The 60,800-nt window shown below is 44.0% G+C and overlaps 1 protein-coding gene across 10 annotated transcripts; it reads right to left on the bottom strand.

Annotated features, from left to right (window-relative positions):
* Positions 1-306: 306 nt before the first annotated feature.
* esrrb (estrogen-related receptor beta) lies at positions 307-44,782 on the bottom strand (the record flags this gene model as incomplete). 10 transcript variants are annotated; one of them, XM_084013509.1, is made up of 9 exons in its annotated part: positions 307-3,618; positions 6,906-7,175; positions 15,610-15,771; positions 16,308-16,418; positions 22,189-22,314; positions 27,855-28,264; positions 37,297-37,365; positions 41,073-41,109; positions 44,647-44,733. In XM_084013509.1, 6 exons carry the CDS (start codon positions 28,249-28,251, stop codon positions 3,374-3,376), a joined length of 1,311 nt encoding a protein of 436 aa, XP_083869635.1. In that variant the 3' UTR covers positions 307-3,373. The 10 variants fall into 10 exon arrangements, with proteins under 10 accessions (XP_083869635.1, XP_083869630.1, XP_083869636.1 ...); XM_084013504.1 differs by having other exon boundaries at positions 44,652-44,664; XM_084013510.1 differs by lacking the exon at positions 44,647-44,733 and adding an exon at positions 37,624-37,723 and having other exon boundaries at positions 41,073-41,511.
* Positions 44,783-60,800: the final 16,018 nt, after the last annotated feature.

The raw sequence follows: 60,800 nt of genomic DNA on the forward strand, positions 1-60,800 counted from the left end.
TTGATTGCCAGGAAATTTGGTTGGCTGCAGACATACACGTTCCCCTCCGGATAAATTGTGATTACTTGTAACAATGTTAACAATTTGTCCAATGCTGAATTTGTCCGTTTATGACCAAACATCTGCAGAACTAATGACATTCAGCCTCAGCTGTATTTTGTGCTAATTAGCATACGTTAGCATGCTAACATGCTAAATCAAGATGGTGAACATGGTCACCATTAAGCCTACGAATCGTCTGAATGCGAGTCGCCTCACAGCTGTTACCGTATCACATTATTACATCTGAGTTTGAACACAAAAGAATCACAGAGTTCAGGTAGTATTTAATTCATTGATCCTTTACCTTTTTGAAAATCAAAACGTAAAAGTTACACAGATATTGGTGATTCAACGATCAGAGATATCAATGTACACCATTGCCAAATGATATATTTCACACCATAAATACTCATAGCACAGAAGCAGGAAATCAGTTACCTGCCCCCGTCTGCAATTTATCATCAAGGGACCAATTCTGACACATTGATGTTCATAAAAACACATACCCGCTTAGTAACCAAAATGGGGGTCACACCCACTGATGGCCAAGTCGTGTGGTCAACGTGAAGCATGCTTTACCTGTACAAACAGATCTATGAAGAATGAATCGGAAGAGAAGATCCGTAACTACAATTACAAATATTTTGGCAGGAGCACTGAGGGAGAGAAAACAGTTTTTTCGATCAAACCATGGATGGCTCAGTTATGTCACGGACATGTGAGGATGATAAAGAGCAGAACATGTTGAATCAGAGAAATATTGACAATATGATAATGAGGTAGTAGTCAGCAGGGCGCTGCATACTTTATTTTCAATGGTATTCCGGCGACCTACTGTATCGACGCTGATATATTTACACACTTAGACACAGCTTGTAATGTAAGACATGTTCTCTTTTACTTAACACAGTGCCGTATTGCAAGGTAAAAAAAAGAAAAACGGGGGAGATAAGAGGACTCCCGTTATTATGATTCGCACGGCTGATCAGCATGGGCCACGGAAAAAAATCTAGTTGTAAAGATTTTCTGCAAAAGTTTTCATTTTTACTGCACTTTTATTGAAAGAAGCACAAAAGTATTTTACCAGTGGAGCAAATCAAATATAGTTATTCTGCTATACAGGATACATGTTTCCGATTAGAGGGATTTAGAATATGTCACTTAATAGCATACAAATTCTCCCAAATCTAAGTAAAAGCATGCTGTTAGCATGGTTCCAGTCAGAATTGGTCCCCGTTGCATTGCTCAACAGTAAAATAACTCGAGTTATATCGTCACCCTCTACAGTGGAGCTTGGTAACTGGACGGCGGCTAGTCAAGTTGTGGGTGATCGGGTGCTGGAGTGGGGAGATGTCCTCCATTACCTACGTGGCCGATCAGGCTGCTGTATAAAGGCATGCCAGCCGCTGGATCAGTGCGAGCCATTGATATGGCAAGCATGGCAGCAACTCTAGCCTACTGAAATGTCAGGGATTCCTTTGATCACAGTATCATATTATTGTGACAGTGCCACAATTTATCACATAACATAAAATCCCTTCAGTAGTATAAGCATTCACCTCCAACACATTCTCTCTGGCGTGGAGACGAGCGGCGCGGCTACAGTATTACTCGCACTGAGCATAATGGACGTGTAACCAAACACAGGGAGAAGGGGGAGCACGAGATCTCTCGCTCCCACCACTGATCACACTTTGTACTGACACACACCGTCGGTTTGCCGTAACCCGAAGGAGCGTGCTGACACTTTGTTTTCTTGCATAGCTAGTCGCATGTGCGCGCTCGGGCATCCGGAGATCTCCTCACAGACGCCCGCCCGCCCGCCTCCCGGCCGGTGGGAAAGGTGTTACTCAGCACCGGCTACTGTGTCAACACGAGGTCAAGAAGAAGTGTTCCACGTGTCTACCGCACTCCTGGAAGGAGGCCGTGTTGACAACAACCTCCTGCGGGGGTTAAAAATAAACCCAGTGTGAAGTGCCACCACTCCCTCTCTGCACCTGCCGTTTACCTCTGTTTGGTCGAAGCGCTATAAATGCAGGCACAGCTATTAAAAGACGGGAGGTGTCTAAAATGGCGAGAGCAGATGCTGGGCACCTTGCTCCCTGTGTGTGGGATGACTCTACCGCAGGATTAAAGGAGCCCGAAATAGAGTGGCTGACATATGGGCCTCTGATTGTTTGAACAAGGAATCTCCTGGACTTCTGCCACCCGGCATACATCCTTTGATACTGCCACACCGAACGCGCTGATCATCTTTCACCTCGTCCGAATCGGGGTCATCTATTTGCATGCCAAGTGGCAATTTCCATGGGCTTAAACAATGACCAAATTTGGGGTTCAATGGGTTACAGGAACAGCACCGACACAAACCACTACAAGGAGAGGAGGGACACTAATGTGCAACAGCAGTGCAGTGGTGGGTCCCACTGGTGGGACTCAAATATACAGGCATGGTCTTCTAGCAACAGCAGCATTGAAAAGCACATGAAAGATAGGAGGTTAAGCCTGGCTTCCCCACAGCTCCCTTTTATTGCTGAGTTACTACAGAATAAGACGACTGACTAGTTGTACCTGCCTACGCTAGTTTGGTTAAACATGAGACCAGCAAGTCTTCCAGTCTGAGACAGATCCACAAAGATCACACGGCTTACGGCTCCGGAGAGGTATATCCAAGGACATTTAAACTGATGAAGAGTTCACATTTAGGTAACAATTTTAGTTCTTTTTTTTCCCCCAGGAGAACAACAGAAAATGGCCACCAAGTTCACCAGACTTTAAACTGTACACTCAGTCTTCCATTAATAAATATATACATGTCCTGGTCAAGTCCAGGAAAGAAAGAAAAAACACAACTGTGAGACTGTGAGTCTGTGTATGGTTGTTGACACCTCTGCTGTCTTCAGAACAAATTTAAGGAACTTTTACTTCTCTGAAAAGAAACCTCTTTATCTCGTTAAGAACTGGCAACTACTTATTCTGAAGATGCTGAGGGACAGAGGGGTCCTTCTTCATATACAGCATGAACACTGACAATTAACAAAAAAACAGAAAAAAATTATTACTGTACATAGTATTTCTTATATATTTTTAAATTAATCTGCATCATTTTTATATTTATACTAATAACCAAGTTTTGCATTTGTTCTTTTTTTTTTTAATTTAGTGTCCCAGGGTTCCAGGAGGAGGAGTGAGAGGGTCAGTCTCTCTCCTGCCTAGCACAGTCAGTGGGGGTCTCCTTCTCCCGAGGACCCTCAGCCTTGGTTCAAGTCACTTTTTGTCTCGCCAATGCAGCCCGCCGCTGTTGCCGTGGCCAGTCGGCCTCCCCCTCCGATCAGACCTTGGCCTCCAGCATCTCCAGGAAGAGTTTGTGCATGGGCACCTTTCCCTGCACCTTGATGCTGTAAAAGTGCTGCACGGCCTTGGTGGCCGTCTGCCGCAGCAGAGGCAGGGTCATGAGCAGCTTGCCCGCCCGCCTCGGGTCCTCCTGGTGCTGGCTACTCTCGTAGTCCTGCAGGGCCTCGTGGAGAGCGTCCTGAAGTTTCTGGACCGCCTCCATGTCCTCTATGTGCATGGAGTCTGATGGGACAAGAGCAGAGAAAGGAGTATGAAGATTGATGGATTTTCAATTTTTTACTAGAGGGGGGAAAAAGTAACTTGTAAGAAATGTAGTTTGCACTCTGAGACAGTGGTAATATAACAGGAGTGATGGGAAATGGAATTTTCTAAAACTAAATTAAATCACATGATTGATCTTTACTGCTCTGTCAGTAGCAGTAAGGTAAGGGACACATTATCAGTATAACTCACACCCTGACAAGATAAAGAATAGATCATAAAAAAAAGGAAAGAACATCTGCTTTATTCCACTTATTTATTTATTTATTTAGTCTTTGGTGGGATATTCACACGGCCCTTGACCAGCGGGACTGAAAATCAATGTTATCCTCCGGTAACAATGGCATGAAAAGCACCCAATCTCTTCTGAGCGAGTACACATTAAACACCTCACTGTTCCAAAGGACAGATTGTTTACGAACAAGAAAACAAGTAAAAGAAAGGAGCTCCATTAGAGAATTGGACGCCATAAAAAGGCAAGATGAATACAACTCCTCTTCCTTTCAATTAATTTTCTTCCTTTTGCCTCAGAGGCGTCTCTGACCATCAGAGGGGAGAGAAACACTAATGGGTTTATTTGAAAGCTAGATGCAACAACGCAACCATCGTCTAAATACAGCTGTTAAACAGGCACATATTAATTTCCCTGTAAATGTTGTTTTTTGCTATATTTTGCTCACTCCCAAAAATAAAAATAAATTCTATGTTCTTACCTATAGCACTTTGATCATAGCACTCATTGTTGTACTTAAGGTATCCTTGCTGAATAGCTACCAATTTATTCAGACGAGGACACTTGTTTCTATTTTTATCGACAATAATATGTTGTGGTTTCTTTCTTTCGACAAATGTACTTATTGTAAGTTGCTTTGGACATAAGTGTCTGCTAAATGTAAATGTAAATGTATTTTACTGAACAAAAACGGTGACTCTCTCTGCTTGACTCGGCCCAGATCTCTCCCACCTCCCGGCCCGTTTTAGAGCAGTCTACAGTTTCAGTCTGGCTTCTCTCCGGTGTTCTTTGCTCCTATAATGTTTCGCTACACTGCCACCGTATTTTACTGATCCGACTGTACATCATGTTACAGCACTCCCCTCTCGTTCTCGCCTTTTCCTGCCTCTCCTAGCCTCTCTCAGGGACAGTCTGGGGTCGCGCTTTCTCCCACTGGTTAACCGGTGTCTGGCACTCCGGTGGCGGCATGTCATTGGCTGCCTGACTCGTCTCACCTTGTCGGTGCATATTTTACCATACGGGACAATAAAAGGCAAAACAGATTTCAGACTTCGCCCTAAATTCATTGACTGGAACAACTGTATTCCCAAGACCTTGAGACATTTCTCACCCTGACGGTTTTCAAATCCACAGTGGTAAAATGAAGTAGGTCGTTTTGTAAAGTGAATGTGGGAGGGAGGGGAGGCAAGTGGGGGGAGGATGGAAGAACAAAAGGCGAAAAAAAAATCTCACATGAGGATGTGGTGTGACATAATTATCTCTTGTTCCTTTCACAGAAGCTGGATTCAAATATTTTCAAATCAAACCTATATTTTCTCCTATTTTTCACGCTTACAAACACTTTTTAGCAATAAACCTGATTTGAAACTATAATTGAATGCTTTGCACTGAGGGGGAAAAAGGAGGAAATAAAAAGAGAGACATCTCAACAGATGGGCAGGAAACGAGGGCAGCAGTCAGGGTGCATGCAGCTTGTAGTCCTTGGAGGAGGGGTCGACTTAAAAAAACAACTTTGAAGAAACAATTTCCTCGCAATCCATCAGTGAGCCCACGTCGATCCGATTGATAAACTGCTAATTACAAAATCAATCGCTATGAATTTTCACAGCTGTCAGACTAGGGGGGCTCCCGGGAGAGCGATCTCCCAGAGACCTTGTTCTAACATTCCGGACACCCTCCTCCCCCTCCTCCCCTCGACCCCCATCTCTCCTCTCTCCCGCACCCCACCTCCCTAGCAAAGCTCTGTTGTCTGAAAGCAAATGCCCACCATCAGCATTTTCATTTTTCAGCCGGGGACAAAACAAGGGAAAGCAGCCCAGTGACCCAGGCACGCATTGATCAGAGCGGGACAGCTCCTGCCTCCTCAAAAGGATCCTGTCAATAGCAGCGTGCTGTCTACGCATCGGAACAAACGAGGCCCATCACTCCCTGATACTCATTCCATTCGACTTAACACATTTTATTGACAGCCCCCGTGCATCTAATGAAATGCTAAATTTATCTCCCGTGGCTGCTGTGCCCTGCAGCTACTGTTATGGCGATGGAGAAAGAGAGTGGGGGAGGGAGTGCAGGAGAAATACCACAACATGGAAGGTGTTCAATTAAAAAAAAAAAAAAAGGGAAAAAAAGCTCCCTCCTCCATCTCTCTTTCTCGTACACTGCCCTTATCTTCTCTCCATCTCTCCGTCTTACGCTTCAAACTAAAGGTTACACCGAAAAACTCCCGAAAAACTAAGAAATGTCATTTCTGAAACTGTGTCAGACACGACTTTACTATTCTGGATATGACACTGTCTCGTGTGTATTACTCAAGAGATCCAGAAAAAATGAAATAATCTGAGTGAGTTATACAGATGAAGAATTATTTTCGTGTCTTGATTTTTTTCTTTTAAATAATGGTACAATTTAAGTGTATTATTTATATGCTATTTGCATATTAATATTAGTTATTTCAGGAGATAAGAATGCTAAAAGATTTACGTATCATTTTTTTTCAGTTGGCAATAATGCCTTTTCAATATTGATTGCAATAACTCAGTGGGAATATTGAGATATTTTTCTAACAAACAAAAAAAAGATAATAATTTTGAAATGAAATTATATGGGTAATATCAAGTTAACCAATAATTGCTTTGGGACAGGTTTGCTCCTCTGAAAGTAAAACTAAAATGTATTATTATTATTAATAATAATAATAATAATAATAATAATAATAATAATAATGAACGTATAAATGTTCAAATAAATGATGTACTGTACATATCTGGTAGAGGGACGCTAAACTTGTTTCTGCTGCTTTCAGAACACAATTGTATGATATTGAATAACAGTGAATTAAACAGTGAAAAGCAAGATTAAATTGAATAACTAAAGTGTAAATATGATTAAAATAAATACATAATTTCACTTTTTTGTTGAAGTTTGTTGTCTAAGTTTTATGACGCTAATTTAAAACATACAATAGCTTCCATTCAAATGCACAGAAAAACGTTGATGAGAAATCTGGACCCCTCACCTGAGTTGGCGAGAGCGATGGCCTTGAGGGTGACAAACTCCTCCTTCTCCACTTTGAGCTTCTTGCATTTGCGGACCAGCTGCAGGATGGAGACGTAGAGGTCGAGCAGGCCCGTCAGCCGAGAGTGTTCCTCGTCCATTATGTAGTCCTCAGCATACACCAGCTCGTCCTCGTACGGCAGCGAGCGGAACACGATGCTGAGGATGAGGATCTCCATCCAGGCGCTCTGCAGTAAACTCATCTGGTCTCCCAGAGACAGGGAGGAAAAGCCTGGAGGGGCAGAGGGAGAAACTCTATGAGGACACGAGTGTGTGTGCTCAAATATGCATGTGTGAGCCAGAAAACTCTTATTAGAGAAGTATTTTCAAAGAAAACGAAGGGACGGCACTTTGACTTGATCAGTAAACCAAGTCTGACTTGTCAAGCTCCGGTAGCCCGGACGACATGCCGATGCACGTGTTAGCGTGGTGTTTAATTTTAAATGCACAGTGAAAGGTCCTCTTTGAAGCCGCTGTCAGAGCACTTGAGTGGGCTTTACTGTTAGTGAGGACAGTAAATCGGTGCAAAGGTCTGGGGTACACAAAGCCACGTGGTTACCCCCTTGTATCCTGTCACACCTCTACTGGTGTGTGGGGGATTAGCGCTGCGACATATTCTCATTGGAGGGGTTGAGGACACAACGTGCACTGTCTCTCGCACACAGATACACAAACTTGTCAACATGTGCACATGCGGAGGCCGACATATGCACATCAATCTACATACACACACACACACACACACACACACACACACACACACACACACACAGAGCCAGGGGTCACATGGTTCAAGCCCAGCCTGAAGACCTGTTTAAACCCAGGGCCTCATTCTCCAACAGCAGCTGGATGAGCTGAAATTGGCTCGGGCGCATCAAGCCACTGTCATTTCCCCTTCAACACCTCTACATACACTCAGAATAGAACATTAAATAAAACAAACTGCAAGATCCCCAAAAGATGAGCTGTGAGAACCTCAAACAAATGAAAAAGGGTCAAAGCAAAAAGAGAGAGGAAGAGAGAGAGGAGCAGATAGCCATCTCGTCCCTTTTCCCTTCGTACTACCCTTCAGCTGTCAATAAACTGCATGAACCCCCCTCACACACACACACACTCTTTCCCCCCTCCTCCTACACAGCGTGCCTGCAGGCGCCCTATTCTGACAGCGTATTAGGCTCTTCGGCTCCGCCCCTGATTAATATGATTGCATCTACAAGTTTGCTGTTGCCACGCTACCTGCCACCGTGTGATTAAGAGGCGATAGATTACAGTATTGACCAGGGCGCTCACCGCACCTATTCCCCACAGTTTCTCTTAAATATAAATGATCTCACCGGGGTGCAGCCACCAGCCTGATGTTTATCTCCCCCTGCCAGGACACAATGAACGAACACACACACACACACACACACACACACACACACACACACACAAATGTGCAGGATGAGAAGAACAAGAGACATGATGAGGAAGCGTGAGAGAAAGTGAAAAAGAAACGGGATGGAGAGAGAGAGAGGCAGAGAGAAAGGAAGAGCCAGGGAGAGTACTACCTGAGTGTTCAATTTCCCTTATCGTGGTGATGACCACTGCAGGGGAAGAGCTGGAGGATACATTAATTAACAGATTGTGATCAGAATGTGAGGGCCTTCACATTTTGAAGGGGAATCAATAGTCAGTAGAATAGAGTGCTAACAGAAAGGTGCCGCTGCCCGACTGGACCGGTCAGAGGTCTGAAGAGCCCAAATTAGACCCAACAAAGCAAACTGCCGAAAGCACTCAAAGCACTCGGCTATTATCAGTGGAGGCAATAAGCCATATTTTTTTTAAAGGCCTGTGCCATTACACATATCCGGACTGCATCTTCAAATCTTTTGTTGTGTTATTTCCTTGTCTGCATACGTGGCCATTAAGTTGTACAGACTCGTGGATTGGCCGGAGGGAAAATTGTCATGCAAGCGCGGGACGTGGTCTTGATTGCCGCATCAGGTTGGCATCACAATCACAGGCGAGGCTTTGTCTAGCCTTTTAATGCCAAGGAGGACTGAGGCGGAACTAAACGCTGCTCCCAATGTGACAGCCCGTGTGAAGGCCTTGTTCAGGGTTTGCTGGAGAGGCTTTAGAGTTGTCCTGATACAGCAGACACCTCTCAACCACATGCCCACATGCCGCCCAGCAGCCTACAATTACCTTTGACGCTAAAAGTCCTTGAATTTAATCCAGTGTTGTGAGATAGAGAGGTGGTGTTTTTCCCCCTGCTCCATCCCCTCTCTTCAGGGCCTAAATTATCGCTCCAAATGGGATCTCGTGTCGTTGCCTCGCCGTTTTCCACTCAATTTAATCGAGTAATGAAGTGACTTCCCGACTCCGCGGGTCACGCCGCACTCCGGCCGCCGCACTCTGAAGGTGGCCCGGTTAAGTGCCGTCAGAGTGGGTGATTTCCTCTAATGAAATATCAATATTTACATCTTCATTTCCAGCCCACTGCTTTGGTGGGGTTTGACCAAACATGACACAATATTGACCAAATCAGAGAGGCCTGTCTGCGCGCTTGAAGGGCCTTTTCCACTCCACTGCTGAGTGCACCGGCAGATTCTCGGTCTTTGTGGCGGGTATACAGAGATAATAACGATGCACAGCTTTTCTTTGTTCACTTTAGCCTGCTCATATAGCCATCATATTGTCTCAGAGGCATTTTCACTTTCAAAATGATCAGAGGTAGCATATTTGATCCTGGATGGGCATGACTGAAATATGTTAAAACAAAAAAAATGAAATATAGAAGACAGAGAAACAACACAGCAGCCCAACTGACCACTAACTGCATCAGCGGGCCATCATTCATAGTTCACAGGGTGAAAACAAGGCCACCAAAGACTAACAACAGAAGACAAAACCATCACCTCTCCCTTTATCTCCCCAAAAGCACTCGCCTATGGGCAGGAGGGGGCAGCCCAAACCCGCAGACGGCTGCCTCCAACCTCTCGCACAGATTAATCAGAGCGCCGTTTCATCTGCCAGAGCACAGGACGGTCCAAAATGAAATGCTGTAGATTTCTGTTGAGCTGGAGTTCATATTCTATTAATTTATTATTGTTTCCCTCTCCCCGAGGGCCATTAGCGCGGGTAATAAAAAGAGATGTAATTACGAGGCACGGTGGCCCCCTCCAGCTGCAGCCCCCTCGTAACTCACCCTCAATCAGACAACACAGCAGACAGAGGGAGGGAGAGAGGAAAGGGGGGGAATCACGAGAGAGAGAGGGAGAGAAATGGAGGATAAAAGAGAGGAGAAGATATGGGCCGGAGAGGAAGGCGATAAGGAAGAGAGAAAGAGAGCAGCAGCACGCGGAGAGAAAAAAGAGGACCAGAGCATGAGGGGGAAAGGAAGCGAGCGATAGAAAGAGGAAAGAGAGTAATTCTGGCTGGACAGCAGCTGATCTATCATGGCTGGCTATCAGAAGGACAAGCTGGCCCTGAAGACTTCTGCCTCGCGGCAATCTCACCTCAGCCAAGTCAAGTGCTCTCTGGGCTGCAGTTGGAGTAAAACTGCCCCTAACAGGACCCCAGAGGTTCAGCACGCCTTTTTTTTTTTCTAACCTCAAACTGAGTTGAATTATCATCCTGCCATAAGCTTATTTTATATCAAAGCTTTTTTTTAGTTTAGATGGCAGTTTAAAGAAAGAAAAAGGACACGGCGAAAAATGTATGCACCTCTGATTTTTATAGATTCCTCTGATCCGTAAGAGTGACACACTACGGTGAACGATGTAGATCCAATACAGGGATGAAGGGCAATTTTGAGCCGCTTCATAACGGTGTGTGTGTGTGTGTGTGTGTGTGTTTGTGTGGATCCGTGTGCGTGCAGCTACCGACCATGATTCTTCTTGAATTTACATGACAGCGTCAGGAGGACCCAATCAATAGCAGCCTGGTAATAAATTGCTGCGCTTGACATAAATAATATGACCTGCAGTCCAGCCACATGTACAACACAAACAGCTCCGTGTGCCGCGAGCTTTCCCCTGGACACTGATTCGATGACACAAACACTGTTTTTTTTATATCGGATGTCAATACAAACTAAACTGACTCAGTGAAAAAAGATTGATGACTGAAAATTCATTTTTGTCTCCAGCTCCAGTGCTGACTTTCAGGAGAATCCGCTATCTGCCTTCTTTCAACGTGATAACCAGCCCATTATCCCATTGTAAGTAGCTGGGGGAATGGGTGATTTGTCCAGTAGCCTGTGAACGCCATGAGGGTGAAGAACGTTAAATACAGTAATCCCCTTGTTTTAATCTGCACCCTATGACCCGCTGACCCCGACGGTGAAGTCTTTAGCCCTCCCTTGGGTCCCACTGGCCAATACTGACGTTACATATATCTGTTAAGCCCCAAAGACCAGGACGAATCAGGCTTTAATCATTGATATAATTACACATAATTTATCTTCGCTGCCATCAAGCAACATTGCTTAATGAGGGATGGCGCTCTGCTGACGATCACTTAAAGGCACATCGGCGTGTACCATTTCCTACAAAGCCATTTTATATCAAATATGACACTAAATTCTGCACAGATTCTACAGGGATTTGATTTTACACCGATTCCACTTGGGGACAATATGAACAGCGCGCACACATAATTGTGATGCTGGCTGTACCTGCTCATGTGTCACAGTAACTAAACAAAGCCCTCCCCCACCCTGCCTGGCAGATGTCCCTTTCCTGGCCCTGCAGACTCCTGACTGCCTGTCTGCCTCCAATACGCCCCCATCTCAATCTCCCTGCAGCTTTTCCGCCTTCCTCCTGCTCTCCTGCCTGGGTTCAGGCCTCGGCATCCACCTGATTGCTCAATCTATCTTTATCTCCTGTGTTGAAGCCTACGTCAGAGGGTAAATTGAATATACTAAGAGCTGTCTGTTGGTGTCTATATTTAATAAAGTGCACTGATGAGGTGCTGATTTATTGCCGGGCAGTATTCACACTCTATTACAAGGAGATTACGCAGCTTGAGTGGGATCAGGCTGGCAACACAGTAAGTAGATTTCACAATTTAATGGCAAAGAGAAAACAGGAGCCCGGAGGGGGCTGGAGGAGGGTGGGCTGATGGGTGGGTGGGTGATTATGGTGGAGGATTGAGCTGACACAAACACGACAACATACAAGGGGCGCGATCTCTTTTTAACATCGCTGCCTCCATGCTAACAACTAACCCGCCAGGCGGTTGTCTGTCAAGTGCGGAGCTGATGAGCTGCAATCCAATAAAGCAGCGATGATGAATATTCCCAAAACACCAGTAATGAATAGAACAATGCCAACAAGACTCTTTCATTAGATTAATCTGGTCTGAATCTAACGCCAACAAAATGCAATAACACACGAGGAGGATGTTTTTTTTTTTTTAAAGTAGAATTAGAATAATCTAAATTAATTGAAGACATAAACACACTGTTTGAATATTATACATTCTAGGGTTACATACCAGGGCAAAAATATGTTTTATTGTGTTGGAGCGCAGCAGCAGCAGATTCAATGTTTGCTTGGCCCTTTAGCCTTCTGAGAATTCCCAGCTGAAAACACTGGGAAGATGGGAGCGGGCGAACACCAAACAACGACTACCTCTTGTATAAGCAGCATGCATGCATGTTTTTACATATGAACACATGACATTCCCACCGCGGGTGGGAGGCTATGTGGGGTGACATGAGGCCGCGGGGGGGTCACGCTGGTATCCCGCTACTGAAGAAGTCAACAATGTCAAGGTGGTAAACATACTGAAGCTGTCAGTATACGTCCCTAAACCTCTGGGACGGAGTGAAATGGCGCTTTATGGGATGGAAGGGGGGCCAGAGGGGTGGACAGTGGACTGCTATGTGTGTCAAAGGTTGTTAGCACCTTAGGAGCAACAAGCCATCTGTCAGCATCCCCAACACGACTCCTAATGACCCTGCCCCCCCTCAGGCAACGCCTGCGTCTACTTCCTGGTGCTATTTGGAGCAGGGACACTAGTGTCCAAAAGCACCGCAGTGATTATCAATTAATCAAAGGCAGATTCAGAATGAGGGCAAGGCTGGAAACGGCAAACCTGTGAAAAGGCTCTTGACGTGTGGCACCGGCCTTCGATATCTACCTCATTAAACAAAGAGAACAGGTGGACCTGATCTTGATTGTGTTCTTATTTCATCTGAAATATTACTACTGTCAAACCTGAAAACTCTTCATGCATGCAAACCGACCCCACATGCTATGCTAAATATAGCTGGAATAATAAAGTTGACATTGGACCCTGTAAGGCAAAGATACCATCTACACTAATGATAGCGCTTTGATATCCTCCAATCGCCCTCCAATTAAAACTCACTCTAGTCCACATTATGCCACTTTTCAAACGCGTTTTCGAATGTTCGCTGAGAACAGGGGGAATTAAAAAATCAATTGGGAGAAAGTAAGTGCCAATTTTAGCGACATTTAAATTGTTACATTTGGACTTTAGTTATTGGCCCATCTGTCAATGGCCTAATCAATGTGGTCTACTTCATAACGAACTGTTAATCTTTTTAATTCCATCGCCTAAGGCTGCAAAGATCTATCAGAATGCAATCAGCACTTTTTCACCCCCTCGTTCCTTTCTTGTCCCGGAATGGATGGAGGGAGAAATATGGTAGGAAGCGAGCACGGTAGGCTGCCCTGGGGTACCGTTGTTGCATGAGTGTTAGTGCACGGAGCCTCGCTCAACCAGTGAACCGTCTCTGATCAGGTTCAGCCATGTACAACTCAATTATGCAGCCATTTCATGGCCAGAGGACACCCACTGTCCTAATACAGACACCATCAAAGGGACAGACGCAGGCCGAGCATTCAGTCTTTCTCTCTGTCGCATCGTCTTTTTAATCTAAACAGAATTTGTGTGATTTTATGATTTGAGTTTTAGAAACATTCACACACCGGAAGCACAACTCCACACAACAGCAGATCAGAATAATCTACCAGCAGGTGCTGCACATCATCCGTCCCGTCGCAGCCACTCACTCACAGTTGGAACACACACTCTTACGGCGGCTTACTGCGTCAGGTTTTGGGTTAAATGATCATTATCGACCTAGTTGGAGTGACAAGTCTTCTACGACAATCTGTGCGGTAAATCCCATTAACATTATGACTCTATCCACTGTACAATACGCGTTAGTATAATCTGATTAACAGAGCTTCGACACTGTGACACACAAAATCCGAGATAGTGCATGCATATTAACGTGATGATGCACTTCAGGGTGCAGGTTAAGGCCTTCAGCACTTCCTGCCACAGTCGAATCTAAAAAAGGCGGCGGACTCGCCTCTATCTGTAGGCGTGTGTGACGTAGTGAGTGATGCCTCCAATGCCTGCACGCTCTGTTCTCTGCAGGCAGCACAGCGGGGTTGTTGTCTTTGTGCACGCCTGCGACGGCGGTGTAATTTTTGGGTCACAACGATAAGAGTGTGTTATCGGGTCAGTTGTGATCCAGTCCTGACTAAGCTCCTTGTTAAACTCTCAGTGTGCTGACCACGCAGGGCCTGTGGGGCGTGATCCAAACAGTTTAGATGCGTAAGGGGCCGGGGCTGAGGCCATGGGCTGGGAGCATATCCATCTCTAATCTCCTTACTATCAGATCTGTACCTGATTAATACCCCTCCTTCTGAGAAAGACTCTAATACCTTTTCAGTACAAAATGCACCTGCACGAGGTCAGCTGGAGTCCACCTCACTGTGTTGAAAATAACTGAACCGTCTCAATCTATGAATGGGATTTAAATGTATGAATTCTGAATTTACAAATACGATTAAAAAGCATGCACACACTGTGTGTGTGTGTGTGTGTGTGTGTGTGTGTGTGTGTGTGTCACACACTTGCTGACAGCTCTGTGCCTGTCCAAGTTATGCTGATGAGAAGAAGAGGTTATGGAGGTGCCGCTGAGGGACACATTCATTTAGTTTGTTACCCCTCCATGCCTACAGCACTGTAACGTTATAGAGTTATGGAGTTATGGAGGTCAAGCTCAAGATCAAGGAGATTCTGCCTCGGTTGCAAAAAAAGAGCGGCTAAACAATGTGTTCACTGTCAAAATCAGGGGGAAAACTCTTGAAGGAGGCAAAATCTCTGCTGACGTGAGGTGCTGTATCCTTAATTCAACAGCCTCTTATAACCTCACACCTCGTCTATCAGAATGTCTATGGGGCAAGGAAGAAACATGATTATGCCCATCAATAATTCAATGTATGTGTGCTTGCGCTCCAGTGCGTTCGTGTGTGCATGTGTGCCGGTGTCTGTGTGTGATATGATGTCTTGTTTGGATGGGCAGGTCCCTGACTTTGTTCTAAATTCCCTAGTGATTACAACATACATTGGCACCGGGTGTGTGTCCTCCTCTCGGTTCAATGCAGGAGTTTTAGATGCACTCTATTGATTTGTTTCTAGCGCAGCTATGTCCATTTTGCAACCCCCTTCATCCTCCACACCCCGAGGCCGTATGAGGCGCTGTCATTAATTATCTACGTGTGTGAGTGCGCATGTTTCTTCATACATAGTGGAGTGTGGAGAGAAAGATGGGAGAAAAATAAAACTGGTGAAAAATAAGAGCGCAAAAGGGTAAAAAGTGACAAGACGGAGGCAATAAATGATTTGTTTTCTACCTGGGATGTGCTTGGCCCAGCCGATGATGACCACGAGTTCGCGGTCAGCCAAGTCACACAGTGTGGTCAGAGCCTTGATGTCGCTCTCCGGCATGGTGGGGTCAGGCATGGCGTAGATCTTCTCGGGCTCTGCCACCAACAGGTGAGACACTATCTTTGTGACTGAGGACGGAGGAGGAGAAGGAGGAGGAATGTCAAAGCAGAGCAGAGGTCAAGGGTCATATCAGTGCAAAGCTCAGCGAGGTGCGAAGATGCATCGAGCTGATAAAAGATTGGGCGTCGCAGAAATGGTGACACATGGTGGAACGGTGGTCAGACTTTCACGGTTTCGTTCTACGTCTCGTTATGTAAACTAATGGATGGAATTTGTGTGAAATGATGACACTGAAATCTCCAAGAGGAAAAAAATATGTGCATGGAAATTTGAGACACTAGTGTTCTAAAGCACTCTGTTATTGTTTAATAATGGTCATCTGATAATAGAAGTATTATAATTCAGCTCTGACCAGAACAACACCTGGCCTATTTTTTAACTCCTTTTCTTTAACTACCTGTTTTTTTCTGAGACAACAGCCAATCAAGAGACAGGAGGAACACGAGGCTGGCCTAGAATTGCAGCTTTGCCTGCATGTTTGACCTGGTAGAGGAGGTGTGACGGAGGAGGGAGAAAATGGGGCTAGTGATGGAGCAGTACTCACGAGGCTTTTTGGTGGGAGGGGGGAGTGTCAAGCCCAGGTATGGGTTGTTTTCGTTGTCCAACCTCCGCTTGTACTTCTGCCTGCCCCCTCGGACGCGGTCCAGACGCACCCCTGGGTTAGAAACGACAAGAGGGACATGAGATTAAGAAGGTGCATCGTTTCCCACAATAGAGTTTAAGGGATATCAAATACATAAACAGTTGTCAAAAAAGGTCATAATTATTTGGGATAAAGGGCGACACAATAGTATCATCATGTATTAAATAATTTGTAAAAGCAGTAGTGGAAAAGGACTGTATAGTGGCGTGTGTGTGTGTGTGTGTGTGTGTGTGTGTGTGTGTCAGAGGCAAGGCTACCTTCCCATATGTGGTCCATGCCTGGCTGGTCTACTGTGACACAGCTGAGCCCAGAGCAGGTCTAAACATATGAATATTTAACACAGGGTCAATGATCTCACAGACTGGCCCTCTAATTATTTAGCTTTGGGGGTGAGGCAGACTGCATACTAATTAGCTGCCAGCTAACATGCCTCTTCGCTTGTGTTGGCGTGTGAGCTCAGGTGTGTGTGTGCGCTCTTCAGCGTCCAGAAAAAGAAACTTAAACCAGCCTACAAGCAAAGACATGGTCCCACACACACGGTACAAAACATCCGCTGTCATACTGCAGATAGATAACTAGGTATTGCTTTCCCATAAAAGACCCTTATTTCACCTCTCTCCCATCGGAGTAGCACTGAGGCCTTATCGCCCCCAGCCACACCTAGGGGCCAGGTTCCACACTGATACTGTAAATGTCAAGCCGGCCTCATCATAACATAAGTTATTTATTATCTCATTATTTGATAAGAATGTTTCCATTTGGATGTCTTTTTTTTTATTCCATTCATTTTCAACATAGTTAAAATATTTCATCTGCCCTGTTCTGTTTATTTAATACTACATATTTGGTTATTTAATGTAAGTGTATGCAAATATTTATATCTTGCACCCCCATATTTGGACCAGCCTGTCACTGCTATTGTGCAGCCGAAATATCCTTGATATCTTAATCCTGTCAAGAGGGACAATCCCTTCAATTTACGTTGCATGCATAATGTCGTCGCCCCCACCCCCGAAACAAATTTAATATTAAAGGGTGGATGAGAAAAAAGGCTCAATGAAATGCTTGCGGTGGAGGAGGAGTTAATTTGTCAGTCGCCCGCGTCCTCTAAGCGAACAACACCTGCAGCCAGAGCACTTCCTTGATGATTTCATCACTTTATAACAGGGAGGACGGTGTCAAACCTGGGCATTGTGTGGCCACTGCAAATGAGCCTAATACAATTTCCCCATCAGCAAGTGCTCTTGGAGGGGATGAGTTTGGATGTCTCCCATGCACGGTGATTGGAGGTCGCTCGGTGAGCGAGGGGGGGAGAAGGAAAATCCGATGATAAAAGATAAAAGGTGGCCTTCATTTACCAAAGAGGAATTCAACGGTGGATTTATGCAAAACATCTTCTTGATTTTCACCACGTAGCTTTCGTGGCTACAGCTCCAAATCCCTGACACTCGACACATGAGGGGACCAGTACACTGTCATATCATATCTGTAAAAAAGAGATTTTTTCTCCCCCACTTATATAAATTATTTGATTCCCTGGAAACACAAATCTGATTAGGATTGCCTTTCAATTTCCTGACACTGACAACCCACAAACCTAATTACCCCCAATTCCCAATAGAGCCTCATCCTTTCCCAGCAAGCACCAGGGAATCTGCAGCTACCTTTACTCTGCACACGCGTAACATAACATATGAAGAACTTTTTTTCCTTTCTGTGAAGACATCTTGAATAGTCTTCAAACACCTTCCAAACGCTGCTTGGGTTTAAGTGCTTAAAGTTTCAGATGCCGCCGAGATGGTCTCGCGACTACTATAGGGATGGAACATTCCTCTCATTGTCAAACATGATGTCACCACTTTCTACAGTTTCTCTCCCGATGAGCTCGCCCTCTGCCAGTTGGCTGTGCTTCTGCTCTCCATGATGCTCGCTGCCGGTTGAGTCATGTGGCCGTATCAGCCAGCGTAAAGCCAGTGATGAAGGTAGATGGGTGCCTCTTTTAATTAGAACAGTCCCGGCCATAATTAACAGATGCTGACAGGAATTAAAGCTTGGCACTAACCTGTCTCATTTTACTGTCCGACAGGGCCAGATACAGGCAGAGAGGAAGAAGGAGTGATTAAGGGCAGCGAGACAGATTTATTCACTCGTGCTGTCGGGCACCGTGGTCGGGACATTATAGGGGCCTTTGTGAGGTTCATATGTCCCTTTGGTGGCACCCGACGCTCCTGACTCTGCCCGGTCTGTTCCGTCCAAAGTAAACAGTAGGAGTGTTATAAATGTGTGAAGAGAGTTGAGTACTACCTCACCCAAAGTCATCTCACTGTTTTATGGCCCGCCACACAGTGCAGTGAGGGTAGCAGCGGGTGAGCTCGGGTATCATCTCTTCAAAGCAGAGTGCAGGGGGAGAGGGCTTTTGGCCAAGGCGGCTGGCATTTGTGCACGGATTAGTGCAGGCCTTTGGGGTGGGGGCTGGGGCCAGCTGACCTAGGGCTCTTCTTTCTCTCCAAAAACAATAATAATCCCCTTCCGAGTACACTCCTACAAAAGGGCCTGTCTTCACTCACTTTGCGTGGCCGGCCGCGGTAGGGGCCCCTTATTTTGAGTCTCTCACCTGTTCTGGGTGTCTCTCCATGGGGAAAGTGTCAGGATGTCTGGGATGGTTGGCAATGCCAAGGGGGGCTTAGGCGCACCCTATTTTAGCTGGGAAAATCAGAAGGCCACATGGCAAGGCATGGTGAACCTTGCCTTTCAAGGAAGCCGCCCCGCTAAACTGCCGTCAGCACTATTTCAAAGGGCCCGTGTTGCCAGCTTTGCATGCTTGTACGTGTGTTGCAGCATTTTTAATCACGAGTGGTGATGAGCGAGGGTAGCGGAAAAATTGTCACGCATTACCCTCCTCCCCTTATGCTGACCCCAGGGGCTGCCATACTTACACCCTCGTCACATAGTCCATTTACAGGTTAGCTACAATCTCCCTCGTGAGCCGACATCCTTGCTCGGACTGCTAATTGAAAAGACGTAAACTACACTTTAGATTGCTTAAAATTAAAGTATTGTAAAAAAAACATGGCAAGGAAGCTTTGCCTGAGCCAAAGCTTCTTTCCATACTTTTGCCATTACTGAGAAGCAGACTGCATTTGTCTCATTAGACGGCCTGCGATACATGCGGACGTCTAACTGTCTAGTATTTCCGGCACTTCACATGAGTGTAGTGTGGTTTGTGTGTATGTTCTGTATGTTGCCTATGTGGCTGTGACGGGGCTATTGTGGGATGTGGTTGTCCTTTGCATGCCACTCTGCTGAACAATAAGAGGTGTATTGTATATCAGCCCGGACACACTTTGCTTCTCTGTTCAGCAACTTTCTACCTTTGCACACGGCACCGTTACATAGTGTGGACAATGGAAGAGAAAGCTATTGTCTTTTGTGATCCCTACAGAGATGTAGGTAAAAATATACATTAATAGAAATAAAACATGTTTCTGCACTGGTGTGTGTGTCGAGGTGTGTGGAGGGATCTGTGTGTTAGTGAGCGACGGAGAAAGTAAGTCAGTGCAGAGAGCAACTGCCACTGAATGATGTCAATGTAATCTCTCAATAGTATCTTGTCTTCTCTCTTGCTCTAAGCTCTGATCCGTTTCCATTGATCAGAGGAAAAACCTGTTGCCCCTGACATTTGATTCTTCTATTGATCACTTCCTCCTTTATACAGTCAAGGGAAAGTACAGCGACTCAACACGGAGGCTGAGGCAGGTCTCCTGTAATCAGACTGCTGATCGCCAAAGACATTTTCCTCACACCTCTTACCACACGTTGAGATATGATTGTTACGGCGGCGGCGGCGTTTGCGTTTGCTCAGAAGATAACTAGTCAAGTATCAAACGCTAACTTTCTCAGAAGACGCCAAATATTGTTATCCTTCCAGTGACAGTGATGGATTTAATCTGCTGCTTCATTGGGGGGCAGCACTGTACTTTGTTGGAGCTGTAAAGTTATAATTAGGTGATTTTCCATTGAGACACAATGTGACCTTTCTGCAGTAATGAAAGTAAGTGGCAACCTCAGTCACATGAGCGGTGGCCATCTCCACACTCTGGGCCTGAGCATGGCGTTGAGCCGACGGCTTCATAGAGCTTACAGTGGACAGAGACCACATGTCTCTCTCTTTCCATTTCGTCTTGGTGACACTTTAAAGGGCCGGGGCCCTCGAGGCGAAAAAAAAAAATGCACTTAACGTCTCATGACAAATTAGTTATATTAGTAATAATATTTTTGCCTCTGACAGAAATCGGTTACATTAGTGGGATCTGTGACAACACCTGCGCGAGCCTTCAGTCAGGCCTGTGATAATAGCAGTGGTGCGGCGATGACAGCCGCCGTCTAAAAGAAGAGGGTCATTCTTATTCTGGAAATGTGCTGAATACACAGAAGTGTGCAGCATTAGAACCTCAGGCTTAGCCGTTGTCTGCATATTTGAGTTTTTACACTCTTTTTACTCCTGACCTGACACTGGTCATTCATTTATAGCCACGGCTACATATTTTTGTAGCCTGTTATTCCCCAAGATGATATATTGGCATAAATTTTTCATCAGATAGTAATGCGATTACTCTGTCTTTCTGGCACTGGGGCTTTATCTGGCTGCATGCAGTCCAGGGGATTCTGTTACTGCGTGGAGATCCATACAGGCTATGACTCTGGCTTCAGGTGGCGACCGGATATATTATGCATCTATAAATCCCGCTCACCAATGAATAATGGGAGGAATAATGGGAGGATATATACCGCGCGGAGTTTGACAGAGAACTTAAAAGTGGAAGATGGTGCAGAATTTTCCTTTATCAGAGCTTCTGTCCGGCAGTATTCATACCGCTGTATAAACATGAGGGACAATCATACTTCACACGACCTAAGTACGGCACTCATCAGCACTCGAGGAAAGCATGTTTCCTTACGGAGTCCCTGAGCTGCTCCCAGAGGAGGCTTGAATAAATATAACACCGCCGCTTCACCCCCAAGCCACATATCTTTCATTATTCATTTGTCTGGCCCTTTTGGAGCAACCAACAAGTGAGGAAGAGACAGAGGGAGAACGAGCGAGAGACAGGCTTGAACACAGCCACTAATGCAATGGGGGAAAGAGAGGACGGATAGGTGTCTCCCCCCCGGAAGAGCAGCCGTGCTGCGGGGTCTCAGTCGGGGCGAAAAGGGTGGGGAGAAACCCAGCCGGACAAATCCATCGGAAGCATGTTTAATTGTCACTGAATTCCCTGTTGGCGTGACTTTAAAAAAAAAAAACCCTCCACAGGAAGAGAGCCGAGATGTTCGGAAAACATTTAGTGGATCAATATGCCGGCGAGAGCTGAGACTCTGCCCAGTGTGTGCTCGGGGACCCGGCCTGAGCCTTTCCAGGTGGAATACTGTTACATTTCAATTACTCAGACGGTGGGATCAACCTATTCAGCATATTTCTGTCCCCAGCTCAACTGCACATTATTTACTGCTGTATAGGTAGGGGGAGGACAGGGGGGCTGGGAACTGTTGTCTGAGCCAGCCAATTGCAAGGATCTCTCACTCCGGCTGATAGATGAAAGGCCGGGACTTAACGAAACAACTGTCATGAGATCTAGTGTGTGATGCCGTAACGTTCCACTCGCAGCTCCCTTACCGGACCAATGGGGGTTTCTTTATTTGCATGAATGTTATATGACCGCTGTGAACCAAAGTGCGTACAGTATATGTATATGTGGGTGTAAGAATAATAAAAAAATGCTCTTACTCTTCTTACCTTCTTTGAGCATCCCCACTTTGAGGCATTTCATGAAGCGACAAGCCTGACAAGATTTGCGTCTCCGTTTTGTGATCTCACACTCATTTGTGGCAGGACAGCTGTATTCTATGTTACCTGAGGAGGAGGAGGAGAAGAAGAAGACCAGGTTATCACAAAATAAGAGGCCCTATGATCTAAAACCTAAAAATGTGTGTGGAAATATTCAAATATTGAGTAGAATTTGAGGTGGAAGTAAACAGGTGATGCGGCTGATATAAGAAAACACTCTCAGATGATCTAATAAATCATATTTTGCCAGGCAGGCGTGGGCACTTCTTAACCATATGGATTGAGTCAGAATCCATTTGTGCAGTGTGCGGGTGGTTCAGGCGGTCTCCAGCGAGTACAGAACCTTCCAGCACTGAGGGCCACGGCAAGAGGAGAAGCCGGGGTGAAAGTTAAAGGGTGGGGGGCGGTGGTGGTGGTGGAGGTAAAACTACAACAGTCCTTCAGGACCCATCAGTAAACGCCACCCAGGTCCAACACTAAATTGGCCTCATTAATTCTGTGCATGTCCCCTCCGGGCCCCGGGCGCAGGCCATGTCCCCCTGCGCTCAGAGGGGCCTGCCACTGCCTCAATAGCAGACTAGAGAGCCAGACACGCTGCCCCTGACCACTTTACATAATACTCCAGCAGACCCTAACCTGTTGTTACCACTGTTGCCATTGTTGACTATTTACATAGTGTACAGGAAAGAGGCCTTATGCATTATTCAACTGCAGCGTCTGATTCCAGGACGGAGCAATGAAAAAGAGTTTCATTGCTACACAATAAAAGAGCCGCTTCTGCTCTACTCTAGCATTAGCAGTAGAAAGGGCAGGACATGTGAGGCAATGCCTCCGCTTCTGTCTGATTCCCTACATTTTACTGTATACAGGGGTTTTCAATAAAAGGTTTCTATGTAATGGTTGCCTCAGCTAGGAATGGGAATTACCCGCATTTTGAATGAGCTTTCAGTTTTAAAGCTTTTGACATTGGGATTTTGCCTCAACTTTTCTTTTAACCTAGGGTTTATGTCTTTGTGAGATAGTGAAATAAATTGTTGGGTAATGTAAAAATCTCATTTAATCATCATGATTCCCTCCCCGTCCACTAAAATACATGTAAGTAAACAATATGTCAGCAAATGTGCTTTTTGTTGAAACTACTAAATGCACACATGCTGTAAAAGGAAACCCTTGTAAAGCATTTTACATGTTCTACAGGCAAAAACACCCACACACTCAAACACATTGCAGATTGCATCCCAGCATCCTGTGGCTGCTCCGTAGATATGAGCCTCCATGTTGTCTGTACAGAGAAACAGTGCACTGTGTAATATTCCACTGGCGTTCCTCCACTAGCCCTCCAACATCCTTTGACAACTTATGCAATTATGTTAACATTATTGGGCAGATCAAGTGGAGGGTCCCAAGATGTTATAAATAATTAGAAATTCCTCCTTATATCTGGTTTAGAAATCAGTATGCTAATTCTCCTCATCTCTTTGGGATTGGTGTAAATAAAGGTGTGAGGGAAGGCGGCTGATGAGCTCTGATTGTCTTTCCTCTGTCTGTTTTCTCTGTTGTCATAGCAGAACCAGACCATAATAATCCTATCCATTTCCCACATCCTGGGAGGAGGCAATCAGTGCCTCTCTGTGCTGGAATCAATTCTTGGAGGCCTTTTTGGTTTGCGTTCCCATTATTCACTAACCAATCAGCAATTTGCCGGCACATAAAGTACTGAATACATAAAAGAAACATGGATTTTGATTGCAAATTAAAAAGAAAAAACAAAAATCTTTAGCTATGACTTTATTGACTTCATCATATGCATGATGTGTTGCAGGTTCGCTTGCACCGCAGCATTGTTGACCCTGCTTGTTCCCTGAGGATGCTTTTTTTTTTTAAGGCGGTATTTTTCTCCTCCGCTCCCTTCGCTCTCTCAGGGCCGCCAGGGACATGTGCACAAACCACTCGTGGTGGCTAACTAACGCTAAAGAGTTGCAGCCCTTTGATATCACGCACTCCAGGAAGCAAAACAAACAGACGCTCACACACTGCTGCGCTACTGTGTCCACCTGTCCTGTCCTCTGTGAGGCTGGGCTGCAAGGGGGCTTCACAGAGCTCACTGCAGAGAGGAGGGTGGATTAACTCATTTATCATCTCTACTTTAGTTTATATTTAGGAGAGGTGTCGGTGTCAGTATATGAACAGTAAGACCCACTTGAAACCATGCCGGGCATCGTTTACTGAGCTAAATGACAATAAACCCGGACCTCTCTTGGCCTATTACTATACATTAATAGTGATGAAAGAAAAAATATCAAGAAATCCTCAAATAAGTATAAAATCTGATGCTGTTAACATTTGTAATCATTGTTTCAATTTGTTTCGTTATCATTTACACTTCATGCAAAATATACCTGTCATTCTGTTGGTCCTTGAATGTAATTATTAAATAAAAACACAATCGTAGATTTTTATGTTCATGCTTTTCACTTTGAACAGAAAATGCATTATAACTGTAAAATGTAGCCATTATTTTATATATTTTGTGTCTCATTTACCAAAATTCCCACCTGAGGGGTGAAGACTATTTCTACCTAAATATAACTGTTGGATGTTAAATAAACTGAAATTATCTGCATTTAACTGACTGTGTGAATTCCAGTCGCCTGTGTCACAATTAAGTATTCATTTAATTGAGAATTTGTGTTTACAGAAGACTAAAATATTGACTCAAAAGGGCCGCGCCTAATACATGTTTCACAATAACCTTGTCATTCAGAAATGATGCCTGGAACTCCAGGCTTCCAGAGTAATAGCATCGCCGGCTTCACTTTCGGAAATGAAGCATACTGGCGGGAACCCCTTTAACCCGAGGGCCGTGCTCGGGTTTATCTGTCTTTAGAGAGGTTATGGTATGGTTACCAATAACATTACGGAGTGAAGGGAGAAGAAAAAGATTTCCCTCCTTCTTCTCTTGATAAGTATCTGTCTCAATCTATTTTATGGCATTTCAGGACCCATGCCAGGGCACAGAGGGGAAAGTCAGGTCTTGTAAGTAAATTACAGTAAAATGGCAGGTATTTCTCATCAAAATCTAAACTGACTTTTACCGGCTTACTGTCAAGGTCTATTACTTCATATAAAGGGGGGCACTGAGTTCAGTTGGTTTTCAACCAATTTTACACTTGGGTTCAAAATGGGAAGAAAACACGGTTCAATAAGAGATTTATGTTTTTGATTGGTGGGGCACGGGAGGTGCAGGAATGGCGGGATGATTAGGGAGCAGTGAGAACAGAGGTTTTTTTCTGGGATGGATGGAGATCTAGGTTGACATTAATTTGGACCTGGCCTTGACTAATGTAACTATCTCCACGTAGGAGTTCAAGGGGTTTTTCACCGGATGAATAGGTGACAGAAGATGGATTTTCCATCTGCTTTTGTTGAAAATGTAAGGGCATGGGGCTGGAGAAGTGGAGGCCGCGGCAGGAAGTCAAACAAAGATAGCGGGTTACTCCGTGGCTAAATGATGACAAAAAGTCCAGATATTTTAACATTTAAATGGAAAGATTATAAATGTATATCTTAAAAAGTAACAAAAATGTAAGATTTAGCTGCTGTATCGCATGAAATTACACAAGGTGAGCACAAGGTGACAAAGAAACTGTCATGTGCACGGTTAACATTAACTTAGCATGTTATTCGCCCTAAGTGCTATAGAACAATGTGATAAAGGGCTGGGAAAGACAGCTCCTTTGTTTTCCTCTCATTAGAGAGGGCCGTCTCACACTTCACCCTTGACTGCCTCGTTATTCCTTTAATTAATCAGTTCTCATCAACGGCACCCTCTCATTCTTTCAAGGGCTCTACGTCCCGCTATTTACTGCCTCCGTTTTCCTCCGGCCATCCTGCGTGTGTTTCTTTTATCATTTCGGAAAGCTTTCACCTCCCCCAAAAAGTCCCTGCGTCCTCCTGCCGTCTCTGCCTGGGACCCCTGTCTGATTATTATGCCATTAAGCCTCTCCTCCTCTCCTCTGAAAGAGCAGCAGGGTCCCTCTCCAATCTAAAGAAGTCCTGGGTTTTTTTCCCCTCCTTTCCCTGAAATTACCCGGCGACGCGTGCCTGAGTTTCTAATTGGCATGCTCGTCCCTGGAGACGGCCCCCTCCCTTCTTCCTAATGAAAAGCCTCGGCCTTAATTACACTTTCCAAACGCTGATTGTTATTGACAAAACTCCTGTGGCTCGGACAAACGACGGCAGATTAGCTCCATTACAGGCAGCCCTCCAAGAAGAGAAAGAGAGGGATTTCAAATCGACAATGCAAAGTGAGGGGGGGAGGAGGAGGAGCTTTCAATTTTTTTCCATGTACCTTCCTCTTAATTGTTTGGGCCATTGCTCTACTTAAGACGTCTCTTTCTTCTCCGATGCCTTTTTTCTGTTCCATTGTGTCGCCGTCAGTGTACTTTTAGCGAGCGGACAAAAGCCCCGTTATGTTACTTGAGAAAAAATGTTCATCTTTTGTCAATAGACAGGATTGCTGATGGCAGCATGGGTAAACAGGAGGATTTGGCCTAATGCTTTTGTTTGCCTGCAAAAGGTACATAGACTGTCTAAAGCTGATAGGGCTGTAAGGTCCAAAATCAACACCTAACAGCCAAAGAGACGGCCCCATCTTCATAGAACGCCTGCAATCATTTATTGATAGAAAATGTACTGAAAGCAACGATTAAACATGTCGGGCTCATTTAGTTTAAATATCAAATTCTTTCACACTCCAATCCTTTGACTCATTTTACCTATTTTGTCTAGTTCTTCTGCTTAATTTATTGCACTACTAAGCCAGCAGAGCTTAAAGCTGGGCAGCTGTGTCTGTTGTGCAGATTTTCTTTTTTTCCAAGCTCAACAATATCTCCGTCTTCCTGATTAATCTGGAGCGGAGTGCACCGTTTCACAGTGGGGGGCCTTTCATTGCCTCTCTAATGAGAAGCTGTGATACATCATGCCTTGCAGATAGCCAATCGCACCCTAGTCCCCAGGCACACACACACACACACACACACACACACACACACACACACACACACACACTTACATGCACACACTGGTGCACACAAACACATAACAGGACAGGAATAATACGGCACGTCCTCTGAGCGCCCCGAGGCATCTGGGCAAACGGCACCATCCACCAAATCTGACCTCATGTCCCAGTACACCACCAACCATGACAAATAATGTAATCATACCTTCACTTTTGTCCTGTGTCAAAATAGTCTTTTTTGTTTTGTTTTGATTTGATAATAAGTAAATATATATCATATAATAATAGTATTTGCATGCTTTGTAATGTTATTCTATAGTAGTTGGGTATTGTACAAACGTAATGGATAAAAAAAACCCAAAAACCATGGAGGTTGCTGGTCTCGAGAGGTAGAGTAAATATCTTTCACACTCCAGTGATTTTTTTAACATAGTGAATCGCTTGGACTGAGTATGTTTCAGTGTTGTTGTGAGGCCAAAGGTGTCTTGTATGGAGGGTGTTTTTATGTCTGGCGATGCAGCGACATGGAATGAAATACTTGTGTTGAGTGTTGTTAGGGGGGAGGTGAGAGGAGGAAAAATACCTTGTATTGTCCTTTTAAAAAAGGCTTTGCAGGCCTCACAAGAGGCCACCCCATAGTGATACCCCGAGGCTATATCTCCACAGACCAGGCACAGCCTCTTGGGGAGGGAGTTCAACATGTATTCGCACTTTATGGACGAGTCCTCCATGATGGTGCTGGAGCAGTCGTCGTAGCGCTTGCGGCAGGTGCCAGCCCCGAGCCCGCTGGGGGTGAACATGGGTGGAGAGTCCAGGCCGTTGGAGTGGCTGTTCATAGCGCTGACATAGCCACCGCTGGCGTCTGAGTTGCCGCTGGGACTGTGGTGGCTGACCGTGTCGATGACCGAGGAGGGACTGGATGGCTCCGTCTTGATGTAGGACCCACAGCTGGAGGGTAGGTGCCGGTCATCAGCGGCCATTCTATTGAGCAGCCTGGAGGATGGTGTGAGAGACGGAGGGGGGGGAGGGTTGACAGGGAAGGGAGGAGGAGAAGAGGAAGATGATTAGCGGAGGTCTTTGGAGAGTAGAAATTAATCTCATTAAGCAGTGGAGGGACATAAATGCCTAAACAGCTAAACAGTTGATTGATATGATGTACAAAATATAATGATGTATAAGAAATGTTATGAACTAGTTATGTTAAAGTTTTTCAGGCTGCTTATATTCCCACTGCTCTTCTAGAGTAGATAAACGCCTAATAATCGTTTACATGCTTAAATCTCTATAATGCTTCACAGTGAAAAAGATGTGCTTCTGAATATAGACATGCGATTTCTACAATAAGGATTTCATGCCGTTAAACAGTAGCCAAATCACATTTAAATGTACTATTCGAGTATGGTCATGTGATTTTTACGTCTCTCCAATGTTATCTATAATGGGTCCTAACCTTTCCTATCTACCAGTGAACCTGAGGAAGGATCCTATGTGCTAACTGCAACACACACATTCACTCACAGTTGCACCCACGCCCATAAAAATACAAACACAGAAAGGACGGGGAAAGAGAGAGACGGGATAGAAAGGGAGCACTCAAATAACTTAACACACACACACACACACACAAAGAGCACATCAAGTCTGGGGCATCTCCATGGTTTACAGAGTAGAGTGGACCTTGGCTTGTCTCCTTGAGTCAGCAGTCAACCAAAAGGAAACATGATGGCAAGATATTGACTTTTTTCACTGTCTGCCTAATAACTATATTTTGGAGTACATGCAATATGATGCCGTAACGTGTGCAGGCTAAAGTGCTGCCTTTTGGCTGTGGCCACAAAATGCACTCTGAAGCCTTCCTTGCCCATATAAATCTATTTCAGTCTCACTGTATAACCTTTAACTTGAAATTGCACTGGGAGAACAATGGGAGAGGGGGAGAAAAAAAAAACTTGGCCTCGACACGTTCAACTCATTTTTCTGTCGGCAAATGGAGTGAACTAAAGGGGTGGACTGGTCGAGGAGATGGATAACTCAATGTATTGGGGATGCCGTGTAGACATAGTGACCTTTTAGGGTCAAGGCGAGGTCACACACTTGCATACACACACATCCCTTTGCATTAGGGTTCCCCGGGAAGGGGTGAAAGGTCACCTGCACTTGCCTGCATTAACAAAATTGAGCCTCGCTTGGCTTATGCAAATTCAGACACAGGGGCTCCTAGTGAGTGGCAGCTAGACAGCCTGAAGTTGTGTCTTAGCACATTAGTTCCATTAGCATATTGCCAACTAATGGTAATGTTTACATATTTGACATGTCAGTTTACCATCAGCACGGGGAGAGGGGGGTGTTCCCTACTGGGCTCTATCTGCCTGATTGGACGGTTCCTGCCTGTCTCGGAGTAGTTGAGAGGAAACAGGAGGCGAGAGGCCTCCGCTATGTCCCCTACCGGTTCGGCCGGACTGCCTCTTGCTCTCTGAGGCTGATTTAATTGTGAGGGTGGGTGAAGGAGGGGTTCAGGCCCAGGGGTCAGTGGGTCAACCTTATTTTCTCACCCTGGCTTCCTGGGTCCGTGGAGATGGGGGGTCAGCGTGTCAAATTAAATCTCATTCCCAGGTTTCCCTCCCTGCTGTCATGTATATTCATCGGCGCTCCAGGTGCCTACCACTTCTGGAAATTCACAAAAAGGTTAACTGCTAAAATAAATAATAAAAAAATGCCCCCTGTTAAAACCGTTGACCTTGTGGAATAAGCCCTTTGCCTGAGCACTCCTGGAATCCTTCTTCCAATATAAAGCCTTCTATTAGATACGACTATATGCTTTATGAAACTGATACACAACTACCATTGAACATGCTTTTCTTCCAGCTACTCTCGATTTAAACAATGCAGAAATATATGTAATACTGTTGGTGGCTTTGGGGTCCGCCGTTCTCCACTTGTACTCTTAAATGTCCTTGCGGACAGAAATTGAAGAAGTGAATCCATTTCATGCCTTTCTAAAATAGAACTTGCCGCTCTTGATAATGAATGCAGATTGCATCCCCATAAATTAAAGCACGGCTCTGTGTTCATCTGCTTTATGTTCTCTGTTTCAGATGGATATGTGCACCTGTGCGATAGGGCACCTGCACTTGGCTTATTAAAGGCGATATATTAAAACGCAGGAGCACAAGATGGCTCCATTTAGCTTTTATTTCACAAATTCAGAGTAAGCTTAACCCCGGTTCAAAGGCCATCTTCAGGGTGACACTTAGCATAATTGCATAAGTGTCTTAACTGTTTCCCCTCCAGCTCAATGTGGTCATTTATAATAAATGTGCTGGCTAGAATCCCCTTAACTCATTCTGCTATGACACATTATACCACTGCTATGCTTATGTTTTTAACAAGCCTGCATATATTGATTAATGATACTGAGGGAATACTAACCACTTGAACCTGGTGTATTAATCAAATAGTCTAAAATATTTCTATAAATATTCGTAATCTCTAATGGGACAGGTCCAATTTAAATCTATAAATACCATTGTATGGGGATATGAATTATGAGCATTATATAGTTTGACAGCAGCAATAGTTGTAATAAATAATTCAATATATGGGGCAGGTGCTAATTAGCTTGTGTGCTACACAGACAGCGCGGGCAGGAAAGGGTCTGCTGAACTAACTGAGACCTGATGCTGTAAAATCTATAGTTCTGTCTTCCTTCCTTCCTCAAGGTAAGAGCCTTTCAAAATCTGCTGCCTGGCTGCCCAAAGGAACAGCGCTGGGCTAAGATACTGTATCTCTCCCTCTCTTTTTCTCTCTCTGTACCTCCTCCTTTTGTTCCCTTTGTACTGATCAAAATTCATGCTGAGTAGTGGGTTGTGGGCCCGCAAACGCACACTGCGCAGTTTGGTTTTAATCTGATTCCACCTGGCCCTCCTAACAGCATTTCAGATCCCTAATATCATTCCACCGGTGCTGCTGTGACCGGGATTAGCCGGCCTAATGATCTGGCAGCTCGTCTCACACTCTCTGTTCCTTCGACTTCCGAGGAGGAGGAGCAAGGAGCAACTCGTTCTCTCGCGTCTCAACACTTTCCACGCCTGCGAGACAAAACTCGGAGCGTCGGACGACACCGGCGTGAGAACGCGGGACATTCGGGGTCTAATTGAGCCAATTTGTAAGTATTCCTGCTGAGAGCTTCCTACTCACTTCAGGGGGATACTGACATCCTCCACTGTTCTATGACTGCAGACCTTTCTCTTTTCGTTTCATGTGTAAATCACACACACTCAGTCCAAACCTGTGCTAGAAGCCCAACTCAAGGTATAGTATATATATAATATTGAGTATATTCCTTATGTCCTTTTTGCTCTCAAGGCCACTAGATGCCAAAAACACAATTTTATAACATTTGCTGACCTCATCCCAGAGTGTCACATCCGTGCTACCTGATCAGACTGGGTAAGTGGAGGGGAAGGGGTGCGTGCTGGAGGTGGGGGTTGACATCTGCAGGCAGGGTGATGCTGATATCAGATGCCCCGGTAGGGGCAGATCTGTCTGTAGGGCCCGGGGCGATATGGCCTGATAAGCCACTGGCCCCAGAGTCAGCGCTGGTAGGACGAACTCAATTAGCTCCTGACAGACCTCCTCTCAACCCGGCTCAGCCTCCCCACCACAGCGAGAGCCCACTGGCAGCTGCCACGCTGACCTCTCCTCCAGGTGCCACCGCCACCTTTTTACCGCTTCGACACACAGCTGGGGATTCATTTTTTTGGGGCCGCGGTGAAATTCTGCACGGTGTCTACACCACCGAGGGTGCTCGGTGTGTGTTCTCGCAGGGCAAAATGGAAATGAAAAAGGACTGGGGCTCAGGGAGAGGTTGGGGTGGCCCATGGGAGAAAGCTAGGGAATGATGGAGATTCCAAAACACACCGAGTTGAAATATTTCTAACTGGTTGCAGGTTAATGACCACCAGGGGAATAACGGGCAAAAAGACTCTTGGGGAGATGTGAGTGTGTGTCTGTACCGGCGTCGCATGTGCTTATGCGCTCCTCGGTCTGACTGTGTTTGTGTTACAGACAGAATATGAGAGATGGAAATATGGCAGAGGGGGGGTTGATGGCTGTGGTTTGGTTGGAGGCAAGCCCGGCTCTCCATAGGGACCCATTCTAATCTATGAGGGAGAGGCCCCTAATTTTGGAGTTTCTCATTCATTAGTCCTGCTCTGGCAGAGAGGAGGGAGCGGAGGGGGGGTGGACCTGAAGGGGAGGGAGGGGCCTCTTCTTTATTAACGGATATGCCAGACACTCAGGAGAAGCTGACAGAGATTTATGATGTGCAGATCTATGGAGGCAAACAAAAGGGAAGTCGAGGAGACGGAAAAACAGGAAAAGAGAAAGTAAGTGATACGTGAGGGGAAGAGATAGAGAGGGAGCAGTGTTTATGGTACCAATGGAGAGCGAGGGCCCCGGATCAATAGTCCGTAGGCTGGGGGCTCGTACAGGGTTACCACTGGGGAGGGGGGCATGCTGCTCTGTGGCCTGGGCAATTAAGTTTTTCAGTCTCCAGCAAAGGATTATATTTAGCTGCTCCACAGCGATGTCACTGTAGTCTTTATAAAGCTATGAGCTCACTCCACTACGACAACATGAGCCCCATGCTCCAGCGGCACCACAAGATAGCGCTGGCCAAGAAGCAGATCACATCTATTGATCCCCCCCTCTCGCTCCTTCCTGTTCGAGAGATGCTGCTGGCAGGAAAGAGAGGGCCTCTTGTGATACAGGCGCTGCTGTTTGTCTGACGTAAACTGTCTGGGCCGCACTGGGCAGATCCAGTTCTTATAAAGGGTTCAAGTTCTGAGTTCAGGATGTTGAGAGAAGCAAAAGGCTCCTGACAGAGCTCCTGTCAGTGGAGGGGGAGTGAGGGAGTTGCCGGTTGTCTAAACTGGCCACGGCGGAGAACAAAGAGTTAACAGTCTTCCACGCGGACCCCAGTGGGGAAGCTCCCCGCTGAATTGGACGTCTCATCATACTGTATGTAAAAAAGAAGTTGATAAGTCTAGTCTGCAGTACATTTGGGATCAAATTTCTAATTCTGCTTTTTCATTAGAAAAGATTAGTTTCCATTACATCCATTATGTGGCATGGCCATGGTATAATTTAACAACATAAATGTACAATGCCTCATGATAACTAGAAAAAGTAATTATAGTCTACTACTGGCAAAGTCATCCTTAAAAAGCGTTTCTAATTATCAACGTCTTGTATGTTAAAAGACTCCTCCAAAGCTGGTTGTGACCTCAGACACAACCTGGAGCCTTGTGATACGTTACCGACGGCAACATCACAATACAGTCTTTTGCAATCCAGAGGCATAAAGATGGAACCTTCTTTTACAACATGTTTTAACTATTCTGCTTCATTGCATGTCAGCTCTTTATCACTTAATGGTAATTAACTTAATATTCCTAAAAACGTGTTTGGCTATAATACTCTAATACATAAAAATAAATACACTATTGTTTGATTTCTACTTTTTGAAAGAAAATATTTTAACATTTTAGCGGAGCGGTATGGTTTCCCCTTCAGTTACACACATTAACTGTTCTCCTGCATCATGAAGCCATCAGCAGCAGCATATAATATAGATCACGAGTCACCTCGGCCAGTCAAATTTACGTGTGTGATATGATAATATAATGAATCAATAACGTCAGAAGAAAGATTAAAAATGTCCACGCGTTAAACAATTTCAAAAGATAAAAACTGTATTTGATGTAACAAATAACCGACCCGTCCATTCTAATATTGAAGGAAGGAATTCAGTTTCATGCTACAAAAGCCTTTTGATGCTGGGTTTTGTTTAACTGCCATAAATTATGCTGAAAGCCATCAGATATCAACCACAGCACACCTCTCACGTACTCTCAGTAGGGTTCCTTATGCTAAATAAAGAAGGGGGGGTAATGCATGACGGAAACTTGAGCAAAAGATCCAATCCAAGCCAACGGTTATTTTCAGACGGATGAAGCAGATTCCTGATTGCGTTGTGTGTGTTTGTCACAAACGGAAAGACGTATTATTCTAAAGGGTTAAGGCTATTTAACACAGTCCAGTGTAAATCACAGGTTTAGACACAGTGACTGTGTGTACAGGAGGACGGAGGCATAGAGCCATGCATGAAATTACTTCATTAATCTTCTTCTGATAGGCCGTCGTTGTTTAGGGGGGAACTCTACTTGCTGAAAAACAAAGAGCCCGTCCTGCTTCCATCATAAATTGCCCTCTTCATAAGAAGAGACAAAAAACAAACATACAAATATACAAGGCAAAATTAGCAGGTTAATCAGGTGGTCATCAGTGTGTCATCAGCGCACACAGGTGAGATTAAAATAACTTGATTCCTCAGATTGAAATCATACAATTCAAACGGTCCCGATGAATTGATGCTGCTCAAAACCAGTACTGCTACTGTCTGCCACAGAGGCAGACATAGTCGTAGCGATGGCCTCTAGCTTTTTACAGGCTCATCTCTACCAGCTGCCACACATTCCCCATAAATAGTGCTGGTAATAAAAAGACGGGTGGGCCTAACTGATTTATACGGTGGTGTCCACCACCACACCATTCAGGAATAATTAAACTTTGGGGATATTTCCTGAATTAATGTCCTCTCTCCTTCAGGGGGCAATCTAAACGTATACATTTCAGCGCTCGCCACGTCTGGTGTGACCGGATGTGCCGTGGAGGGAGGGAGGGAGGGAGGGAGGGGCGGTCCAAGTGGCAGGTTCAACAACCAGCCTCTCAATGTGACCATTCGATGGCACTCAGCGCTGTAGGGGTGTTCTCATGAGGAGGCGTTTCAATGTGAACGCACTTTGTGACCGACGGGGAAAATACACACATAAGCACACAGTTGTATAATTTTAAGGCAGGCGAGAAAGCAGGAACACACACACACTCCCTCTCTTTTGTGCTAGGAAATCTGCCAGTTATCAGATGAAATTATTCTGTGCCAAGAGCGAAGTTGTAAACGAGGGGTTTTATGAGACGAGCAAAGTTAAACCGTCATGAATAACGTTTTGTGCTCTGTCAGAATTTAGCCTGATAATCTTTTTTAAAGTGAGATGGAAGCGCCATCTGTTTGAAAAAATAATTTAAAATAAACGGGCTATCTTTCAAAAAAGTGAAAAAGAAAAAAATGTAAAAAGTAAGAACATGTGGGCTATTATATAAAATATCAACAATGTTTTTGATTTTCAGTAGTGTCTTCTGAATCTATTATGATTTAATGTTTGAGAAAATTTAAACAAAAGGTTTTTAGTTTTTTCTGTAAAATGAGCCGTGCATAGTTAACATGGGTCAAGTGCATCAAATAGGTCAATAGTAATTCCTATTGGTAGAGAGAAACTAGGCCTACTGTGGCAGCCTTTTGCACACGACCATGTTAATGGCTGGTTATTGGTCACATCTACTTCCCTTGGGCAAATCAGGGATGAGTGATAGTAGCACTCTCTCACTCTCTCTCTCTCACACACGCAAAGACACACCCATACCATGGCTACTAATATTGTGCACACGGCAGCAGACTTTTTCATTTAACAGGTCTCAACAGTTGGGGATGCCATGCGACACAGTTTTCCCTGTTTTTTAAACGCAAAGCTTGAAACATTTAATCACAGCTTTTCAAAGACTATAACGAGAATAAAAAAACGTGCTCGGCCTAAAAGCTGTAATGGGTGCAAGGCTCGCCCTGGTTATGGAGAGGAGACTTGGTGAAGCTGTCAGTGGGAATCAGAGCCGCTACGGTGACGGACGGTTCCAATATTGATTTCATAAATAAACAAAGCAAAGCATCGATCCTAATGTTATTTTGCATTTCAATTACTGCTCCGAAACATAACCTTCAAACAACTGGCTGTTCAATACCAATAGCCTTCCCCTGATAAACACCCATATAGTTACCCACCTTACATCACATTTTCTTACCAAGTGTGTATTAGTGGACCTAGACTTTCCCCTCCACTACATACAGGACGGAGAGGTTTAAAAGCAGCGGCATTCATATCTGTCACACAACTGGAGTCAACCACAAGAAACGTGGCGGACTTGTCAAACACAAGAAACCTCACTTTCATGTTTTCTTGTAACTTATTTACCACTCTAGTGTTTTCAGTATTTTTTTCCAAGTATGTTACTTGACTCAGTTATTTTTCTAAACGTCAGTGTTCTAGATGATATGTGTGTGTGCGTGTGTGCGTCCAGTCATGCGTGTGTGTAAATGAAGAGGAGCCCTTCAATGTTGGAGCAACAGCAAGAAGTGCTGACGCACCGTGTCAGTGATAGCTCTCTGCTGCCACAAGGGTATGAGAGCCCACGTAGGCTAGCATTATCCTCCTAGACTAATGGGCCTAGTTATTTTTAAACAGATTCTCACACTGCGGTGGAGGTGTCCAAGGTTACAATGGATGAGAAATCAGGAGGGACGCGTGCGGTGACGGCCGGTGGTTTTCTGTGCGGGTGGATGTTGTGAAATAGCCAAAGAGGGCTGGTACCCAATCAGTGAGAGGTGCAAAGGTCAAGACGGGGCTCTCAGTAGACAGCATGTTATAATAAGAGCAACTTCCAAAATCCATCAATAATATTAAAAATGCAATTGTACACTGTGTTTTTATGTGATGTTGGTTTTTAACTTGCAATATGACAATTTACACAGATTTTTACAGAATAATAAACAGAAGTATGTCAGCATGGAACAAGTCTGTATATTGCATTATTTTCTTACTCTTATTATCCTTATTAATGAGCTGCGGAGTTATAAATAAATTAATTTGATGTGGCAACTCCTTAAAAGCCAGTCTAAGCACCAACGAGTGTGAACCCGAATGCATGTGCAGCTACAGAACAGTGAACATCCACAGAGTGTCAATATACTCTGCATCCCCATTTGGCCTGGATAGGGACAACATGCTCCACCCTCCCCCTGCTCAGCCTGAGCTGAGTGACATATTTACAGTGAAAGTAATGATACTAGATACCAGAAATGAGAGGGCTCCAGCGTGGCCAGTGGACTCAGGAATCTCTCTAATGAATTGGACAACAAAGCCCTGTTGGTACAAGGAAGAAGTATTTAGAATTGGGTGACAAACTGAATTTTATAACATTAGGTTTATTTAAAAAAAAAGGCACATATATCCCAACAGCCCCCTTGAAAGCTCTGGGAGATGAGGAGGGGCGGGATGGGGGACAGGTGGGCTGCTGGGCCGGACGCTGCAGCTACAGAGGCCACCGGCTCCTGGCTCATAGCAGGGTGGCCGTTCTCAGCCAGGAGCCTCTTCTGGTAATGTATTCTGAAACCAAATTACCGTAAGCTGATCCCATCTGGATAGTGTCTGTGCACGGCTGCTTTGGTTACCCACCACTGCCTCTGGCCTGCGATAGCATCTCCATGAAGACAGCAAAAATCTGATTAACCCAATAACAATGAAACACTTGGTCAAAGAGCAAAGAGCTTTTAACTTAAGATACACTAATGCAATTCCCTCGCCTTGTTTTCTGAAACCTAATAAGAATCAAGCGGGGCCGACTGCTGGAGATGGGTGTTTGCAGGCTCTAATGCAGCAAGCTGGGAATGAAGTCAAATGAATTGAAATCTAATTCATCATTGTTCCGCTAACTTCTTTCTGTTACTCTAAAAAAAAAAAAAAAAAAAAAAAAAACATTAAAAAGCTCTTATTTCATGAAGGGAAATTGGATAGCCTGGTTAGTTTATAGCAGCGGCTCGTCCAGAGCTTAAGGGAAGCGGGGGTGCTGATGGAACATTTCGAAGCAGAAACAAGTCACATCTCAATTCAACGCCGCTTAGACCATGTGTGTGTTTTCTAGCGCGGAGGAACTCAAACTGGCGATCCTCAGCATTGGCTGACTTGTGAGTGGCGCGAACTGCCACGGCAATACAAGATCAACAATAAGCCTGTCAGACACGTACTGTAAGCGCCTCGTCTCACTGCATGAGCCAAGAGACGGACAGACTCGAGCAAGTCGAGCAAAAAGTAAATAACAGGTGGACTGGTCTACGTACCGGCAGCACTGCAAAGAAACTACGTTTTGAGAGAATAGAGAATTCAAACTTTCAGTAAAACTCTGTGAAAACGTGCTCATATTTCTAAATATCGCCAGAGTGCAAAGAGACCAGAGGAACGTGTCTCTTTTTCTGAAGGCAAAAACTCTGTTTCCATCTAATCCCAGGCAGTGGCGGTGCCCTCGGCTAGATCTATAGAGAGTATACTACAGTGGTTCCACAACAGTGCTGTGCTAATTACACGGAGCACATACGTCCCACTAATCCTCTCACCCCAGCATCACGGCCACAGCCGGCCCACAGTGAGGGGCTGCAAATACCGCTGTACAATTAGCAGAGAGCCACTGCTGTACCAAACAGCACAGAGGCCAATGCTGGAGAGATCCCACAAATAACTAACTGTTGGTAGCTAGACATGCAAACAGGACAATCATTTCTACACAGGTTATTCTTACAGATTTGGAGTGAGAAAGAAAAATTATTATGAGATCCACATTTGACCACAAATCATTTCTAAACACATCTACAGTAAGTCATCGTAGTTATTTATACATCAAACACCTCTTCACAACTCAAATGCATTCTTCACCGTTATTTTAAGTGTTACATGTGTCCATATTTATCAGATATTATGAACATGGCACACAAATGCAAATACTGCATCAGTATTTTGTTTTATTAAATACACATTAAGTACAAACTATCACTAAATATGTCAATATGTAACTGCAACTTTGGAAAAAATATACAAATGAGCAAACAGAATCATTCATTGCAATATACTACTGAAACATGTTTTGCATGAACACATTCGGGAACATATTATTTTACATTTGATAAATTGATTATAACATTTGGGAGTAAAAGTTAAATCAAAAATACATTTTTGAATTTCATCAGATTACCTGAAAGGAAGTCAAATAAAGTCAACTGGAACTTTTAAACAGATGATTTCCAACATAACTGAAAATGTCAAGTAACTTCACATTTAATAATGTTTCTCCTTGATGCACTGCATATGATTCAAATGTGCATTTGTGGGGGAAACAATTTGAAAATGAAAATCTGCCTCCTCAGACTTAAGAATAATCACATATTCAATTTATAAAACAATGCTGCTTAAAAAACTAAATACTAATTATAGCAGTTTGTCCTTCTAATTTAGGGAATACTAAGTATATTACATATAAAACATATAATAGCTAACGTGTTACAGAAATACTGCTCTGTTACTGCTGGTGGTGTAATTTTGTATTATGGTCTATCAGAGAAAGAAGTGAACTTTAAGAATCCATTTTAGAGGAAAAACCAAAAGAGACATTAAACATACAGATATTAATATGTTTTCTAGAGAGATGTTTAGTGATTAAAACCTAAAGTAAAGAATATGTGAAAAAATAGTACACTAATACACACTAAAAACATTCAGCTGTCTAACTTTACACTGAATTATTATCTGTTACGTATTTTCACTGCACGTAGGCAACTGATTTAAAATGTAATTAATTAAAAACAAAATATATATATATACTCCTTAATTATGATATCATTAAATAATGTTCAATACATGAAAAGATCAGTACAGAATGATAAGAATGTTAACTAAAATGTTCTGGACATTTGAAAAGAAACAGAACAAAATTAAATTGTCTAAAGTCACTGTGTTATAAGGCAACTAACGATGGCCTTTACACATCTGATATTTTCATAAATACACACTCCTTTATCAATAATATCTATTGAACATTTTATAGAATATATAATAAAGATTGACATAAAATGATGTATAAATTTAAACAAATCTTTACACTAGTTTTAGTTTGTGTTTTTCATACATTAACAGGGATGTGCTGACAGAAATACACTAACACACTACCCTAAACTTTCCAATAAAAAATATAACAATTATTTTTAACAATTAACTTAAGGCGGTTTATTTAGTATCGAATGTAAGTTATCGGGGGATTTATAAAGTTAAAGTGTGGCTGGTGCTGTCAGCTCAGACCGTCCCAGCAGCCAGGAGCTGTGGAGCCAGCAGCCTGCCTCGTGTGCCGCTGGCTGGGACAGACCTGTCAGCGTTCAGGCTCCTTTCATTCCTCGTTCTCCTGCTACAAATATTACACTATGTAATTTACCCTCTCCCAATTCCACGGACGCACGTTAATCTCATCTCCTTAAAATATTATTCACCCTCGGCCGGCCCGATCTCGGAACAAAGCCATCAGCAAACAACCTCCTAACCCAACTGGACAGGTAACCCAAAAAATACACACTTTGCAGAGGGGCATGCTAAATCAATCAGCTATGCTCTAAATGCAATTTTAGAAAGACGCCAGTCTTTCTCCCCATATGATGTGCTCACACGATAAATCTACACACTCATGCGCTCGCATACAGTACACAGTTGCACCTGCCCTGTTGCTCTATACTGTCAAGTCCTACATGATTTAAGAGCCCTTAAAACAATGAAACAAGAGAAAGTGCATTTTTTTTTAAGAGTCTGAGAGGGTAAATGAAAAGAAAAGCCAGGGAAAGTACATCACCGCTTAAAGAAGAAAAAGTTCAGTGCCTAGACTAATAGGGTTCAGGAAACAAAACTAGAGCACTGTTAAGAAAAAAAAAAAAGGATAAAAGAGATTGAGAAGAAAAACAAAGAGAGGAAATAAAACTATTACAACAGTGGGGTTATGAAGTTATAGTGAAGAAGGAAAGAAAGAAACAAGGTGCACCTACTGGTTATGATAGCTGAGAGGGTCTGGAAGACAAAGTTCTGAAATGTCCATCAGTCCAGTTTTAGCATTCCAGGAATGAGAGGAAGAGGAAAGAGAAAACAATTGAGACCCACTTCTTCCCCGAATGATGGCACAGCACCCTCAGAGACAACGCTGCCGAAAAGCCCCCTCCAGCACCGCTCCCCCCAGCCTGCACAGGTATGTAGGAGTCGCGTGTGTGCGTGAGCATGTGTGTTGCGTGGATGTGTGCGTGTTTCCGTATATATGTGTGGGAGAAAGAGTGTGTCTGAGTGTATGCAAGTGAAAGTGTGTGTGTGTGTCAGGGAGAGAGAGAGAGAGAGAGGGGGGAGAGAGTGAAGGGGGGAGGGACAGATAGACAGAGGAGGTAAAGGGGGGTGAGACAGAGAGAGAAGCGCAGGCAGCAGCGGGATGAGCGCTAAGATGGAGAGAGCATGAGAGCGCGAGCGAGGGGAATGGCTCTTTCCATGCTCGGGATAGGGCTCTTTAAGACTCAAGGGCTTGATGAATATGGAACAGCTGCTGTTGGTTGGCTCCGAGGGGCAGGACTTAAAGCGACAGAGGGGCCGGCGGAGCACCGGGGAGGAGGGATCCAAACGCTCACTCCGCTACGCACAGATACAGCACACACACACACACACACACACACACACACTTAGACAAAACAACCTATCACATGAACAACAGAGAAGTTTCCATCTCAATTAAATAAAAAGAGTGGTGGAAATCACGATGCCCAAAACTCACATTGAAATGATGATAAATAGAAGTAGGAGATCAAGTCTCAGTGCATGCACCTAACATTTGTGATATATATATATATATATATATATATATATATATAAATTAAGCTTGATTTCTTTCTTTCTGTATTGACTTGAAGAGAATGCAACATTTATTCTGTTCATATCTTTCCATTAAGTAATTTATAGTCAATGAATTTGCAAAGAAAAGCATTTTGTCTCAACCTCTACATCATATCAACAAAGCCAAAGCAAAAATGACTTCCCACGACAGCAACAGACAACTTTACCAAGCAGCTGACGTTTCTCAAACCCGACTATAAAAACTTGCTGTAATCTACTCCATGCATTTTTAAGGTATCAAAATGTAGCCTTTACTCTTATATAACACATAACAAAGTCAAATCTGACACCAGCCTAAGCCACGCTACATAGAAGCTTCAGCGAGCAGCATCTGCAGCACTTCACTTTCAAAAAGCAATAGCTTTCAAACCACTAAGGACAGTAAATGTATTTATTGAGCTGTGTCGCGAGCGCCATTTGCGGGTGTTACATGTGAGGTACCATTGTGAAACCTTTCACCACCTGTGAGAGATGATCTCAAGCCATAACTCATATTTTTGGAAGCCCATCAGCTTCTAAAGCAGCAGAAAATCCAGCTCTGTCTTCTTTAACCCCAGCTTTAGAGCCGCCTGTGTTTCACTGTTGATCAAGCTCAGTAAGAATGCCGAGAATGCAGATACCATTTCACAGTCGGTGAGGGTCTCCATGTTACTGTATCCCCACATTATAAGAACGGAGCTTACCATGGCATCTTATTGGAGAAATGAGCAGTCCCGACAACGGCCGACACTTGGCGGAGTCAAGCAGAAAGAGGCAGCAACTTGCCCACTTCTCAACAACTCACAAAGGTGCCTGACAACGGTCTTCAGCTACTTCAGTAAAAACAAGAGTGAGCGAGGAGGAGTCGATATCTACCAGCAGATTCATGCAACGACAAAAAAAAAGAAAAAAAAAAGGTGTGTTAGGTCGCTCTGCTGCTCTCCGGTTTTCTCTGCTGAACAGGAACAGTCTAACCCTTGGAGAGGAATCCAGTTCCATTCATCGGCTCACATTTCTATAATCAATGCAAAAACATCACGCAATCCCTATTGATCATCACAGGCCTATTGATGTGCAGCAAGAGTGCCTCCACAGTGGCTCAGATCACACAGCATCTGCTCTCTTTTTGTGGCAAAAACAAACGACTAAATAAATGAAAATCCAATTAAGACTGATGCCAAGTCAAACACCTGTCAGTTGAATTCCTTAAAGAGGAATAACACCACTATCAAGCACAGTTCTCACGCAAAAAAAATAGGGACAGAAAATCAAATAAAACATCTGTACACTTCCCAAGGCACAAAACATACTGTATATTGTACTTCCTTACTCATAGAATTCTGATAATTCAGCTATTTATTCAAGTTGTGGCACTCTAATGTATCTCATGTGGGGTGTAAAAATATTTAAACATATTCCAAGACAAACAGCTGGTAACCAAAACTGTCAGACATCCTTCATTGAGAGTCACTGCACCAATCACATCATATCCTAGTCTAGCTGATCCAGTCCAGGGTTACTTAGTTACTCTACAGAGAGCCACTAGAGGTGGTCCTTTCTCATGACAGACTGCAATATTATCCTCATATCTAGCCTGTCTTTTCACGTTGATAAACGCCTTCACTTGATAAATGAGATTTCTGCATATTTTCCTTCGGCCTTTCCAAGGCTTTCCGACTGACACCAAACAGACTTTTGTCACGTAGCGTGAGCTATGAAAGCCCTGCTGCTACAATCGTTGCTTCTTATCAGCCATGTTATGAAAAAAAAAAAGAAATCCCGGCATGTGACAGTTGATTTGACAGGAAGGGATCTGATACAAATAAAGAATAGAGCTGCACTTGGCAAACGCTCAATCACACGTGGCATGACAAAGTCAGCAGAGTGTGACGACCGGCAGATTATCTAACATGATTTTTTTTGGTTCGTTTTAATGATTTTGATTTTTGTTTCCTGAACAGCATCACACATATCTGCATTTAATCACTCCCTACAGCTCATGTGTACATGTGTGTTTCTGTTCATGTGCACTATATGTACAATATGGGTGATGCAATAAGAAAAAGGTCAACTTATACTGACTTTAAAGCAACTTAACACTAACTTTAAGCAGCTTGAATTAGTGCCATGAAACGATAATGCCTTAATTGAGTTTTTCATCGCCTACAGCAGAACTTAGATGTTATTCAGTTTCCACAGTGCTGCACATCGCAGAGCAAAATGAAGCATCGTGATGGTCTGATGATTGACTCCCTAATTGACGTGTCAATTTGATACAAAATGTCAAAGTCTCGTGGCGTAAACAAGTTTGGCCTAGGAGACCGAGAAGAGAATCCTCCAAACTACACGTTTGCAAAGAATTAACAAACAAATGAACTACTGTTAGTCTTGGATTACAAATGTAGCTCCATAAATGTCTCTGGAAATAAACAGCTCGGCCTCGTAAAGTCGTCATATTTAACCTGTTCATGCATACAGTAATGGTCAAATCGATACCGTAATTCAGTCACCATTCCCAGAGGGAAAAGGCACACGGTGGAGCAGGTCCGCGCGCACATACACGCCTCAATTATAGCCAACCCGCGTGCACACTGATTTAATTAACGGCAGCTACAGGTGCGTCGAATGTACATTTAAAGTAAAAAACTAAAAACAATGTGCCTCGAAAGTGTAACAGCGAGATAAAGTTAGGTCGACGACTGTATAGTGTACCTTACTCGGACAAGTCATGTCACATCCCCGGCCGAGCGCAGCGCCCTGGCGTCTCCAGGTTGTAGCGGCGGCGGTGGCGGTGTGGCTCTGCGTGTCTGAGCGCGCCGTTTAACTGACACACACCGCAGCCGCACCGTCAACTCCTCCTCCGGCGCGCGCCCTGTGGCTAAACCAAACACCTCCGCCGGGCAGCAGGGAGCCGGGTGAGCGGGGGTCAAATGGGATTCCAAGGAACGAGGAAAGGCAAACGTTCCGTCTGTTCGTCTCGTGACTTCAACTCCCGCGTTTTGTTTTGCATGTTGAAAAAAAAAGAAAAAAAAAAAGCCTCTTAATTTGGTTGATTCGGACTCTCTGCTCGTCAGCCAACCGAGGTGGGGCGCGTGACTCCGTTTCCACCTGAGGGAACGGCAGGTGACGTGCAGACGTGAAAACGGTCCACGGCAGTCGGTTGGTTTCCACTTTGGATGAATAAATAACAACATAATCGCAGTGTCGCGTCTGTTGCAGGGATCACAGTCGCAGTATCACATAACCGAGGTGTTCACGCGTTTCACAGGCTCCATTTAATTAGACTTTAGGGCTTCCAGTATCCAAAGGGTTATATTTGTGGTATGTATTTTCTGTATCAGCCTGTGATGGTTTATAATGAAATTAAACTTACTACTAAACTTCATAGTACCTCTCTGGCCCCTCGTGGTCCTCGGGCCCTATCTTTGGATCCTGTCAGTGTTAGAATGCAAAGCACCTACCAGAAATATCAACATAACAAATTAATTTAACAAAAATATAACCCAACAGAAGATCTAACCCTCCAACTTCTGGTGCCTTTTCATTTAAGATTTTAATTGAAATGGTTAATTTAATTTCTGTTTCATGCTGTCTGAAGGTTTTCATCCACCCATTTCACATTCTCCATCATTGACTGACTGCCTCAGCTGTGGACCAGAGCATGAAGCCAGCTGACAGCAGTAACCAACTCTATCATCTCCACTAGAGGGAGGGCTATCTCACAACAAGGCCACCAAGGAGCTGCAGCAGAGGTACCTTTTTATTTATTTAATTTACCAGGGTGATAGTGTAATTCATAAACTGAATGAATGACAGTCGGGACAGTGCCAACAGGCGCACAATGGAGACTCGACTCGCATTCACTTCTGAGCACAAAAACCTATCCATTACAAACGTGTAATTATTGTCCTTAATAGATTAATTCATGCTGAAAGATAGAAATAGGTTCCAGGCTATTGACGTAATCATTTCAGTGAGGAAATTAAGTGACATTAAAAGAATGATATTGTCACCGTGAAAGTATCATTGATTCTTTTCGAATGCAATTAACTGTATTTGAAAATGGGACCTGCACATTGAGCTGTGCAAGGAGCACTGAGGATCACTTCATTTGTGAGAGATATAAAGACCAAATTATCCCATCAAAGAGAAAATCTATAAATGTAATGGCACAGCGCTTCAGCACTAAGGAATGACAACAGCGGTCCTGTTCAGTTCCCTCTGTTAGGTGTATTAACTACCAGTGAGCGGCTCTCAACATAAAAAGATTATCCAGACCGTGAAGGAGAATATCACTACATTTACGAATTTGCAATCGCATGATTTTTTTTGCGTTGACTTACATAAACAATCCTTTCCTAAAAGTAGGAACCATGAGATGGATGGAGATAGTATGTAATGTCGTTGAGACATTGGCAGGAAATATCATTGCTAATAAAAAAAACGAGGAATTGTTTTAAGGTGTCACAGAATCTTTATTTCAGTTTAAATGTAATGTTTTTGCTTAATGTAGTTCGAAATAGAGCTGAAACTGAATTGAATTGATCAATCAATTAGTTAGATTTGATTATTCTTTAATCAAAAATGTCAAACATACCTAATCTGGCTCCCAAATGGGAAGAATTGCTGTGTTTTTTTGCCTTATTTCATTGGAACCCATCCTTTTTGGTTGGGCAAAACAGCAATTTGAAGATGTAATTTTTGACTTTTTTTCAATATTGAATAGACTTAACAAAATGTTGATTAACCAAGGGAAAAAGTGTCAGATTCATTGATTATAAAAGTAATGGTTAGTTCTACCCCTACTTCAGACTGACAGGAATCAATGCTGTTAACGATCAGAGGAGTTACTTGTCACTGCCGATGCAATATCGTCCACAAAGATACATATACTTGAGTATTGAAATCAAGTGATTATCCCCATTACTTGTAATTTCATGGGATTTCTTATGGCTTTCTGAATGTCACCATCACAGGATAATGGCCAACGTCCCTGTGGCCTCTGAGAGCAACGTTCTCTCCTGCCTGCTGTTGTATTTTGACAGTGAATGGCACTTTTAAATGATATAGAATGAAAGCTCACGGCCAGATTTACATTCATGTTCGTTGCTTCCAGCTTCTCATGTCGCCACTTTTATCAGCGTTTACACTCGCCTACGTTTTTGTAATGTTTTGCTTGTGTTGTGTTGTTGACTTTCCGTAGTCCTGCGGTGAGTTTTGATGGATTCCAACAAAAGCATGCTTGTGCGGCGGTTACTGGTCCACACGGCTCCCTAACCCAATTACAGTGTTGGTAATCCAGTGAAACGAAATTCAGTGAAGAGGCAGAAAGGCAGGCCGGGAGAGAAAAAACAACATGAAACAAATCAGACACTACTGAGATGATGTCCAAGCAGCAGATGAACCGGGCATCAATCTCCAGCCCCGGTCAGAAATGCTGCATAATTCCAATCCAAATATTTTTCTTTGTGCAATTCAAACCAAATCAGAGGGTCCAAAGCCTCTCTCCCTCCACCTGCCGTCAGCCACCCTCCATCCCACCCTCGCCTAAATTTCATTTAGGAGACATCTTTCTCCCTTTCCCCTCTCTCCCTCATGCTCTCCACATCGCTGTCTCGTCTCTCTTTGGATTCAGTGCGCCACAGCCCATAGATTTACTTGCTTAACAAATATGGACAGGGGGCCTAAGTGGTTTTTGAAATCTTCGAATGGACTTTGGAGTGCCTGTGCTGTGTTGGGTGACAACAGTCTCTCTCTCTCTCCCTCTCTCTCTCTCCCCCTCTCTCCCCGGCAACCCATATTTGTGTGCGACTGTGTCTGGGCGTGCGACTGTTTATGTCTGCATGGGCGTGTGCACGCACGTCCGTGGCTTCCCCGCGCTCTCCCAGACTCCCCGGCTGGGAGACGGCAGCGCTGGGTGGAGCGGCAGTCTGGAAATGAGATAAGGATGTCTGATTCATAGGATCTGACAGGAAATCTATACTCTGCAATGTTTATAATCCAGCCATTACTACACGGCCAAATGAAAGAACAATAATCCAATCATTTACTCCATATTTACCTGAGGCAGATTCTCGGCTTTAAAGGCAAAGTGCACTGACGCCGCGGTGTGAAACGGCCGATATGGTGAGGGGTGCGGAGGGTGTCGGGGGGGCAGTTTCCAGCTCGGGGAGAGGAGGGCGAGGATGGACTTTCCTCAGGGGAGATGTGTGTTTACAGGAGATGGGATGGTTCACCTGTTTGCACTTGGCAGGGTTAAAGGTCACTCATTACTCATCATTAAGAACAATAAAAAAAAGGATAGTTTATGAAACATGAGGTTATCCAGATGAGCTCCAATGAAGAAGAAAAAAAATCCTCGACACACAGTTTATAAGCAGAATGCTTCTACTATTACAAAGCTCATAGGCAACGTGTAATTCGGCTCCCCCACACTGATCCTGTGTCATCTATAACAGAGAAGTCCATAGAGGTAACATCTCCACATAAGCATAGAGGAATGCTCCGGTGGGGGTTTACTTATCATAGAGTCTTTCATGGACAGTATGAGCTGCTGCTCGTTGTGTACGAGGGGGGAGGTTTATCTTATTTGGAAAAGTGAAGGGGGCCTGCCCTTATCTGTCAATAAACAGTAATTAGATTTTGTGGCCGATAGCGTCGATTGGTTTCTAATCTAGCTGTCGCCCTAGACGTGTGTAATTAAAATCCTGATTGATAAAGGGGCGCGAGCACGCCCACGCCGCCACTTTACCAGACCCTACCCCCGACCCCTTCAAAACACAAACAAGAGGGAGATATGAAAGTAGGCCCGGGGAGAAAACTGCACTACTTATTGATTAGCTATATCTGCCTTCCGATCAATGCCCTTTTCCCACAATGGACGGGCCAGTACAAAGGTTTCCGACGTAAAACTTCATAGCTAATCTTCATCCGGCAGATTTTTATCCTCCCCCCGAAAAAATAAAAACAAAAGCAAGTGACATTTTACCCAGGAAGAGAAAAATTTGTGTGCTTGGACTTATGATAAACAAAATGTGCATGAGCTTTTCTATAACTCTTTAATAAGAAATTAAACATGCTTACCACTAATGAGGGAATGCTTACTATGATTGTAATGCAATCAAGACACCCCTGAGGCGATACAGAGATGAAAAAGGAATGCATTTTTATCTATTTATCTAATGGGCCTTGTGAACACAAGAATAAGGTCCAGGCAAACACACACACACACACACACACACACACACACAGGTGAATGTCAAATGGGCATCACGCATTAGACTAACAAGGTAGTACCTTAAAGTCAAAGGACTCCCACAGAGAGTAACCAGGCTGAAAGGTGTTCAAAAACACTGCCTGCAGACTTTGACTGTCATCAGGGTCCATGCAGATAGACGAGCCGGGATGAAAGGTGCTGTCTAAGTTCTGGAGAAAAAGGGACAGTGAAGAAAGTGAAATAGTGAGAGAGGAGAGCGCGGCAGGATAAACCCATCCAGGCAGAAAGGCATCCAGCCGAGTGAGCGAACACGTTTACCGCTCCAGCTACTGGATAGCTCGCCACGACCCAAACCTCAAAACGGTACCGTGACGGCATGAAAGGAAGACAATCACACTCATAGAGTCAAGTTTTGTCTGCTCGTCTGCAGGATTGTTTTTAAGCTGTGTAAACTGGGAGGGAGTGCAGACTGCAGGCCTGTGACCTTTCCTGTCTGACACTGGTCACCTGCTGTCACATGTGAGGGCTGACCCACAGCAGCTGAATGATGGCTGCATACTCTGCCTCACCTCCCTCTGTGACACATATGCACTGGCACACACACACACACACACACACACACACACACACACACACACATGAATACCCACCGTCGAGTGGATAAACCGCCTCTCACTCAACAGCACACCAATGCTCCCAACACATCAAGAACATAATAAATCACAAATTAGAAGTGTGTGTGTGTTTGGAGGGGGGCCTTTCTAGAAAGCACTGGTCCAGTGCTTAATTTGATTCTTAATGGAAGGCAAAATTTCCAGAGGAAAACTTGTATTCAGCGCCAAATGACTTTCCTTTAGTTTTCACTTTCTTGCACTGTGAGAGAGTGAGATTGATAAATGGTGGCGGTTGCAGTGCCAGCCCATGCATGGTGTACCTCATTTAACTGATTTCTGTAATTTCCCCAGGATGATTAATAAATGGTTACCTAAACAAATGGGACATAAACTGAAAACGAATATTGCTTAGACAGCTTTTTTACTTCTTAAACAAAAACCTGGTGCATTGCGTGTCTTATGAACATCTTGTTTTATAGAGTAATGGTTCGTGCCTTTACTGTGTTTACTTTCATATGCTCCACTGTAGTTTGGATTTCCAAGTTATTAGGATTTGTTAGACAACATTATACTTCAACGTATATTTATGCGTTGCAAAAGTCAATCTTGTAGAAGAGAAAACACTGAAGCATTTCAAAATAAAACATAGATATTCTTCAGCAAATGGTTGTCTGTCTCTACATGTCGGCCCTGTGATAGACTGGCGTCCTGTCCAGGGTGTACCCTGCCTTCGCCCAATGATAGCTGGGATCGGCTCCAGCCCCCCCGTGACCCTGAATACAGGATAAGCGGTAGAAAATGGATGGATGGATATTCTTCAGCACACTAGATGCTTGTTGCGAACTTGTATCTGATGTGTTCAGGTCCTGACCTTTGTCACCCTTTCCTTTCAATCTAAATGATATGTAATAATAATTCAGGGAGTGAACAATAATAGCAACACTTGCACAATGTAATGTTCTCACGAAATTATTATTAAAATAGGAAATCATACACCAGCGTATTCAATAGTCATTGTCACAATACCCGATTCAGACACGTGAGTCAGTATCGGCCTGATATCAGTATCGGTGCTTTCCTGTATTTCATTGTGGAGGTAATCGACATTATAAATGCAAGCTAATACAATACAACATTTTAAGGTATTGGAGTGATGCAGGGATGATGTATTTCTATAGGCCAACCCCAGATGTTTGCATCACACTGGCTCCCTCGACAAAAAGGAGTATTGCAGAATTTATGATACTTCCACATTTTGTTCAGCAAGATCATCTTCACAAAGAAATAATACCACTTTATGATTTTTGAAGCAATTGCCAGAAGTAAAAAGCTGAGCTTGGCTATAAACTAACTATACGGTTGACACAAGAGGCTGTGACGCGTACTCGTCTCCGTGATGACTTTTAGCATCTCATTGAGCCGCCTTTTTAAGACACGTGAAACAAGCTGAGATATCTTTAGCTTGTGTTCACCACAGACGTTATTTCAGGCCTCTTACCAAAAACCCATTTAATTCCTGCACCACTCTATTAGCTTGCATTTTAAAATCACCATAATAATTAGACCATACCGCTCTGGCACAGAGTAATTGAACTTTATAAGTAATATTAACTGAAGGGTAATTTTATGGGATTACATGCTACTTTTTGGGAATTGCTGTTATTGTGTTGCTATATCTAATAAAGTATATTTACATATGTTCAACAAAATTATCCATTATGATCATTTTTTTAATCAAAATGTAATATATTTGGGCTGCGCTCATGATATCCCATAATTAATTTAAGGAAATGTTTACCCTTGAAAAACTTAGAAAGAAACCTCCTGGATATAAAACACCTTGTCTTCTCTGGATAAATGTGATTGGAGATCAGATTCTCCTTTAGACTCTTCTTAAGAACGTCTTCTCTCCTGATAATAAGGCCAGCTCCCCCTGTGGTGCCACAACTGTGGAGTGACCTTGTCACCAGGGTGCCATGTGTCACAGTGGGGAGACCCAGAGGGAGAGGGTGGGGTGAACAGATCATCTCCCTGCATGCCTGGTACCCGTGCCCTACCCTTCTTGCTCCCACCACGGGCCCGGCACCAGAGAGGCCGGTGCAGGGAGAGGAGCAGCTCCAGGCTCTGGAGAACATGACTCCAATTAAGCCGTGGAAGCCCGACTCACGCTCCGCTGCCTCAGCCCAGTTGTCCTACGCAAGAAGACACACAGTAAACCCAAGGAAATCAGAAAGATAGCCACTAAGAGAGTCAGATTCTCCTGCTTTACAAACAATTTGCACTAGAAACGGAGTCACTGGGTATGAAATCGCCGTCGCCGTTCTGATAAAATGTTGTTCAATGATGTAAAAAAGAAACCGCAAGGAAAGAGCAACAACAATGACAGCTCGTTTCCTGTTTGGAGAGCCCCAGAGAAAAAATGTGGATAGTTAAGCACACAGTAATGGATGAGAGCGATTGAGAGGCCTCGTTTTCCCCTGTGATTAAAAATGTATGTTGCCACCCGCAGCCTTTGGTGTGGAACTCTCCTGGAAAAGAAGCTGGTTAATATTCAGGCCCATGTCTGGCTAATGTCTTAAAGTGATAAATAGGAGGGGGTTGCTGCCGTTTGATTGTTCTTCACAGGCAGTCTGGGAGCAGCAGCACAGGGGGATTTAAGGTGGAGGAATCCTCTCAAAGCTCCTCATTCATTCACTCTCAGACGCCCCATCATTAATTGGGCCTGTCGACATGACTCCTCTGTACCCAGGGCCACTGGCAGCTACCATGGTGGATGAGCTTTTTAAGACAGTTCAAAAGAGTCCTTGCCTCATGAAAGGCATTCAAATTACATGAAATTGCATTCATGTCAAGCCTTGCAGGCATATTCATACAGTACACTGGCATAATGTCTTGTTTCGTGCCCTGCATATCTGTGTGACTATATAATCGCCCTCCTGGGAGCAAATCACACCATAAAGAGTACGCTTTAAAAACTATTAATACGTAATGTTTCATTTTCCAAATACACATATAGAGTAAATAAAACAGTGTATGAGGTTGAGGAAATGAAGTTCAGTTCACTAGTTCTTATTCAAATGACTAGCATAACACACACAAGAGTAACTGACATTATGGAAGATAATATTCCCACAAATGTTCAAAAGCAGGATCTTATATTCCTCACGGAAACAAAAACAAGAAAATCTGCAGGGAATCCATATTAATATCACTGCATGTAAAACTGACTTTACAGTACAGAGCTGCGTGGAAGAAAACCTCCCAGTTGGTCGAAGCGTTCAAATGTAGAGCAGCCGTATGAGGTGAATCTGTACCCATGGTGAAAAGATGTCTGATGTATATAAATGGCTCTTTCTTAAAGGCGTTGAAATGCATAAGAGAACATCTAAATAGGTAACTGAACTACTATATGTGTAGCGGCAGTGATCCCTTTGGCACAGTTTCCACTTTGACAGTTATCTCCCTTCTCTGTGTAAGTATAGCTATGCAGGACAAGGTGAGTCCAGCCTTCAAAACTTTGTGATTTCTACTGATGTGGAGCTGGAAAGTGTTAGCAGAAGGTGGCCAGATTTGGTTCACGATGTCAACCGTGTGATACTTTAGTATTTATAACCATTAGGGGCTGTATATATATGTCATGAAGTACAGCAGGCTCTTTTTCAGGGTGGCCCTTGGCCTACTTCAGTGCCACCCTTGTCCAACTGTTTCTACATGCCAGGACCGGTAACCCCTACTGAAGGAGGAACACTTTACCTCTTTCTTTAAGGGAAACCTAGCTGCTGCTGCAAAACAAATATGTGTGATATGAAGGTGGCTTATTAGTGCACAGTTTGGTCCTTATTGTGTAAAACATAATGCACTGAAGGACGGCACTGATTCTCTCTGACCTGGCCTTGTACAATAAAGGTATCAAATGTTCAGCAGAGAACTCAACACTAAGCGGGGCTTGAATGCTGAAAGAGGCCTCACACACACACACACACACACACACAGCTTTCAGTCAGGGCCACCAACGATCAGTCAAACTTGCTCTTGCGTTGTCATTCTACAGTCTGTATCAAACTATTCGCAGTCTCACCTTTTCTCACTCTTTACATATTTCACTATTTATCCCAATCAAACTCATCCAGTATTCCTCCCCTCTCCACTCCCCCCTCCCTCCCTGTCGTGGAAGTGGTTTCTGTTATGGCAATGGGAAGGCTACCCGCAGCGGGAGAGATCCTAATTAACAGCCTATTCATTTGTGTGGAGCGAAGGGCTCCTGCTTTCTGAGCACTTGTTTTATGGTGGCGCTAGGGAGCCCTGTCCAGGGATTTGGAGGGGGATAATTGCCTTTGCCGCAGGCTGCAGTAATCTGGTCGGCTAATTCATTATTTTAATAAGTTAGCTTCTCCTCGGGGGTGTGCTAGCTGCGCTGCGCCTCAAACCTTGGTGGTGCACCTCGTTATTGTGGCGCTCTTTTACACTGCCGCCCGCACGGGGTTAATAACTGTTATTAGCCTCTCTCCTCAGCCTGCAATTTCTCGTTTAACTGGGGCGATTCAAACGAAACCTTTGCGAGCGTCTAATAATCAACCTCGCTGGAACCAGGGGTAATCCCTATGAAGAGGTCCATATAGAGGAGAGGGGTAATGGATGCAATCGCCTGAGTGCCTTTGCCTCCCCTCCTTTCATTACGGCTCCTGATGTTGTTTTTATTGTTGATGCTGCTGTTGTTTTTACTCAATTCTGCCAAAATCATTCGAGGGAAGCAATATTTGACTCGAGCACGGGAAATGGATCAGATTTATACATACAAATAAGACGATCATTAGGTTTGTGTAACTAATGGCTCCATTTAGGCCGTAATCTTCCATCTCTGTAATAGGCCATGCAGTCAGTGGGATGTGTGCATGTCTCTGTGTAGAGGCAGGTTTAATGACTCCGGTGCAGTCAGACATTTTGTGCATTGGCTGATTAAAAACCATATCATTTCAACAGGAAGGAAATAAAGAGAGCGGTTTCATGAATCGTATTTGAAAAATCCAATATTGGAGATGGTGACGGCTCGATGTTTGAAGGGACCCGCAGTTAAAATCCAATTATGAGTACAGTACAAAGTGGTTAAATGGTTTTGAATGCACCTATTGAATACATTATTTCACTCTGTGATGAAAAGAGATATTCTAATTCACTTTTGAGAGAAACTACAACGTAGACAAGGCAATCCTAATATGTGTCCCTAGATATCCCTGCTTTGCATCTGCCAATGACAAAGTCCGAGGAAGAGAAAACATTCAGACTGGCTGTAAGAGTGAAGTTAAACACAGAGGAACGGTCTGGCTGGTGGAGGATTTGCACTTCAAAAACTTGCATATTTAGCAATTTGAACATTTGCATGTGCTTTCAACTTAAAACCAATCCTGAGTGTTTGGTATCCTCTGCACACTGAGGAGAGCGCCGGCCTCAGTCCACATGCTCTGCATGGCTTATGTTCTGTCCTGTAGACTGGCTTGTTTAGCTGTCATCATGCTGTGACCTGCCAGCCACTGTGAAATGAGCTCCTGGATATTAAAGAGGCTATCTCTTCATCTACTCTTAACCATAGTGGAGTGACACATCACATGGCCCTGGAAGGGAGAGGGGCAATAACATCTAGGGTGGAAAAATGTCCAAATGAACAAGGCCATATTCTGTGGTCAGTCATATGACTGCAAGATCAACCAATACACTTTCTCATCAACCAAACAACGAGCTAGTTAATGACCTGAAGCCTTGCTCAATGTTTATCCAAGAATGTGACAGTATGCAAATGGCCCTGCGTGATCATTTAGCACTTTCATCTGCATCTAAAAGTTAAAACTTCTCTTAGCTTCAACCCACTCTGTACACACTAGTGGCGGTTGTGCTCCATAAAGTACGCACATGATAGTAAATGACCTGGTTCACTATTAACTATTATCCACTTAATGTCCTTCCTGGCTTGTCACATGTGGAGCTTTGGCTGAGTGCTGGCCTCTGGGGCTGCCTGGGGCTCGTTCAGGGCCATGGCTTTTCAAAGCCCACACTGCCATCTGCTAGACCAGCGGCCCTGCTCCCCTTCCCCGGGCTGGTGTGGCTGCAGCTGGGACGGCGGAGGCCCGCGACTGTCCCACATCCAGGTGTTTACCACCAACTTCATGCATATGGATTCAGGGATTGCTATAGATCTCTGATAACATATGTGGGCAGCTGACACACAGCGTATAAAATCCTCTGCTATGTGGACAGTGTTGCTAAAAGTTATTTGTGCACAGGCAGGAGGTTTGCTTATTGATCGCATTTGACACTGCAAAGGCAGTATTGATCAATGATATCAGCTGATGGTTTTTTTTTTGTGAAGAATTGCTGGAGTGGCATAGCTCAGCCCAGCAGCCCTGCTCACCTTAAAGCCGTTCAACTTAGCATGACTGCCTCCTAATGAGTAGTCCCTCCTCTCATCGCACAATCCCGGGTCCCCCCCCTCCCGCATTCATCAATTCTCATTAGGGAAAATCATCATGTGGAATACCAACTTTTGGCCAATATTCATCACTGTCAGCCCTCATCCATAGCAGCACAATGACAGACGCAGGATCGGGGAGTGCCTAAGTAGCACTGACTTAGCTCTTTTATTCCCTAATCTCACCCTCTGTGCTTGTGGAGCCAAAGCAACTCTCTGCAGTGCACACTCCCTGACAGCAATTACTTTATGCAAAAAGAGTGGAGGAGTTCAGTGAGTGGCGTGAGTGAGAATAAGCCTCCACTGAACTCTGGCTGCTAGCGGGCTGCAGCATTCCAATAGGACCAACTCACTTCCCATGGGCACTAAAGGGCAGCGAGGAGGGAGGGGAGATGGCGGAGGACAGCTTTGTTGCACCGTGACAGGGATCTTGTTGTGACAGCGCCCATTTGAGCATTATTCATATACAGCTGCTGTGAAAATGATTACAGAATGACGTAGTTCTGTCGTTATTGTGCTCATATTAAATGGACAAACAATGAAAAATAATTACAACTTTACAATATATAACAGCTAACCTGGCTCTGTCCAAAAATAACTAATTCTAGCACCTTGACGTGTGCTTTTTATGGGAGTTCATGTGCCAGACCATTTCCTGGTTGTGAAATATTACTATGACCGGCCAAGAATAGTACAGCACTACACAACTTTTTACTTTTACACTTAAATATTGAATGGAAAAATAATGAGAAAGGACGCGTTCATTAGTGTGCTTTATAGTTGCTGGATGGCGGATTTGGCTACCTTTGGACAGAACCAGACTAGCCCATTTTCAGTCTTTATATTAAGCTAAGCTAAATGGCTGCTGGCTCAATTAAATTGTATTTATCGTGTCATATAAAACAAGTTATCCCAGGACACTTTCTACATAGAGCAGGACTAGAGCACGCACATGATTCACATGTTTACATGATAGCAACATGGTTGCTGTACAGACATGACAGCGGTATTGATTTTGCAGCTTTTAACACTTGGCAAAAAAAAAAAAAAAAGCAAATCAGTGCATTTCCCAAAATGCCGAACTATCCCGTTTTATCAAGCCTGCATCTTTCATCCCTCCCTTTTGGAGCTTATCTACGTCACCGACAGATTGCCTTCGCCAGCAAAGTGTTCCCCCTCCTGTAAAAATAGCTTGTGCGTGTCATTCTCATAACGGCAGCAGGATCAATACATTCATTCCCATTTTAGCTGCTCTGCCCCTTTGCCCACCCACGCACAAGAATAGGACAGCTTGCAAAACCCGGCCGCCATGTCAGCTAATCACGGCCCTATTGCTTCAGTCATTCGTGCCCCATCGTTGGCCCACACCGGCTGCCTGCCCAGCGCGGCTAGAGATTTTACCCAGAGGTCAGTGGGCTGGCCAGCCTGTCTCAGTCCAAATTCCCCTCCTGCCAGGTGGATCAGAGGGAGGCTAGCAGTTCACTTCACCGCTGAGAAAATGAGATCACACCGCCACAATAGGGGGGCTGCCTTTGGAAGACCTTCATTCCAGGCTACAAGATAATAGCGGAAAACCATTTGCATCAACCAAGGGGACATTATAATAAATCAGACACCGTGATAAATTATCTTAATGCTTGGCACTAACAGGTGTTAACTACCTCTAAATTATTGTCATTTACCAGCAGCTACAGAGCTAAAGAAGGCTTAAACGTTTTATAGAAATAAACTTATACCATAAACTCAGATAGATAGATAGATAGATAGATAGATAGATAGATAGATAGATAGATAGATAGATAGATAGATAGATAGATAGATAGATAGTGTTCAGTAATTCAGTGAGTGTCTCTAGTACTGTTTCAATCTTAGGTCTTTGTTTGACGATCGTGCCTCCCAACGTTGTATAATTTTACCGTGTTTGTGACAGCTGCATCAGTAATTAATGCAGCTTCTGTGTACCTTTGCAAGTTTTCTCATAAAAAAAACTCACAGTCACATCTGTATATGGATAGATTAAAAAAGGACTTGAATCCTCACATAAACATGCATGCGCGTGCACACACACACTAGTGGGTAAAGATTGCATCGGGGAACCTTGGCGGGCAACATATGATGGCCCGAGGCGGTGTCTCAGTGGTTGAGCCATGAGTTGCTTCCCTCTGGGCTGCCACTGAAAACATAAACAAACACCGTCCCTCCTCTCCGGGGAAGCGCTCCAGAAAACTCGATTGATAGAAATCGTTCACAATGATAAAACGGGCATCAATGTCGATGTGGTTTGCAGTGGTTATCAAACTGTAGGTGGATGCTGAAGCATTGCAAGGGTTCAAGAAGGCTACATAGTAGTATTTGTAGTCGAGGTAATTGGATGCAATTGTTGGCAAAATTCACAAAAACAGATGATGTTGATGATGTAATTGTGTCATTCATAAACAACATGAGTGATGGAGTTTATCTTATTGTCAGGTTCACTGTGAGTATGAGCCTTGTAGTCTTTGCGTCTTAAAAAGGAGATGAGAGATATACGATTTGATACCATGCTACTTCAGATACAGCAAACATGAACCAATGAGCCAGCGGCTGCTTAGCTTAGCCAGGTGTCATGAACTCTGTGCCAAGAAATATTCTGGCACATAATCCTCAAATCTTTAACTCTTTGGATTTTGTGCAAATTAAACAACAGGATATAGCGTGTTGATTGATTACCTTTGGACTGGGCCAAGCTAGCTGTTTCCCTCTGTTGCCAGTCTTTATGCTAAGCTAAGCTAATTGTGTAGCTGTAGCTTCAAATAAGCATGTTTCCTGAATTAGTCATGAGGTGATCTAATAATCTTGTGTGGCTTATTGAAGTGGGGGGAAAAAAACATTGACTTTGAGATGAAGGAATCGGATCCCAAAATAAAAATCCCCAAAACTAATTTCTGGGTTTTAGGACTCGTTCCTGCACACACAAGCTGGGTCCCCATTCAGCCGCCGCATCCTTCGGAGGACACAGTGTTCGTGGGCTGCGTCCTTTGAGGACCGCTAGGCCGAACTGAGCAGTCTCCAAAATTAGATGATGTGGTCTACAGAGGATTTCCTGTTTGCGTCCCTAAGCAACGAGCTGTGTTTGATGAGAGAGAGCATAGAAGAGGAAGCTAACGTCACATGATTAACATGGAGCCAGAGATCATATTTTATTCCTTTTTATTCTATATTATTAGGATATGCTTCTCAGACAGCACCATAGGTGCATGATATATTTCAGGCGAGAGTGTATTCTGCCGCATCTCCTGATCCGCTCTCAGACGCCATGTTGATTAAAATCCAATTGTCACCGCCGCGCAATGAATCTTGGGATAAGGTGGGCCATGAAAGATCCATCAGTTGGATCCTCCAAACCTGGGAAAAGATGGCAGCATCTCTTGGCTGCATTTGAAGGAGTCCTTGAACTGGAACAGCCTTGCCGCAGCCGGTGTGATTCGGTCTTCAAATGCAGCCTCCGAAGGATGCGGCCGCTGAATTTGGACACAGCTACATCTTGGCGAAACCACAGATAAGGGACAACCACTGATACACACTTAAACCTGACTCAAGCCCTTCGTCTCTCAGCAATATAAAGCACCTGAACTTTTTCTTGGTGTGATAGATGGATGGCAGAATATCCCCGAGGGACTGGTGATTAGACAGGAAGTAGAGAGAGTCACTGAGCCGACCAGGAGCTGGCTGACCCCTCCTCCTCGGCCGCTCACTGATCTGCTACAAAGACTAGAGGAGAGGAGGGAAAGAATGAAAGGGAGCCATAGATTATCAATAAAGTCAATGCGGCATTGTGTTACACGTGCCCTCTGACCTCAGCAGGGTTACTAGCTGTGATATCTTTATTGTGACAAGTCTGTTGGAAAAGACAGTCATAATTAATTTGTATTTAGCAATTCGATGTTGTGTTCTTATGAGAGTTTTTTTCATCCAACAATATTCTGATAAGAGTGATTGAGAATTAATAACTTGCTTATAACTGAACCTTATCACATAATTTTCAAGGGATGATCCATTTTCTTACACTAAGGTATTAATAAATAACAGAATAGATCAATACATGTAGATTTTCTTTTCAAGTACTTCATTTTTGAACATGAACACAATGTCTCATTCATATAAAATTGTCACATTACTATGCCAATTATTCAGAAAATGATCTCGCAGTCACTTTATCAAAGCATTATCTCTTCATATCTAATTAGAATTCGAGTCACAGTCAATGAAAAGCTTGTTTCAACATATGCCATAAAACCCTCGCTTCTATACAGTAATGCCACTGAGCTGAGATCTGTCTTAGACCTGCTACTTTAATTCATCTCCTGCATTCCATGTTTAATTTTTAGCCTTGGCTGCCCACAGGGACTTTAACCCTTTCTGCTGCCTCATTTTAATCGGATGCTTTTTTGTTAAATGTTTAACTTAAATTGGGCGACTCATAAATATTCCAAATCACTCGTCCTGTGTTTGATGAGGAAATGAGCCTCGTACCCGCCGTGATTCCCCAGGCAGGGAGGGGGAGAGGGGGGGGGGGGGGGGGGAGCCCTACAACTTA

This window comes from Eutrigla gurnardus (assembly GCF_963514095.1).
Source record: "Eutrigla gurnardus genome assembly, chromosome: 7".
In the NCBI taxonomy this organism is placed as follows: domain Eukaryota; kingdom Metazoa; phylum Chordata; class Actinopteri; order Perciformes; family Triglidae; genus Eutrigla; species Eutrigla gurnardus.